At 30.1% G+C, this 64,924-nt stretch overlaps 4 protein-coding genes across 6 annotated transcripts; 1 reads left to right on the forward strand and 3 right to left on the reverse strand.

Annotated features, from left to right (window-relative positions):
• Positions 1-6,209: 6,209 nt before the first annotated feature.
• On the reverse strand, positions 6,210-26,201 carry AcCoAS (Acetyl Coenzyme A synthase). Its single transcript, XM_015984607.2, has 7 exons — positions 25,795-26,201; positions 20,274-20,469; positions 16,722-16,958; positions 14,789-15,097; positions 11,621-11,754; positions 11,149-11,338; positions 6,210-7,440 (listed from the first exon to the last, which is right to left on the reverse strand). The coding sequence occupies exons 1-7, from the start codon at positions 26,103-26,105 to the stop codon at positions 6,805-6,807; spliced, it is 2,013 nt and encodes a 670-aa protein (XP_015840093.1). The 5' UTR covers positions 26,106-26,201; the 3' UTR covers positions 6,210-6,804.
• A 5,996-nt stretch (positions 26,202-32,197) lies between these two features.
• Positions 32,198-41,256, reverse strand: ppl (pumpless). Of its 3 annotated transcripts, none has more exons than XM_008201557.3 (6): positions 41,223-41,256; positions 32,827-32,958; positions 32,691-32,770; positions 32,570-32,633; positions 32,389-32,520; positions 32,198-32,335 (listed from the first exon to the last, which is right to left on the reverse strand). In XM_008201557.3, the coding sequence occupies exons 1-6, from the start codon at positions 41,239-41,241 to the stop codon at positions 32,238-32,240; spliced, it is 525 nt and encodes a 174-aa protein (XP_008199779.1). In that variant the 5' UTR covers positions 41,242-41,256; the 3' UTR covers positions 32,198-32,237. The 3 variants fall into 3 exon arrangements, with proteins under 3 accessions (XP_008199779.1, XP_008199780.1, XP_969000.1); XM_008201558.3 differs by lacking the exon at positions 41,223-41,256 and adding an exon at positions 36,530-36,669; XM_963907.4 differs by lacking the exon at positions 41,223-41,256 and adding an exon at positions 33,012-33,162.
• On the forward strand, positions 36,741-40,063 carry LOC657527 (uncharacterized protein). The gene is made up of 3 exons (XM_963983.4): positions 36,741-36,849; positions 36,912-37,411; positions 39,701-40,063. Exons 1-3 carry the CDS (start codon positions 36,787-36,789, stop codon positions 39,960-39,962), a joined length of 825 nt encoding a protein of 274 aa, XP_969076.3. The 5' UTR covers positions 36,741-36,786; the 3' UTR covers positions 39,963-40,063.
• A 451-nt stretch (positions 41,257-41,707) lies between the features above and the next one.
• On the reverse strand, positions 41,708-50,232 carry Prp4k (Pre-mRNA processing factor 4 kinase). Its single transcript, XM_008201559.3, has 7 exons — positions 50,050-50,232; positions 48,848-49,988; positions 45,312-45,605; positions 45,029-45,261; positions 44,705-44,973; positions 44,270-44,646; positions 41,708-42,101 (listed from the first exon to the last, which is right to left on the reverse strand). Exons 1-7 carry the CDS (start codon positions 50,058-50,060, stop codon positions 41,898-41,900), a joined length of 2,529 nt encoding a protein of 842 aa, XP_008199781.1. The 5' UTR covers positions 50,061-50,232; the 3' UTR covers positions 41,708-41,897.
• Between the last annotated feature and the right edge of the window lie 14,692 nt (positions 50,233-64,924).

A 64,924-nucleotide genomic window follows, 5' to 3' on the forward strand; every position in this document is an offset into this window, starting at 1 on the left:
ACACAATTTTTAAATAAAATTCAAACCCTTATAAAAACGTAGTAATGTTACAAAAAAAATAACAAATTAGTCCGGCGCATCCACCATTTTTGACAGTGCCGTTTGCATGATCTCATTCAAATCTCGTAAACTGTACATTACGAAGAAATCGTAACCTACAAAATTAAAACCTACAACATTTGCTACAAAATGGTGGTTCTTGTATTTTAAATAGTTTTCGAAAAAAATTTGCCCGGCGCATCCACCATTTTTACAGTGCCATTTTACGGTTTTTCGCTCATATCTCAAAAGCAGTACACATTAGAAAAAAATCGTGCTAAACACAATTAAAGACGAAATATTTGCTACAAAACGGTGGTCATAGATATGTTGTATCTTAAGTATTTCTCGAGATAATTAATATAAAAGCGTAAAAAAAAATTAATCAAGTGCATCCACCATTTTTAACGGTGCCGTTTTGCAATTTTTCGCTTATAACAGAAGGTAATAAATAAAATTAAAACCGAACAAAATACAACAAGACGGTGGTTTTGTTTTTTGTACCTTAACCTTAACCGACTTTCACTTCAACCAACCCTTACAGAAACCAGAAACTAATAGAGTCTAATTTATTATACATTATACATAATTTATTATACATTATACATAAAGCAGTTCACCTTATAGCAATTACATTGATAAAACGTCTGCCCTTTGATAAGTTTTAATAAAATTTTCATTAAAACATTTCATTAAGAATGGTATAGCAAACACTTAAGCATCATATTGTAAAACTATTATAATAATCGTAATCGTAATATTACTATAAAAAATCAATAAAAATACAGAAACAAGTATTATTTCAACAAAACAAAATGTGTGAACAATGCAATCATCTAATGTTAAAATCTGGTGTTATGATTAAATCAAAACGAATCAGGCGTTGTGTGCTTGTTCAGCTTAGCTTCTAAGATATTTGACAGTGGATTTGCCTGAACCATAAGACAACAATCCCTTAAATCCTTAATTAGTACTCGTAAGCTTAAAAAACAATTTTGACAGCAATACCAACAATTATTATGTAATACTGGTAAAGAAGTTGTTGTAAATCTGTTGACCATTCAATAACTTTCAAAAGAGCATTTTTTGTCAAATTTATCGTAAAATATTCTTTTTAGTCCACTTCTTATATTTTCGCTTTTAAAAGCACCCTCACTAAAAAAATCCAAGTCAAAATTAAATTTTGCGTTAGTTCGCTCAAATCGGTACTTGTTATGAAAAAAGCGCAATTAACAACATTAAAGAAAATTTGCTATAAAACTATGGGATTAAGTTTAATGTATCTTAAATGAATTGCAAAATATGAGTTAAATGACGCAAAAAAAAATTTGCCAGGTGCCTCCACCATTTTTGACGTTACAGTTGAAGTCAAAGTTGACAAAATTTCCTACAAAACGAAGATTTTACATTTTCTGTGTCTTAAATAGTTCTTGAAATAATACTATAAAAAAAGCAGTACAATTTTACATTTTTTGCATTGTTCTTTTTAGCAATAGCAATTCCAAAGTTATTCCAGAATGGAAAAAGTAATGTATTTATGAGTAGATATGAATTAAAACTACTTAAACCGCCGAATTGGTTAAATTACAAATTTCAAACCCAGATTTAACACTTGCAATGAAAGCACGTTTCAAATTGGATACCGACACAATTTTTAAATAAAATTCAAACCCTTATAAAAACGTAGTAATGTTACAAAAAAAATTACAAATTAGTCCGGCGCATCCACCATTTTTGACAATGCCGTTTTGCATGATTTCATTCATATCTCGTAAACTGTACATTATGAAAAAATCGTAACCTACAAAATTAAAACCTACAACATTTGCTACAAAACGGTGGTTTTTCTGTCTTAAATAAACCGCATCTTGCACCCACCAGCGAGCGCACCAGAAACTGACGACGACGCTTCGTGTGATCGAGTGGATGATGATGATGATGATGCGGCCGCCAACCAACAACACTTTTCAAATACGATCGAACGAACGAATTTAGAATTTGCCAGTGTCAGTGACGGCGAGCTCGTTGAGGGCAGGGGGCGCGCGGACTCCATGGAGGGCTCGGGCTCCGTGCACTCCCTCACCCGCACTGCGAGCGACTATTGCTCACTATTGAATATTCTAAATGATAAGAAAGAGTTGTATGTACTATATTTGAAACATTCCAATTATTTATTAACTACGTATTGCGTAGGTATATACTGTTTGGCGTTTTTATTTGAATAAAAAAAATTTTAATGAAACGACTTTCACTTCAAACCCTCACACCAAAACTACACTGACTGTAATTTCTTTAAAGAGACAGAGGATAAATCTACAGTAAAGCTAGAGGTCCTACGCTCAAATAAATTTTTTGCTCCGTTGATTACTAAATTTAAGTTTAAATTCGAGTTTTTCACTATAGATATTGCTTATCTTAATTTTTAGCAAAAAACTTTAAAAGTTTACATCTTGTTAAAAAATGGTTTAATACGCAAAATGAGCCGTTGAATTCAATAGAACAAACCGCATCGCTCTACGACTTTTAGTTTTCGAATTATGAATTTTTTTTGGTAAATAAAATTTTTCACTATAGATATTGCCTATCTTTATTTTTAGCAAAAAACTTTAAAACTTTAAATCTTGTGAAAAGTTGGTATAACACAGAAAATGGGCCGCTGAATTCAATGGAACAAACCGCATTGCTCTACAACTTTTAGTTTTTGAGTTATGAATTTTTTTTGGTAAATAAAATTTTTCACTATAGATATTGGTTATCTTAATTTTTAGCAAAAAACTTTAAAAGTTTACATCTTGTTAAAAAATGGTTTCATACGCAAAATGGGCCGCTGAATTCAATGGAACAAACCGCATTGCTCTACGACTTTTAGTTTTCGAGTAATGAATTTTTTTTGGTAAATAATATTTTTCACTATAGATATTGCCTATGTTAATTTTTAGCAAAAAAATTTAAAAGTTTACATCTTGTTAAAAAATGGTTTCATACGCAAAATAAGCCGCTGAATTCAATGGAACAAACCGCATTGCTCTACGACTTTTAATTTTTGAGTTATAAATTTTTTTTGGTAAATAAAATTTTTCACTATAAATATTGCCTATTTTAATTTTTATCAAAAAATTTTAAAAGTTTACAACTTGTTAAAAATGCTTTTATACGCAAAATGAGCCGCTGAATTCAATGGAACAAACCGCATTGCTCTATGGCTTTTAGTTTCTGAGTTATGAATTTTTTTGTTGGATAAAATTTTCCACTATAGATATTTCCTATCTTTATTTTTAGCAAAAAACTTTAAAACTTTAAATCTTGTGAAAAGTTGGTATAATACAGAAAATGAGCCGCTGAATTCAATAGAATAAACCTCATTGCTCTACAACTTTTAGTTTTCGAGTTATGAATTTTTTTTGGTAAATAAAATGTTTCACTATAAATATTGCCTATTTTAATTTTTATCAAAAAACTTTCAAAGTTTACAACTTGTTAAAAAATGATTTTATACGCAAAATGAGCCGCTGAATTCAATGGAACAAACCGCATTGCTCTACGACTTTTAGTTTTTGAGTTATGAATTTTTTTTGGTAAATAAAATTTTTCACTATAGATATTGCTTATCTTAATTTTTAGCAAAAAACTTTAAAAGTTTACATTTTGTCAAAAAGTGGTTTTATACACAAAATGAGCCTCTGAATTCAATGGAACAAACCGCATTGCTCTACGGCTTTTAGTTTATGAGTTATGAATTTTTTCTTGTAAATAAAATTTTTCACTATAGATATTGCCTATCTTAATTTTTATCAAAAAACTTTAAAAGTTTGAATCTTGTTAAAAAATGGTTTTATACGTAAAATGAGCCGCTGAATTCAATGGAACAAACCGCATTGCTCTACGACTTTTAGTTTTCGAATTATGAATTTTTTTTGGTAAATAAAATTTTTCACTATAGATATTGCCTATCTTAATTTTTAGCACAAAACTTTAAAAGTTTACATCTTGCAAAAGAATGGTTTTATACGCAAAATGAGCCGTTGAATTTAATAGAACAAACCGCATTGCTCTACGACTTATAGTTTTCGAGTTATGAATTTTTTTTGGTAAATAAAATTTTTCACTATAGATATTGCCTATCTTAATTTTTTGCAAAAAACTTTAAAAGTTTACATCTTGTTAAAAAATGGTTTCATACGCAAAATGAGCCGCTGAATTCAATGGAACAAACCGCATCGCTCTACGACTTTTAGTTTTTGAGTTATGAATTTTTTTTGGTAAATAAAATTTTACACTATAGATATTGCTTATCTTAATTTTTAGCAAAAAACTTTAAAAGTTTACATCTCGTTAAATCATGGTTTTAAACGTAAAATGGGCCGCTGAATTCAATGAAACAAACCGCATTGCTCTACGACTTTTAGTTTTCGAGTTATAAATTTTTTTTGGTAAATAAAATTTTTTACTATAGATATTGCCTATTTTAATTTTTAGCAAAAAACTTTAAAAGTTTACATCTTGTTAAAAAATGGTTTTATACGCAAAATGGGCCGCTGAATTCAATGAAACAAACCGCATTGCTCTACGACTTTTAGTTTTCGAGTTATAAATTTTTTTTGGTAAATAAAATTTTTTACTATAGATATTGCCTATTTTAATTTTTAGCAAAAAACTTTAAAAGTTTACATCTTGTTAAAAAATGGTTTTATACGCAAAATGAGCCGCTGAATTCAATGGAACAAACCGCATTGCTCTACGACTTTTAGTTTTTGAGTTATGAATTTTTTTTGGTAAATAAAATTTTTCACTATAGATATTGCCTATCTTAATTTTTAGCAAAAAACTTTAAAAGTACATCTTGTTAAAAAATGGTTTTATACGCAAAATGAGCCGCTGAATTCAATGGAACAAACCGCATTGCTCTACGACTTTTAGTTTTCGAGTTATAAATTTTTTTTGGTAAATAAAATTTTTTACTATAGATATTGCCTATTTTAATTTTTAGCAAAAAACTTTAAAAGTTTACATCTTGTTAAAAAATGGTTTTATACGCAAAATGAGCCGCTGAATTCAATGGAACAAACCGCATTGCTCTACGACTTTTAGTTTTTGAGTTATGAATTTTTTTTGGTAAATAAAATTTTTCACTATAGATATTGCCTATCTTAATTTTTAGCAAAAAACTTTAAAAGTACATCTTGTTAAAAAATGGTTTTATACGCAAAATGAGCCGCTGAATTCAATGGAACAAACCGCATTGCTCTACGACTTTTAGTTTTCAAGTTGTGAATTTTTTTTGGTAATTAAATTTTTTTTAATTTTTTCAGTTTCTCAGTCTTTCAGACTCTTATTTCTCAATTTCTTCGATTCTCGTCCTCAGGTTTTCGACTACGTCCTCAGCCATGAGGGTTCTCGATGTTTGAGTTCCTCAGTCTCGTAGTTTCTTGGTGTTAAAATTTTTTATTCACATTTTTAGTTTTTGAGTGTTTCAATATTTCAGTCTTTCGACTTCGACAAGTTTTTTTCTTTGATCAATTCCAAAGTTTTTTATTGTTTCTCATTATTCCAGTCTCCCAGTTTCTTAAATTTCTCAGTACTTCTATTTTTTGCGTCCTCAGACTTTGTTTCTCAGTTCTAAGGTTATTTTTAATTTCTAAGTTTCGTAGTGTTTCCGCATTTCGAACCAACACTTGCTCCGTTACTCAACTTTTCAGTCTCTCTATGTCTCAGTTTGTCAGTATTCCTATTTCTTTTTAATCCTCATTTATTAATTAATTTTTTAGTTTTTGTTTTTACAGTCTTTTAGTTTCGTCAGACTCCCAGTTTTTTAAATTATTTGTACTTCAGTTTCTTAGCCTCTTAATATTTAATATCGAATGTCCAGCTTCTGGTCCAATTAAACTTCAGTTAATTTTTTTTAGGTTTTAATTTTTCCATATAAAACCATACAACAACTTTTACTTTCTTTGCTGAGTTATTCCCGTACCAAATCAGATGATCTATTAAAACAGACAAATAAGAATTGCTGTAAGGATCCTACGTTCAAATAAATCACTCTGCTAACACTTACTGACCTAAATTACTTAGTCAAATTAATTAATTAAAAATGAAGAAATGATCAATTTTAATTAAACACTCACGAAAGTCAATAATTTCCGGTAAAAGGGATAAATATTTAAACACATTAATCACTGCTTTCCTCTTTATTCAGTACAACATATACTTACATAAATACATTACAAGCAATTAGATGTGTACATAAATTGATTTATAACAATCATGCCAATATTACTAAACTCCGCACAATAAATTGCTTGAATAATTAAATTTCTACATATTTTCATAAAGCGTACATTTGAATATTTTCCTTCAACTATACATTTACAACGTATAAATAAAAAAATAATAGTGATTGCACCTGAATCTAGAATAAGTATATTTTATCAAAACATATGTATACACTCTCTGATCATGATATGTAGGTTAGCAAGGACTCGTATGCGTAGACACTTTCAGTGTAACAGTAAGTAAAAAACACAACCAACAAAAAATTTTTGTGCAAGAAATACTTACCTATTTAGTTAGTTAATGTGAAGTGCTGCTCTACGTTAACCTACATAAAATCAGCCTTTTATTTCTATAACTCTTTTCAGAGACATGTTAGCTTGCGTGCTGTAAAAAACTCTCAAAATAAAAACTACAATAATACAATTTATCTATTATAAAACTAAAGTTTCGTATTGGTACAACAATTAAGTATATTTCAACAGATCAACAACAACCCTAAGCGTTCACTGGTCGACTCGCGAACAACTCCTCAACAACATGACTATCAGCTAACGTACTCACATCCCCCACATCTCGGTCATTAACAGCCACCTTCCGCAAAATCCTCCGCATTATTTTCCCGGACCTTGTCTTAGGCAAAGCTGGCGCATTTTGCACAACATCAGGCTGTGCAAAAGGTCCTATCCTCTCTCTGACAAGCTGCTTCAACTCAGTCAACAACTTGTCGTCAAAGCGAGTCGTGTCCGTCGTTGTGATGAAACAATAAAGGCATTCGCCTTTGACTGGGTGTGGTTTTGCAACAACTGCAGCCTCGGCAACATTCGGGTGTTCGGTTAGAACCGATTCGACTTCAGCGGTTGACATTAAATGTCCGGAGACGTTCAACATGTCATCAACACGTCCTGTGACCCAGAGATAGCCGTCGGCGTCTCTTCGAGCACCGTCTCCAGTGCAGTAATAGCCAGGGAATTTGGAGAAGTAGGTGGTTTCGTATCGGGGGTGGTTGTTGTAAAGGGTGCGCATTATGCCGGGCCAAGGGCGAGCGAAAACGAGGTAACCTTCACCTTCGCCCTTTATCTCGTTGCCGGACTCGTCCAAGAGGGCTGGTTGGACGCCAAAGAAGGGGAATGCCTGAACAAATACAAATTTCCAGTCAGAAATCATCTAATAATCTGAGAAATAACATTTAAAATGGCTGTAATTTTTTCAGGATGGACAAAAAATTGTTTACAAGTTTACAGTCTTTAGTTTAGTTGGTTTCTGTTTTGAGTTTTTCAGTTTTAGTTTTATTACTTTTTCTGTATTTTTTAAGCTTTTCACACTTTCTGTCGTTTAGTTTCTCAGTGTTTCAGTTTACTGTTATATTTTTTTCATTTTTTACTTTCTCACTCTCTCACTTTCTTATTTTCACAGAATTCTAGTTTCCCAGTTTATTCATTCGAAGGTTTTCCATTTAACAATTTTACAATGATTTTAGTTTCTCATTGTTTTATTCTCGCAGTTCTTTAGTTTCGCTGTACTTTAGCATTTCTGTTCTCAATCTTCTAGTTTTTCAAAGTCTCTTACTTTTTGAAAGTTTCAGGAATTCAGCCCTTAAAATTTTCAGGTTCACAAATTTTCGGTCTCTTTGTGTGGCTGTAATTTTTTTCAAGATGGCCTAAAAATTGTTTCCAAGTTTACAGCCTTTAGTTTAGTTGGTTTCTGTTTTGAGTTTTTCGGTTTAAGTTTTATTACTTTTTCTGTATTTTTTTAAGCTTTTCAGTTTTTCAGTTTTGGTTTTATTACTTTTTCTGTATTTTTTTAAGCTTTTCATTCTTTCTATCGTTTAGTTTCTCAGTGTTTCAGTTTATTGTTATGTTTTCTCAGTTTTTACTTTCTCACTCTTTCACTCTCTTATTTTCACAGAGTTCTAGTTTCCCAGTTTATTCATTCGAAGGTTTTTCATTTAACAGTTCTACAATGTCTTTAGTTTCTCATTGTTTTATTTTTGCAGTTCTTTAGTTTCGCCATACTTTAGCATTTCTGTTCTCAGTCTTCTAGTTTTCCAAAGTCTCTTACATTTTGAAAGTTTCAGCAATTCAGCCCTAACAATTTTCAGGTTCTCAGATTTTCGGTCTCTTAGTGTCTAAGTAGGTATTTCAGTTTTTCGAATTCCAAATTTTTTCATTACTCAGTTCTAAAGTTTTTTTTAGTTTCTTTAGTCTTTCATCTAGTTTTTTTCCCAGTTTCTTAGTCCCATTTTCTTAAGCTCTTAGTATTCCGCTTTTTTCAGGTTTTTATTGCTTCAATGTTTCACTTATTCAATTTGTAAATATTTCCATTCCTCATTAATAAAGATACTTTCTCCTCAAAGTTTCAAAGTTTCACTTCTTTCTTAGTTTTTCTTCACATTCTCTGTCTTTTAGTTACACACTCTTCCATTGTGAGTCTCTCAGTTTCGTTTAGTGTTTCAGCTGTTCAGCCCTAAAATTTCTCTATTTCTCAACCTCTCAGTGAATAACAGTTTTTCAATTTGGAATTTTTCGTTTTTTCAGTTCTTTGGAATTTTGTGATTCTAAAACTTCCAATTTCTTAGTTTCTCATTGTTTCAATTTCGCCAGTTTCTTAGTTTCTCAGTACTTCAGCTTTTCTCTTCCTCACTTTTTATTACTAAGTTTTTCAGTTTTAGTTTTATTACTTTTTCTGTATTTTTTTAAGCTTTTCAGTTTTGGTTTTATTTTTTTTGTATTTCTTTAAGCTTTTCACACTTTCTGTCGTTTAGTTTCTCAGTGTTTCAGTTTGCTGTTATATTTTTTTCATTTTTTACTTTCTCACTCTTTCACTTTCTTATTTTCACAGAGTTCTAGTTTCCCAGTTTATTCATTCGAAGGTTTTTCATTTAACAGTTCTACAATGTCTTTAGTTTCTCATTGTTTTATTTTTGCAGTTCTTTAGTTTCGCCGTACTTTAGCATTTCTGTTCTCAGTCTTCTAGTTTTCCAAAGTCTCTTACATTTTGAAAGTTTCAGCAATTCAGCCCTAACAATTTTCAGGTTCTCAGATTTTCGGTCTCTTAGTGTCTAAGTAGGTATTTCAGTTTCTCGAATTCCAAATTTTTTCATTACTCAGTTCTAAAGTTTTTTTTAGTTTCTTTAGTCTTTCATCTAGTTTTTTCCCAGTTTATTAATCTCTTAGTATTTCCGCTTCTCACATCCTCAAGTTTTTAGTTCCTAAAATATGTGTTTTTACTGCTCAGTTATTTGAAAAATACATAATTATCAGTTTCCATTCCTCAGTTATCTTTATACTCTCTTCCTGAAGCGATCTCTAAGTTTCAAAGTTTCTCTTCACATCCTTTGTCTTTTAGTTACACAGTCTACCAATTGTGAGTTTATTGTTTCAGCTGTTCAACCCTTAAGTTTCTCTATTTCTCAATCTCTCTGTGAATTGTAACAGGTTTTCGATTTGAAATTTTTTTTCTCAGTTTTTTTGAATTTTTTGATTCTGAAATTTTCGATTCCTTAGTTTCTCAATGTTTTAATTTCGCAGTTTAGTTTCTCAGTACTTCAGCTTTTCGTTTCCTCACTTTTTATTAGTACGTTTCTCAGATTTTCTCAACAAGTTAGAATGTCTGTTAGTTTATCAATGTTATCGGTTTCTCACTTTTTTAATTCTTCAGTATTTTATATTTTCTGTTCTTAAAATTCTCAGCTTATCAATTTCTTAGTTCCTTATTACTACTCAATTTTTCAAGTATCAGTTATTTAGTTTCAGAGAAGCTTACTTTTCAGTTATTTAGTATTACAACTTCTATTCTTCAAAATATATCAAAAACAATTTTAACAAATTTTTCTATTCTTTAATTTTAAGTTTCTTCATTTACCAGTCTCGTAGTTTATTATTTCAACTTGACAAGTCCTCCGTCTTTGAGTTTCTCAGTAATTTTAGTTTCTTCATGTTCCAGATTTTTTTTTTAATTTTTTTTCTTTTTTCTTTTTTTAAATCTAACAGTTTTTCAGTGTTTAAAATTTTTAGTCCTTAAAATTTTCGGTACCTTAACTCTCAATAGTCAAATCTCTCAGCATTTCAGATACTGAATCAATATTTTATTAATATTTTCTTCGTGTTTCACCATTTATTTCACCTTCAGTCCTAAAATTTCTTAACTACTCAGTTTTAATATATCACTTTTCAATATTAAAGTTTTTTTTCCATTTTTCAGTTCAAAATTTTTCTCAGCCTTTCAGCCCCTTAGATTCTCAGTTTCGTAGTTTGTTCCTCGTCCATAGTTTTTTAGTTCCTTAGTCTTTCAAATTTTAATTCCAAAACTTTCTTAGCTTCACAGTATTTCAGTTTTTCAGTTCTCAGTGTCTAAACTACAAATTAAAAAAAAATCCATTCTGTCTTTCAAACTCTTAGTTTCAATATCTCAGTTTAAAAATTTCTCTGCTTCATACTTCACCAAACTCTTAATATTTTAGTTTTCAGTTCCAGTTTCTTAGTTTTCCAATATTTTTAGTTTTCAATTTCTCTGTCTTTCAAATTCAATTCTTCTAGTTTTTTCACATTGCAGTTTTGCAGTTTTCGTAATTTCTCAAAATTTCAATTTTTCAGTCCCTCTTTCTTAGCTATTACATAGTTTGTCAGTTTTTTTCACTTTTTATTTTCTCATTTTTATAATTTTTAAGATTATGTCTTTCACTCTCGCAATTATTTGTTTTTCTAAATTTTTCAAAATTTAAACGCTTCAGTACTTAGTACTTCCATAAGTTTAAAAACATTTGCTTTTATTTTTTTTCTTTTGGTTCTAAATTTTGTTTCTCAGAGTAGATAAAAAAACAAGAAAATATTGTCAACTTACAGCAGCGCCTGGTTTCATAGGAGTTGCCCCAGGAAGCGGTGTCAAAACATGACCCCCTGTTTCAGTCTGCCAGAAGGTGTCAACAATTGAACATTTTTCTCTTCCGACTAGTTTGTAATACCACATCCAAGCTTCAGGGTTTATTGGCTCACCAACTGAGCCTAATACTTTTAAAGAGGATAGGTCGACTCTAAAAATAAAACAATGTCCTTTTTGTCAAGAGTATAAAGCACAATATTGTACATTTAAATTAACGTGCGAACAAATATGCGAGGTCAAGCTCAATAAACTAGAGTTTAACATAATACACGCGTTTGAAACGGCTATAAATAATTACGCGTGTCGGATTGAGCGCTTCTAAGAAGGATTTGTAAAATAAATTCAAACAAAAAGCTACTGAACTCTTTGTAGAAAAAAAACAAACAAATAGTTACTTAAAAAACTAATGTAATCAAAACAATAATTTGCTTACCTTTTAACAAGATCATCTTCAAATTTCATTAAAGCTCTAATGGCAGTAGGGGCAGTGTAAAACTGATTAACCTTATACTTTTTAACGACTAGCCAGAATCTGTCATTATTTGGATAAAATGGAGTTCCTTCATACTGAAAAAATAAGGTAAGTGTAAACACCAAGCGTTCATAACGCAGTTACAAGAGGAAATTTTTATGTGATCTACCGAGATATAAAAGAAAAAACTGGGAGGAATAAAAGAATGATTTTTAAAATAAATTTATAGCAAGTGTTTATTCCTAAAAGACAAAAAACCGATACATTAAGTTTACAATATTTTTTTCTAAAATATTTTTTCCCTTTGTTTTTGAATAAAAACTCACTTAATTTCGCTATATTTCGCTTAAACTGCTTAAAAAATCATTAAATTATCAGGTAGAAAATGAGAGTGTTTATGCCATTTTTACGAAAAAATAATGCTTGATGAGATTATTTCTGCCTTAGCACATTTTTCAGTTGAAAACACCATTATTTGTCGAATTTTTTGCCTAACATAACCGAAAAAAACATAAGTTCACTTTTATTAATATTTCTTCTAAAAAATTACTAAAACTTGCTGAAAAATGAGATATCAAAGCCAAAAAAAAGACATTATTTTTGACATCTACCTATGTTGATGCTGAAAAATTCACCTTTATTGATAAAATCACGCTGTTTTTGTTTTTTTTTTTCGAGCAATTTTAAACACGTATTTTTAATTAAAAACATCATTTTTCGGTAATAATTCCTCAGAAAAAACTTATTTCCATGCGACCTTTCACAACGAAAAATAGTTTAAGTCAGATCGAAATTTATATTGTTTAGAACTTTTTTGAGGCATACAGAAATATATTAAGCAAAAATTAATGTCCTTTTCAAAAATTTCGCTAAGAACGTAGTAAAAAATGACTTATTTGAGTAAAAATGGTTATTTTTGTCTTTTCCGTATGTTAAAGAATGTTTTTGAACAAAAATAAAACTTTTTTTCGAAATTTCGCTAAAACAAGACGAAAATTCATTTTTGAGAACAAAATTGTGTTTTTTATCTCCTTCAGACAGACGTCTTCCACTAAGAAACAATTTGTTTACAAAATTTAATAAAAAAATAATAAGCTGGCAAATCACTAACTTAGAATTGCCACTTCGAGCCTTTAAACACGTCTTTGGATTAAAAATACTAAGTTTGTCATCAGATTTGACCAAAAAAAGACAAAAATGAGACTTTTTCGGCCGTTTTTAGAAAGTTTATCAATTAAAAAAATATTTTTTGATGAAAATCCTCAAAAATAAAGCTGAAAATTGATAAATATTATGGAAAACTATGTTATTTATGCCATTTAAGCAAGCTTTTGTGCTACAAATTCTTTTTTTCACTGAAAATGTTTCCCATTTTCTTTCAAAAACTCATTTCCATAGAAATTATCTTTTTCAAGCATCTTCCAGTGAGAAATTTGATCACGAAATTTAGTAAAAAAACAAAAGTGAAAAATCATAAAAAAAAAATTAACCAAAAAAAAATCTGGAAAACCACAAATAAACAATGACGGAATTTTTGCCTTTTCGAGCATTTACATACGATTTTGAAGAAAAACTCCCTCTTTATTTAAAAAGTTACATATTTTCGTTGAAGTTATTTGATTGATTGATAACTTATAACAAAAGGAAAAGCAGACCCACTTTCATTTGCTACTTTTTTGGCGAAACAATTTACCAAATTAAAGTGGGTCTGCCTTCCCTGAATATCGAATTAGTTATCAGTTATTACTTATCAGTCACATTTTTTCCTTGAGATATTAAAAAACCAAACGAAATTATTTTTTGACGTTATTTTTGACTCTTTCTCGAGTTTAAACACAACTTTGACTTAAGTAATCATTTTTACGAAATTTTCCCAAACCGGAAGATAAAAATCACTCACAAGTACGTCAGTTCGCATTTTTTTTTCAGTTAGAGATACATTTATATCTTTTTGTGTATTCAACTATATTAATTTACTTAATAAATATAACAATACCTACTGAAGAAATATAATGTAAGTAAAAAAAATGAAAACAAAACGAAGAAAAAAAAAAAGAAAAAATTACCTAAGCAAAAGAAAAATTAATTGCTCATAATAAATTTTATTTGGCGATTTAACTGGTGTATGCGGCGTTTTGTAAAATATAGAGCGGTGTCGAAACTGGGTAAAAGTTTTTTTAAACAAAAAATTTTCAATAAATAACAAGTGTTCAATAATTATTCAGATCGCCTATGTCACAAAAAACGTATGTCTTGCTAACAATACAAAACAATGACAAAAGATGACAGCTGTCAGTGTCAGGCCAAAAATTCACACGTTAAACTGAGCTTGCAGAGTAAATTCTTGAACGTCTGCATACAATTATCATGATTTGCAATGTGGTTTTTATCAAAAACTCCTAAATGCAAAAATAAGACAGTTGACAGCAAACCATATGAACTTATGAACCTACGTTCATGCTAAAAAGAGAAAACCACAGCAAACCACGACCAGAAAAATTATTGAACAGTTCAAAAAAAAATCTTTTAAGACTTTATTAATGTTCAGACTGCCTGTAATTTTTTGTAAGCATTATGCTAACTGTTGTATTGCTCTTAAAACTCAGATAATTCATCAAACCTTTATCGGATTTGATCTAATTTAAAAAAAAAATTGGATAACAAATGGATAACAAATTAAATCTCAATGAGAAGAGAAAGACCATTACACACGTGGGTTTTTTAAAATAAAAAAAATATGTTAGAAAACTTGCAGCAAAAAATTTAAAATTTCAGTAAAGTATTTGAAATTCTTTAAAAAAAATTCCTGCACTGAAATTACATTAAATATTCGACTCTCTTTGATTGTATTACATAAAAATCTCCCTTCGTAAATTAATTTATCAAAAATTATTATCACTGTAGATATCTACAGATTATTGTTATTGCATCATGTAATCACCAATTAACGAACCAAAAATTCAATTAGATCATTATCTCCCACTTCCACACTTATTGTTACACATCAACCTGCCATTATCGTAAAACTCAATTGACGTATACCCGAATACAATAACCATTATAAACAGTGACCGTTGAACACTTAACAGCGAACAATCACTTTACCAATTCATTGTTGCAAAGCCTTACCAGAACCGAAGTTGCACAATTCGCCAACGGCCCATACACCACATACGTGTGTCCAGTGATCCAGCCAATATCAGCAGTACACCAATAAACATCATTCGGCTTGTAATCAAACACGTATTTAAACGTGGTGGCCGCGTACAACAAATACCCCGCTGTTGTGTGTACCACACCTTTGGGCTTTCCAGTTGAACCACTCGTGTACAACATAAACAAGGGATCTTCAGCTTGAACCCACTCTGGCACACAATCAGTTGACGCTTGAGGAACAATATCGTGCCACCAAACATCGCGACCTTCTTGCATTGGCGTCTAAATATCACACAAAAATTAAAAAAAAATTATATAAATAATTATAAAAATAAATTATAAATACCGGATGCTCAAAAACCGGCGCACCAACTCATTGGAGTGTGGTAAAGAATTCTTTGCATTAAAGTTATTGATAAATAAAGAATTTTAAATAAATGATATGTGGCAACGTTGTCTAACAGTCGTGATCGCAATAGAATTTGATCAACAATAAAAATAAATTATTTTTTAAACGGTTTCCTAAGAAATAATTCCCAGTGTTGGCACATCTACACATTGAGATTTTTTTGATAAATTTTAATTTTTTTAAATTAAAAAAAACTGTTAAAGTCTGAAAGTAAATTTAAAAATAATTATTCATCGTTTTGTTACGGAACGATTACCTGGTATGAAACATAAAAACATTTCAGAAATAAAATTAACTAAACGCCCTCTGGTGATGACTTTTGAACTATGTCGAAAACAGTAAAGAAATTTTCGTAATTCCACATTTAACTGACATTTAATGCATTGTTCAATAATTTTGTGTGTATAGTGTTAATTACTTACAATAGAAAGAATCACTTTAAAAGTACGTTGTGGTAAATACTAGCGTTGACTTTGGTTCTGTAGTTTTTCGTGGTATAAAGTGTTTATTGTTGAAATTTGAAAGTGGATAAAAAGTGAAAAACCTTTAAATTTTGATTACAAAGTGTTATCAAACAGTTGTCTAATTAAAGATTATAAGTAATGGATCACAGCGAACACAAAGTTTGGCTCAAGAAACCAATAAATTAGTGAAGTGTGTGAATTTTAGGTTAGAATTTTCCACTGAAAAAATCATGAAATGCTGCGGTAAATCTACAAAACTACAATTAAGATTAACAACTGCTGATACATTTAAACGTAAATTATGCCAAAAGGTAGTAGGCTTTTCAATGTCTTTGTAATAATTTTCCAATAAAGAAAGTGAACCAAACAGTCATTCGTTATTCGTGTTTTCCTCGTCATCTCTCATTTGTCAACATAAGTTTCCGCATAGGCAATGTAATAATTGTGAAGCCCCAAAAATTCGTACAACGCTCAAAATATCCGAATAAACATTTTCCCGCCATTTATGGTTACTGTTTTCGACCTAGCTCAGTGGCGCCCCCAACGGTAATTTTACTTCCGAATTTGATCAACAATAAAAATAAATTATTTTTGAAACGGTTTCCTAGGAAATAATTCCCAGCGTTGGCACATCTACAAACTGTGATTTTTTTGATAAATTTTAATTTTTTTAAATTAAAAAAACTGCTAAAGTCTGATGGGAAATTTAAAAATAGTTATTCATCGTTGTGTTAGGGAACGATTACTTAGTGTGAAACCTAAAAACATTAAAAAATAATGAAAGCTGAAGAAGTTAACAAAATAAGTTTGTAGCTCTAGATATTTTAAAATATGACATTAGGAATTTTTTCAAGATTTTTTCCGTGATCTACACATGCTTCTCAACAACGTACCACTAAGTTGGTGCGCCAGTTTTTGAGCACCCTGTATAATTATAAATTATAAGTAAATTATTATATAATTTATAAATTATATAAATAATTATAAAAATCATATAAATAATTAAAATTATTTTTTTAATGTTAAGCCTCACTTTATTGTTCCGATTCTTTTGAACCCCAGATGGCGAAGTAACGCGGCCCAAGTGCGACACCACTATGCAAGTTTTCACATTGTGGCCTTTCTGTGCACATTTATTCATCGATTGATCACAGATATTTTTCAAGGAGAGGAGTTTTTCTCCTCGCCAGACGCCGTCTGCTGTTACGAGAACGCGGGCTTCACAGTCGAGGATGCGTTCGGCGAAAGAATCGGCCGAAAATCCTGCAAACTAAGTACAAAAAATTGAAAGGATGATGTAAAAATTAGCAAAACAGGCGCAGTCTGCGACCTCCAGAAATTTAATTTATGAAATCTGTGCGTGTGTTAATGGTTATTATAATTTCATAATTCATTGTGTTTCTAATGCACTTCCTTTTAATTACGTTTGTTTAATGTTATAACAAAGAATTGGATTATCATAACTATGTAATAACTAAGCAAAAGCGTGTTTTATTACACGTGAAGTGGTTGCGTTTAACGTAATTGTCGTCGAGACGAATAATCGAAACAAAAACGAATAAAAAGGCAATGATGTTTTTTTTCCGTAAAACATTTAAATAAAAAACTAAAAAACAAAAAGTCACAAATGCGACATCCACTTGTCTTTTGGTTACTGACTTGTTTATTGATATTTTTTTTCATAATTTCAACCACCAAGCCTGTATTTACAAATGTCCATACATTTTTTACATTTCCTTGAGTGCGTCGACAAAAGCTACGAAAACATGACTAAATTTAGATTCTTAAATTTTCCTGGAAAAATTTATTAAACAATAAATTGCAGATTTTTTATTGTGGACCGCTTGGCTTGTTAATTTATTACATTCTAGAAAACATATGACTTTTTTTAGTTTGGTTATTAATTTATACATCACCGAAACCATGCCTGTCTTTAAAATGCCTATATTTTTTTCTGGAAAAGTTTAGTTTAATAAATACATTAAGTTTTTTTATTTTTTTATTTTCTTTTAGACTGTTTGATTGTTAATTTATATTACATTCCAGAAAGAGTTTAGAATCTACATTTTTCTAGAAAAGTTTAATAAATAGATACATTACACAGATTTTTTAACATAATAATTTTTCCTCTTCTTTTAGACCGTTTGATTATTAATTCGTTACATTGCAGAAAACACATAGTCTTTAAAAATATTAAATTCGTCTGAAAAATTTTATAAACATTACAGATTTTTTTCTTTTAGATCGCTTCGTTATTAATTTATTAAATTCCAAAAAACATGCCTGACTTAAAATAATAAATTCTTAAATTTATCTAAAAAATTTTAATAACACATTACAAAACTTATTTTCAGTTCTTTTTAACGTTTATTTTTTTGAGACTTGGTTATTAATTTATCACAAGTACATTACAGAAACAATGTCTTAAAATTCCAATTTCTTAAAAAATAAAAAAAAATTACAAAATTTTTATTGTTTTATTTTTATTTTGTTGTATATTTATTATTTTATTTATTTTCTATTTTCTCTTGAACCGCGTCTTTATGAAATTATTACATTCCAGAAAACATGTCTGACTTAAAAATACCAATTTTTTTCTGGAAAATTTTAATAAACACATTACAATTTTTTTTAATTTTTCAATTTTTCCTTTTCTTTCAAACCGCTTGTTTATCAATTTATTCCGAGTTGATTACAGAAAACTTGTCTGCCTTATAATTCCTAAAAAAATTTATAAAATTTCAATAAAACATAACAACGATTTTTTCATTTTTATTGTCTTTTATTTTCTTCTTGACCAATGAGTTATGAACTTATTACATTGAAAACAAAAAAATTACAAAGAAAACAGACGAAAAATTCTAATAAACACATTAAATTTTTTTTGTTCTATCATATTTTTTATTTTGTTTTAAGCTGTTTCATTACAAATTTGTTACAATACAAAAAACACGTGTGTCTTTAAGATTCTTAAATATTTCTGGAAAAGTTTAATAAACTTTAATAATAAACAAAGATTTTTTTATATCATTATTTTTTTCTATTTCCTTAATAATAACCGCTTGGTTATTAATTTATTTATTAGATTACAAAAACATGCCAGACTTTAACATCCTTAAAGTTTTTCTACGAGATTTTCAAAAACTCATGATTTAGCAAAGCTTTCAATTGTAACACCCTGTATAAGTATCTTTCTTTTAGTATTTTCTACTAATCTTTTGTCTCCTAATTACATATTTCATAAACTCTGTAATAGAAAATGAAGAAGATAAATAATAACTAAGTGTTTTTTGTTTAAATTATTGTCTGCAGCTTTCAGAATATAATTATTGACAAAAGAAAAAGTGCCATAAACAATATAATAAATAATTTTGATTTTGAATTATACGAACAAATGTTTCAAAACTTAGTTTTTTCAAGCAAAATTAAATTTAATTTAGATCGTTAAATTTTCACAATTACACATTTAGTAAACCAAAATACTGTAGTAAAAAATATATAGATATTTTTAAAACCATTAGTCTATAGAAAATACCAAATAATGATAAAAATAAGAAAATAATAATGATGAAAAAACGTGCTAGAAATAATGTAAACATATTTTTCAAAAAAAGTGAAAAAAAGTTCTAAAAATATTAAAAAAATTTTTTTTTGCTTTTAATTTATTATATTTATTTCTTAAAGTTTAGTTTTCCTTTTAGACAAAGAAAATAATGTAGAAAGTTATATTTCCTAAATTATTGAAGTCAGCGTAACGCTGCTTGAAGCTTAAATTAATTAATAAATAAAAAAGTAAAATAAGCCAAAAAAAAACAAAAACATCAGAAAAATTGTATTCTTGAAGAATAGTTACCTTCTTATAGTATTTTTTGACTCTTTTTGAAAACTATCGAAATTTTTTTACGTATTTTTTGCATAAAATAACATTTAAACATCGTTTGTTTTAGAATGATATAAGAAATATATTTTTATTATTGTTTTTGTATTGCAACTTAATACTTAAAGAGAAAGATTTATTCTCCAGTATTTAAACATACATAAGAGATAATAATTAGTTATCAGTTAATAAATTTTGATAAGAAATTGTAGAAAAATTCTAAAAACAATTATAAAAAAATATTTACAAAAAAAAACATAAAAACTGTGCAAAAAATGTTGCGAATCTAATTGTAACATTAAAAAAAACTTTAACTTGTAATCTTTTCTATTTACCGTACTAGACAAATACTAAAAATTAAAAAAGTTAAAAAATTTTAATCACTAAAGTGACAAAATATTGTCCTTTATGACCTAAAATTTTTGCCAGGTTGGTAGCAATGTCAATGACCAGCAAAATATCAACCACAGAAAGAAAAACTCAATTACCTTTCAGTTGCTTTGCGAATTTTTTCACGATATTGAATTTTAATCGAATACTTTAATAGTACTAGTGTTATAACTTCCTTGTTATGACAATTATTTTATGTGCCATAAAAATAACGTCCTAACACTATTAACACACAAACCGTAAATTGTTTTTAACAACGTAGTATTCAATTGTTTTAGAAACAATTGTGCATTAAACTGAATAATGTAAATATTATACCACAAGGGAATGAACTGCTCCAATCCGTGCACATCCTAGTAAGGTTATCACAGCTTCAAGGATCATAGGCATGTAAACAGCAACCCTGTCGCCTTTTTTCACTCCTTTACTTCGCAAAACATTCGCAAATCTGCAAACTTCCTCCAGTAATTTTTTATAAGTTAGGCGGCTGTAATCGTCCGGGTGGTTCCCCTCCCTGAAAAAAATTAATTATTGTCACTAAAAATAAATTATCTTAAAATTAAACATCGATGTTTGAAACTTTGTACATGGTATGATACGAAACATCAGGTGTTTTATTAAATGATAACATCTAACGGAAATTCTATCACAAACAATGATGTAACTTTTTAATAAAAATACTGTTCACTTTAAGACTTCAAATTTCCAAAAAATCGTTGTTTGTTGTTCAAAAGTGCAACAACAGGAAATAATTTAAGTCAGTGTTATTACAACATTTTTAAAAGACTTGCGAACAATAATAGAACTATTTTGTGTGGAGTTCAAAGTGTAAAATTTATTTTAATAACAATATAAGAGCGGTATAATGTAAGTAAAATGCATGACACCTCACCTTTAATTTGCAAAAACGAATAATTACCACTCGTCATAGTAAGTCATGACTCAGGCTATTTTTCAGCGTAGACTAGAATTCCCTATTAAAACTGATACAGCAAATAATTTACTTCGATTTTAATAATAGATTTAATTAAGACTTAATTTTTATTGTACGTTATTTATTCACCAATGCCACAAAAACAGCCAAAATTTTCCAAATTATTCATGCAAAAAAAATAACGCGAAATTATACCGCTGAATAAATAGTGTTTTTCCACATAACCCAAAAAATAACAAAATTTCGTCACGCGAATAAAACTCGAGCTGTGGCAATTTTCCATGAATAATTTTTGAAAAAATAATGACGCAAAAATCGTACACCTTGCTGTCAAATCCAAAGTAAATTTTCCAGCCAATTACATGAAATAATGTTGATAAAAAATTAAGCTAAAATATTTAAATAAGAGAACCGTTCAAGGCTAGACAATGATTGTTAGACACGCAAGAATAACAGAAGAGAATATTGTGTAACAAAAACAAATTCGGGTAAAAGAAACCCGTTCAAGCGTCATTACTTATTTCCATAAATTTCAATGCAATTTTGTAAATGAGTCTAGCTTGTGACAAATGACAATTTAAAAATGTTCGAAAAAAAGCAACAAATGTCAGTATTGCGTTTCATTTTAGATAAAATTTGCGTCACATATGGCTTTGAGATTTTTTTAAATGCGTACAATACATTGAATACAAAAAGTGAACACGCACATGTAGCCTTGAATAAACATAATCAGAATTTGTTATGTGCCTCTACTTACTATAAGGTCACTAGTAAAGAATATCCACGTTTCATTACGTATCGGATTTTTAATTTCCCGCTAAAAACAAAACATACATGTGGCCTTGAAACAGTTTTGACGATTTTGATAACACCTAGCTAAACTCTTTTATTTACAAAGATAATAGTGGTACTTAAAATATGAAGATAAGAAAATTTAAACATGAACAATGAATAACTAATTATAAAAGTGAACAAAAGTAATTGAAATCTGGTTTATGATAGCAATTACAAAAATTTTGTAAAAAAATAGTAAATATTTTTATACCTGAAAAGGTATTACTCTATTATAAAAATAAAAAACAAACCTAAAATCATTGCTATTATTTTGTAAACGTATTCACAAATCAAATATGTAGTAATTTTTTTTATACTACATTATGGCTTTTTAGGTCGTTATCAATCAGATTTATCAAATAAAAATTAATAAATTCGATTGTTCATTTTTTTAACTAAATTATTAATTGCTAAAAGTTTTAAAACTGTAAAGTAACGGTTTTTCAAATTCATAAAAAAACAGCTAATAAAAAGTCATTCTTTTAATAAAGGCAATTAAATATGTCAACACAAATTTTGTGTATTAAATTTTAATTTTACTTAAATAGAAATAAACATTTTTTCTTAAATCTAACAATTAAAAATATGTACCAAAAAACAAAAAACAGCAAAAAGAAAATTTTGTATCTATACATCAAGTTAATGATTAGTTCCAAAATAGCATACCACAAAATAAAACTTTAAAAAATCAACAAAAAAGGTGTTTAAACAAATTTAAAATATTTTTTGTACAACAAAGAGATGTTCGCACTCTAATAAAGAACTTTCCACGACAGAAATGTGCATGGCATAGTAAAAAATTAAAACGAAAAATAAAATATAAAACACAGAACAAATTCACGACAAAAAGTTTAAATTAACGACAACAGTAAAACAAATTAAAAACAAAAATAAGAAATTTATCATAATAAATTAAAGCAAAATTAACGAAACAACACTGAAATAAGACACCGAGGAATTTATTTCCCTAAAATAAAATAAATTAAATTAAGTAAAAAATAAAAATAATTTAAATAGAAAAAAATTAATAGCTTAAACTGATAGTCCACTGACTACATTTATTTATTGTTGAATTACTTTTTGTTAAAAATGTGAGTTTTTTACTTGAACATTGTGTGTATTTTTTTAGTTTTTCCACAATTTCGTATATTAAAATAATTAAATTATTGAAATATTCATTCATAAATTTTTTATTTCTAGTGTGATAATTGTTGGTAGCAATAAGATTACGTATATTTTAATTTTTACTTAATTAATTATTTTTTAGAATTAGCTACATTTTTAACGCACAAAACGACATTTCAGCATCGTTTGCTTCAGAATGATGTAATAAATATTTTTGTGCGACAACTTTATTAATTTCAATTATAAAAAATACCAGAAAAATTAGAAAAAAAATCGCTCATATTATGAAAAAGTAGAGTGTATTCATTCAGTAAAGATATACTTTCAGCAATATCACCGTTTATATTTCCCAAAAATTATCTATTTAATCAAATGTTAATGCAATGTTAATTAATATTAATAAAGAAAAATGTTATAATCTTATTAATTGTTTTAAATATGAGACTAATTATGTACACCATCAGAAAGTGAACAAATAAACAAAAATAACAACTACTCAAAAAATTAAGAGTGTAAATTATCAGACCGATTAAAAAAAATAACAAAGGTGTTTAAACGAAAAATTATCTTTTGCACAATAAAAGAAATGTTTCACTTAAAAAAAAACTTTACAAAAATTGGTAGCGAAAGATAAAATATAAACGACAGAGGAGAACAAACTCACGACAAAAATTACAATTAACAACAACAGCAAAACATAAGTGAAAAATAAATGCTAAATTAAAAGAAAGAGATTAATAATATAAACTGATAGTTTTTGTTAACTGCCAAATTTTTACCCTCGATCATTGTTCTACATTCAGTACATTCTTTTCTACATTCTTTTTTTTTTCTCTAAGTGTGTGATTTTTTTATCTTTTTCTATAATTCCTTTCTAATTAAAATGAATAAAAATATAAATAAAACTAATAAAATATTGAATCTTTTTTTATTTCAATTAACAAATTTTTGCACAAAAATTAAGATTTTAGCAACATTTGCTTCAAAATGATATAAGAAATAGTTTTAGCGTAGCAACTTCATTTTTATTAAGAGTAATAGAAAAATTCGAAAAAATTCAAAAGCATAAATAAAAACACATGTAGGTACTTTTAGCAGACTCAAGTTTTAAATTTCTCACAATCATTTGTCAATGCAATGTTTAATTTCAAATTAAATTTTAATTCGTCTTCCATGAACTGACAATAATGTTTATATCCCATTTTTTCTTAAAAAAAAAAACAAATTGATGCCAAAAAATCATTGAATAAAAAGCAATACAGGCAATTTTCTAAATTCTGATCAAAAATAAACATTCCATTTATTTTTTTGAAAAAATATTCATTTCCAAAAACTGTGTTTAATATTGTTTTTCGAATATCACTTTAAACATACCAAAATTAAAAATACAAATCGAGAGGTTTGAAAAAATGTAAACGAAACAATTTTTGTTTTGTTGAAAAAATGTTTCACTTAAAAAAACTTTACAAAAATTGGTAACAAAAAATAAAACATAAACAAAAGAAGAGAACAAATTCACGACAAAAATTACAACAACAGCAAAACATAAGTGAAAAACAATTGCTGAATTAAAAGAAAGAGAAGATTAATAATACAAACTGATTTGTTAACTGCAAAATTTTTACCCTCGATCATTGTTCTACATTCAGTCGCGCATTCTTTTTTTTTCTCTAAGTGTGTGATTTTTTAATCTTTTTCTATAATTCCTTTCTAATAAAATAAATTAAAATATAAATAAAAACAATAAAATATTCAATCTTTTTTTATTTCTATTAACGAATTTTTGCACAAATTAAGATTTCAGCAACATTTGCTTCACAATGATATAAGAAATAGTTTTAGCGTAGCAACTTAATTAATTTTAATTAAAAGTAATACAAAATTTCGACAAAATTCAAAAGCATAAATAAAAATACATATAGGTACTTTTAGCAGACTCAAGTTTTAAATTTCTCACAATCATTTGTCAATGTAATATAAATGGTAACTTAATGTTTAATTTCAAATTAAATTTTAATTCGTCTTCCATGAACTGACACATAATGTTTATATCCCATTTTTTCTCAAAAAAAAAAATTGATGCCAAAAAATCATTGAATAAAAAGCAATACAATTCTGATCAAAAATAAACATTCCAAATATTTTTTTGTAAAAATATTAATTTCCAAAAACTGTGTTATATTGTTTTTCGAATATCACTTTAAACATAGCAAAAATAAAAATACAAATCGAAAGGTTTGAAAAAATGTAAACGAAACAATTTTCAAATTTGAATATAGGTACAAAATTTATTGACAGTATAGAGTAAGAAATTGTGACTAGTATTTTGAATTTATTTCACAACTTATTAGTTCTTTTATTTATAGATTGTTGAATTTCATCGATTAATTTAATAACGCAACTATAAAATTGTATTAAAAATTATTTAAAAAGCAATTAATATATCACTCAGTAATTATTCTCATTAAATAACTCACACAACAATAATGAAATGGTTAAAGACTTGATTAAAATGCCTGGGATACCCAAGCAAAATTTCCAACACAATTACTGAGAATTTCTACGAATTGGAAATACTAGAACAGTGTTTATACTTTTTTAATTTCACAAAATTAATTTGAAAAAATAATAACTTAAACCGAAGTTAAGTTTAACCAGACTTGTATTTTTATGTAAAAAAATTGATTTTAAATCTAACTAGAACGATTTTGCGCATGCTTGCCCCAAAGTACACACACGATAAAAATCGTGTAAAGATAATACTGTTCTATTAAAATATATCGTAATGTTATCTCATTAAAATGTGCGCACACATGTCTCGCAAACCCAGCTGTCTTTCAAGTGTTCCCCGACCTTCCTTACTTCACCACAAAATCGATATCCATTCCGGAATGTGAATTTTTAACCCGCCTTTGCCTTGACTTAAATAATTCCCCATCCACTTACCAATAAAACGCAACTTTGTCCCCGAACCCATTTTTCACATTTCGATCCAGCAAATTATAGGCGATATTCGTGGTCGCCCCGTCCAGCCATTTGGTGTAAATGGGCCCCTTTCTGATGTCAAAATTGTAGCGAAAAAACGAGTTAATGTCGATCGGGGTCTCCCAGTAGAATTGCTTGGCGATTTCACCCCAGAACTCCTCAGGGTTGTCTATCGATTTCTGGTACATTTCCTGGTATTGTGCGAAGGACGAGACGAACGCATTTTTCGCCACGGAAGGGTTGGGCAGGTAAACGGACTTTTCAGACGGCATTTTGACGCGGTTTTTTCACCACCTTTCGAAAACAAAACTTGAACGCGACTGAAGTGGCGGACGCGCCAGCCACTGATTATTCGTTTAAAGGTGAGTATACGTTTGCGCACTCCCTTAAATTCTGTTCATTGAACGATAAACGCAACTTTATTCGCATCTGGTGATGTTAAGTCACTCGCACAAGAGATGGCAAAAGGACGAATTGAGTGAGTCATGAGGACACCTCATGATAGCCGAAAAATAATATAATAACCAAGTCCTGATTAGCAATCATGTTTTGATTGCTCAATTTTAGAAACACCGAAAAAATAATTAAATTATTCCAAAAACACAGCAAATTGTTCTATTTTTTGGCAATTATCCATTGGGTCAGTGACAAGTGGGTCGGAATAAATTTGTGTCTTATGCAAGTTTGGTCGAATTATTCGTATTTGTTAACAATGAGCGTACGAAATTTAATTATTTAATTGTGTCAAGTGATAACAGGAGATTTGGGTTCGTGGTGAGTGAATGAAGAGTGATTGTAGCAGCGGAAACGTTCATGCAAAAATACAAAAGTGCTGTCTCATTGAACTAGAACTACAATGAAATATTTCACTGGACGTAAGGTGTTGTGGATATTTTGTAAATCAATAGACTGATATGATAATAATCCCATAAATATCTTGTATGAATTAAGAAAATTTGTGTCCTCTTTATCATATCTACGTCATCGTGAGTGCAAAGTTTGCTATTGTACTTAATGCTTTCTAAAATATGTGTACTAATATTTGGACGAGTTACTTTCACACGTTTACTTGTGTTAGTTTTGGTGCAGACTAGACTACCAACGTTTCATTAAACTTATACTATTAAAAAATAAATTTGGTAATTGTACAAAATTTCAGATTTTTTATTACTCGTATTTTTTTACAATGTACTCCGTAGTTGTGCCACTGTATCACAATGACACTAAATTGACTAAATTAAATGCAGTTTCAACAAAAAGACTAAAAAGCACTCAATGAGTTACATTTAAAACAAAAAGGTGATAAATAAATACTCGAAGATGAGAGTTTAATTTATCTTATCGTTAGAAATTTTATGTAAAAAGTATACCTAATAATTACACTGTCCTCTCAAAGTATTTGGCTTAATTTTATCGATTAAAAAAAATTCAAGAATTTGTAATATTTTTTCACGACTAGCTTCAAAGTTTTCGATAATTTTGATCCTTAATTTCATTTCAAAAAAGTCAAAAACAGACTAAAAAGATTTTTTTAAAAGGAGAAGTAATAAATATTACGCAGCAAAACGAAATGTAAAATACATAACTCGATTTTCTATAGACAAAAATTTAGTGGATTTAATTGGCTCTCAGCTCTAAATTGTTTCATAAATTCATTTAATATAAATTCAGTTTATAAATTCAACTTCCTTACTAAATGTTTGAAAAAAAAAGCAGAAATGTTAAATATATCGAATTAGTACTAGGTATAAGCTGAAAAAAAATGTAAAGTAAAGCTGTAAAATATACCTAATAATTACATTGTCCTCTCAAAGTTTTTGACTTAATTTTATCCATAAAAAATTCAAAAAATTGTAATATATTAAATTTACGCTAATATACAGTTTATAAATTCAATTTCCATACTAATTATTTGAAAAAAAAAGCAGAAATGTTGAATATATCAAATTAGTACTAGGTATAAGCTGAAAAAAAACTGTAAAGTAAAGTTGTAAAATATACCACATAATTACACTGTCCTCAAAGTTTCTGGCTTAATTTTATCGATAAAAAATTCAAAAAAATTGTAATATATTAAATTTACGCTAATATACAGTTTATAAATTCAATTTCCATACTAATTATTTGAAAAAAAAGCAGAAATGTTGAATATATCAAATTAGTACTAGGTATAAGCTGAAAAAAAAACTGTAAAGTAAAGTTGTAAAATATACCAAATAATTACACTGTCCTCTCAAAGTTTCTGGCTTAATTTTATCGATAAAAAATTTAAAAAAATTGTAATATATTAAATTTACGCTAATATACAGTTTATAAATTCAATTTCCATACTAATTATTTGAAAAAAAAAGCAGAAATGTTGAATATATCAAATTAGTACTAGGTATAAGCTGAAAAAAAAACTGTAAAGTAAAGTTGTAAAATATACCAAATAATTACACTGTCCTCTCAAAGTTTCTGGCTTAATTTTATCCATAAAAAATTCAAAAAATTGTAATATATTAAATTTACGCTAATATACAGTTTATAAATTCAATTTCCATACTAATTATTTGAAAAAAAGCAGAAATGTTGAATATATCAAATTAGTACTAGGTATAAGCTGAAAAAAAAACTGTAAAGTAAAGTTTGTAAAATATACCACATAATTACACTGTCCTCTCAAAGTTTCTGGCTTAATTTTATCGATAAAAAATTCAAAAAAATTGTAATATATTAAATTTACGCTAATATACACTTTATGAATTCAACTGCCGTACTAATTGTTTGAAAAATAAAAGAAATGTTGAATATTTCGAATTAGTACTGAGTATAAGCTGAGAAAATCTGTAAAGTAAAGCTGTAAAGTATACCTAATAATTACACTCTCGTCTCAAACTTTTTGGCTTAATTTTATAGATAAAAAAATTCAAAAAAATTGTAACATTTTCTCGCTAAAACAAGATGATACTGAAAATCATGACTAGCATCAAAGTTCTCGACAATTTTGATTCTTTAATTCGAGAATCTTTTAAAAGTAAAACTAATAAATATTAGAGAGCAAAACGAGATACAAAATACACAATTCAATTTTCTGTAGCGAAATTTTAGTGGATATAATTTGCTCTCAGCTCTAAATTGTTTTATAAACTCATATTTAATATAAAATCAGGTTTTAAATTCTTTACTTCTTTACTAATTGTTTAAAAAAAGCAAAATTGTTGGAAATATCGAATTAGTACTAATTATAAGCTGCAAAAACTGACTAAAAGTTTTACGACAAAGATCAGAAAAAAATATTAAAAATTTAAATTTCTGCTCTGTCCCACATTTCCAAAACACTGTAAATACCGTTAAAGATATAAAAAAAGCAGTTAAAGATAATTAAATTTTCGGTAAAAAGCCTTTTTTAGCCAGAGTGGTGGTAATTTTTTGCCATTTTTAATTCTTCGGTTTTAATACAAAAGGAAGAAAAGAGAAAAGTAGCTAAAAACGTGCAAAAATAACCCTATTTTTCAATAAGTTGTACTCATAAGAGTTTTAACTCTTATAAAAAAAAGACAAATGAAGTTATTTTTGCACGTTTTTCAGCTAATATTTTCATTTCTTTCCTTTGTACTTCGCACAATTTGCTTGAACTGTTTAGAAAATCATTTAATTTGTTCGAAAATGACAGTACGTCGGTGTTTACTCCTTTTTTCGCTAAAAATGTCTCTTTTTTCAGAGATTTCATCAAAAAAGACCAAAGATTCATTTAGTTAAAGGTTGAAAGTGGTATTATTTTTAGTCTCATGTATATACTTAGTTTATTGTTATTATTTTTTTTTTTTGGTAAAGACGAAATTATGTTATGTTCTTGAAGTATTGTGCACATTTTTTGGGTGAAAACACAACAATGATCTTATTAAAAGTAAGCTGAGTTGCTTAAATTGCTCAAAAATGCAGCTGAAATATGACATTTTTTTGTCCAAGATTTCGCAAAAGCAAATCGAAAGTACATTTATTTAAATAAATAAAAAACGTCAATTTTTGTTTTTTCCGTGTGTTGAAGTTTTTCAATTAAAATTTTGAGTATTTTCGAATTCGACATTTACTATTTTTGCCTTGTACTTAAGCATGTTTTTGAGCTAAAAAATTACCATTTTCTCTAGAAATTTTACAAAAACGGACTGTGAAACTGTTAAACTGTGTTATTTTCGCACGTACCTATTCTGAGCTAAAAAGTACTATTTTGTCAAGTTTTATTCCCCCACGAAAACACCTCTTTCATATTTACGTAAAATAGCGTCTTTTTTCAACATTTTAGTTCAGAAAATATCGAAAACGGTGTTACTTTTGCCTTCTAAACAGGTTTTTGACTTAGGATTTCACCTTTTTGCTCAAAGAAAAAAAAACAAATTGAAAACCATTTATTAAAAAAATACAATAACAATAATTCTTTTTTCAGCATTTCAGTCCAAAAAAAAATACCATTTTTGGAAAGATTTCTCAAAATAAGACCGAAAGTCACCAATTTTTATCGAAAACGGTGTTACTTTTGCCATTTAAACAGGTTTTTGAGTTCCGATTTCACCTTTTTGCTCAAAGAAAACAATACAAATTGAAAACTATTTATTAAAAAAATAATATAATAATAATAATGCTTTTTTCAGCATTTCAGTCCAAAAAAAAATACCATTTTTGAAACGAATTCTCAAAATAAGAGCAATAGTCACCAAGTTTTATCGAAAACGGTGTTACTTTTGCCTCTTAAACAGGTTTTTGACTTAGGATTTCACCTTTTTGCTCAAAGAAAAAAAAAACAAATTGAAAACCATTTATTAAAAAAATATAATAATAATAATTCTTTTTTCAGCATTTCAGTCCAAAAAAATACCATTTTTGGAAAGATTTCTCAAAATAAGACCAAAAGTCACCAATTTTTATCGAAAACGGTGTTACTTTTGCCTTTTAAACAGGTTTTTGACTTCCGATTTCACCTTTTCGCTCAAAGAAAAAAAAACTGAAAACTATTTATTAAAAAATTATAATAATAACAAATAAATAATAGTTAGACCTAAAGTGTCATTGTTTATGCTTTCATTGAGCTCTTTAGCACGTTTCGAGCTAAGTCAATTTTTTTTTGCAAAGATTTCACTAAAACATTCTTCAAAATGACTTTTTTAGGTGAAAATAATGATAGCTTACCTTTCCCTATGTTGAAAAATTTTTTTTAGATAAATCAAATTCCTTTTTCCTCAAGATTTCGCTCAACCAAGGTAAAAATTCATTTTAACTAGCTTAAAAATATCCATTAGGCGGTCTAAATTTTTCGTTTAATTTAATTTAATATAATAAGCTGAAAAATGTGTAATTTCAACTCTTTCTGGCCTTTTAGACAGGTGTTTTTTTCGTTGAAAATATTACATATTTTCTTCAAGATTTAAGCACGTTTTTGGGTTAAATATTCAGTTTTTTTATCGGAGGAAACAACAACTAAAGTAAATCAAAATTTTTGCACGCTTTTCTGTTAAAAACACATTTATATTTCGCAATTTAAACCTACATAAACGGTTTAAAAAAAATATTCTTTACAACTTTGTCCCTCACAGTTTTAAAAGAGACAGACTGCACACATAAATGAAAAACTGATTCGATTCTTTTTTAAAAACAATTTGCTCTAATATTTTATTTTTTATTTAATTAATAACTGAATAAGTAACAATTTAAAATAGTTTGCAAGAAAAGCAATAATTTTTGCTTAATAAGTAACATAAGAAAAGACTACAAATAACTATAACTTTTAAATATATGTAGAACAGACCAAACTTAATTATTTATTATTTTAAATAGACTAAATTAAAAATAGAAACCAAAAATTGATTTATATCATAAAAACAACGCATAAAACGCTTATCATCGCTTCGCCCCAGACTTCGCCTCATTTAATTTGTTGTACGTATTTCAATTATCACAAATTGAATAAAGATATATTTATTATTAGTTATTCATCATTATTTAACCGAGGTTACGACCAATTAAAAAAGCTTTTGTTTACACACTCATTTAAATTTCGGTATTGTAATCAAAAAATTTCAAATAAATGCACATGTAGCTGTTACATAACAGCTATAGCGTTTTTCGAATTTGTGTCGACCCATTTTCCTGAAAATAAAAATTATGGAAGATAATTTAAGTAGGTCTACAAACACAAAAAACGGAATCACCTAATTATGTTGACACACTTTCCTGCCAAGATAACGGAAAAAAAATTATGTAATATCAACAGCCAACAAATAAAAAATCATCTCGTGGTCAGTGATAACCTCACGACCAGTGATTCACGTAAACAGTCAAAGGACAAAAAGACGTCCTTTTGTCATTGCACGAAAAAATCACACAACTGTAAGTTTGGTAATCTTTAATTGTAATTTTACACTATTCAACTAATGCTCTTGTGTTTTAAGATATTCATTATATTGTGTTTCAGTCATTAAACTCTTAAGTTCCCCAGTATCGGACAATTCGATTTTAAACAACCACCCTGTAATAAAATATTATTAAAAAAATCAACACCAAAAATAACACACCACCAACCCTTATCATAACATGACGAGTTGATCAAAGACGGCGTTTCTTCAACACTTGTATTTTTCTCTACAACTTTACCAGAAATGGGACTATAAACCTCACTTGCAGCTTTCACACTTTCAAGAGCCCCACATTCGTCTAAAAACGTGTTAGAAATTTGCAATTTTGAATTAAAGTAAGTAGATACCTTTTTGTTTTAGGACAGTGTCGACATCTGGCAGTTGTGCGTAAACTACATCCCCCAGCGCCTCCTACGATCGAAATTGATAATGATTTGATAACACAATCACATGTGCACAAATAATTACCTGAGCGTATTGTGATATTCCCACTTTCCCGGTTTTACCATCAACTTCCACCCACTCGTGTTTGTCTGTATATAAGCGTTCTAATAATGGTAGAAAATTAAAAAAACTACAAAAAACTGGCTAAAGGTGTCCTCACCTGCCCAGAACGAGGGAGTTGTGAAAATCGACCTATTAATAGCGTGTTTGCGGCATTGGTTAAAGATTAATTGTCTCGCTGTTGAATTGTTGACACATCTTACGAACCGGTGGATGACCATATTGAAGCAGACTAGAAAAGACGTCAGTTATCGAACGATTAAACGTTTCAAAATGATCACATGCCGTTAATACTGCCACAGCCAGACTGACAAGACTGTCATCGTTTCGGTTCGGTTTGTTTGCGCGCTAATTTGGGGTCAAACATTGATAAAATTGATTTCATTGTCATGTTTTGAAAAATTCGACCACTAACGAAGCAAATTATCTTAATTGGTTCCGTTTGCTTATTTTTGTGCGATTGAAATTTGATAAGAACGTGATCGTTGGCCGCACAATTACGAAAATAAAAAATTGGGATAAAATCGGAGTTGCATCGCGTTTCTGTTTAGCTAATATATTGTTATATTGACCATTAGTTGTTATCAGTTTATCGTATGTCGTACGTCCAGCTTGTGCAGCTTACACAACACGATGATAAGGGTTTTCGTAATTAAAAACATCGGTTAAATAACATGTTTTACAATTTTGTTATTCGGAGGGATCACGTGAAGTTTTTTCAGCTAATGATCGATAGTTTTATGACGAATTGCAATGAGTTGCAAAAAAAAATTAATAAAAAATGTGTTTCAGATAAATTTTCCCCAAAATACAACAGTCACAGAACACTATAGACTGCCTATTTAAAGACAGTAAAAAGTAAATACAATATTATTTAGCTAATTATCTATTTTTTGAAACCCCTAACAATTGTTGCAAATATTATTTCGAGATCTAAATTTTCAACTGTGTGTTGCTGGTTGCATTTTACAGGCGCCGGTCTCATATGAAACACCTTGTAACTTCAAACGCATAGGTCTAGATGCTCCTTAGAAAAACAGTCTTAACAAGGTAGTTTGATGTTTTTACCAACAGTATTGTATTATCCAAAACAGTAGGTTCTTTTTTTATATGCTTTAGATGTAAACAGTAAAATTACTGTTTTTAAAACTAAAACTCTTAGGCGATGGAATGGTTTGTTGCAACGCATTCTACGGTTCATTTTACGTGTTTCCACTAGTTTTTACAAATTGCAAAATCCAAAGCCAAAAGTTTAAAAATTTCCAAAAACGGCCAACTTAGATACAGGGAATAAACTGACGAAATCTACCTTAGAATAACTCAGGTAGTCATTCAAAAATATAACCTTTCATATTTTAAAATATCAGTTTTTTTTGAAAATATTTTAATGTATAGGACATAACGAGTTATGGTTTAGAAGTAACACCCTGTATATTTAACAAAACAAAACAAAAAACGAAAGTTCCTTCACCATGAAACGAATTTTAGCATTGTAAATGCAAGACAGAAGGTACTCTTTTTTTAGATGCTTAGATATAAACAGTAAAATGACTTAAATTGAAATTTTGTCAAGTTTTTTAATGATACCAACGTAAATACGCATGTAGAATGTTTTTGGGGTCCTTAAGATGAGAAGCTATTCATTCTTCAAAAAAATATAATTTTAAACGATGAACAATACGGGCTATCCAGAAAAAACATTTAAAGATTTTGGGTGTAAACAAAAAAGTTTTTAATTTTCTATGTTTGAGAAAACAGAAAGGAAGAAAGAACTGACAGAATCGATAAGAAAGCGCAGAAAACAAAAGATAAAAGTAAAAAACAGAAGTAGGACATTAAAGTAGAATAAAGAATGGAACACAAGAAGACTGAACAATGAAGAAAGAAAAGAGAAAGAAAAGGAAAGAATATAGAACAGACAAAGCGATTGGCAATAAACGAAAATCAGGAAACAAAAAAGACAAAAATAGAAAGGAAGTTAAAGAAGACAAACGATAGAGGACATCGGAAAGTTCTTTCTAGTAGAGAATAGAAGGCAGATCAAAAATAGAAAAAAAATACTTGCCAGTACCTATCCCATTTGAGATAAAAATAGAATATGGTAAACAAGGATAATGAAGAAGAGAGAAGGGGGAAAGCTGTTCTAAAGAAAAGGAATAGTAAACAGAAAAAATTGAATCGGTTTGAGATAGAGAATAAAATATACACAATTAAAAAGGTAATAAAAAAGAGAGACGAGAACAGCTATATTGAAGAAGAGAAACAGTAAACACAGAGAGGAAATAGACTATAAAAAACAGAAGAAAGAAAATGTTGCTCTATTTTCTTCTGTTTTCTATAGTCTATTTCCTATCCTCTCATAGATATCAAAGAATAAATTTCCGAATATGGATCAATTGGAACTTTTTTTCTTATTTTAACCTAAGGGACCACTCCCAGTTTAATAATTGTGATTGAATTTTTTACTGAAGTTTTCTTTTGTTAATATTTAATGTATTTCGTTTATGTGTTTGAAATAAATACGTTTTTCTTTTGAAGAAATATATTCATATATTGAAGAATGGTACTTATTTTAGTATCTGTGTCAACTTCTTAAAGTACATAATTTTATTCTTCATTAATTATGTCCCTTTTTTTCTATAGATTAACTATCACCTTATTTTACATGCGAACTGCTGACAATGTTAATTCAATATCTATATTTGCAAACAAAAAAGTGAATTTATGTATTGTACATTGAAATTGAAATGTTTCACTTCCCAAAGACTGAAAAATTCTCTTTCTTGATCCGAAATAAGTAATACATAAGTTAAAATGAAGAAGAATTTTCTTTTCTAATTTTTATGTTTACAAATGTAAATTAGTTATTGTGAAACTCGAATAACAAAAAACAAAAAATTACAGATATAAAACAAAAAGGGCAAACATTTTAATCGAATTTTAAAGAATTCTCAAATCTGAACCAAGCTTTCAATTAATGAATTTAATTTTTAATATATTTTTTGAATTTGTTTTCCTTAGCAACCGTCTTAATTGTAGTTCATCTTTAATTGTTTCTTGATGTCTAATTTAAGAATTTATTGAATAGTTCACCCTAAGTCACTATAATTGATGATTTTTTTCAGCAGTTAAGTAACTGTTTAATGTTGAAACTTTGTTATTTCCACAATCTAAATTCAAAAACAGAAAAAAATATAACTGAGGTGTCAAAAACTTAAAAATCTCACTTTGATGAGCTCAAATAATTGTTTAGCATATTATGAACTTTTAATTCAGTTTGTTGTCTACTCATTAATTTTGGATCTCTCTGTATATGAATTTTGTTTTGAGCGTTACTTTTGGATCTGTTTTATAATTATTTAATAATGATTAATGAAATAATGAACTATGACGAAAATAATTAGAACAATAATCATTTTAGAACATTTCAGTTTCACCACAGAATTTCCTAAGATATTAAAATTGACATATTTTTGATAATGAACTGACAAATGGTCAAAACCGTGTTTACACTGTAAAAAAATGTTGGTAATTTTAATTAATGTTAACGAATAATCAGAACCTTTACAACATGCTTTCTGAAGTTAAAACGAAAAATGCAATATATTAGGGTAGTTTTTACCCATTTTTTAGCGTTTGATTTGGTTGTAAAAACTGACCTTGACGCCTTTATGTTTGTCATAAACTCATAATATACTGAATATTTGTAATTAAAAAATTGATTACATAACTTAATTTAATAGGTGTACTCGAGTTATTCCTAGAATTATTTTAAACAAATTCGCCGCGCAGTCGTAACTCACCTTAACCTTCCTAACCTATAAAAGCAAACGAAGTGAAGAGGAAACCCTCCAAAAACTACAATCAAGATAGCGACCACACGTCACGCATACTAGATTCCTATTTTTATTACAACTGTCACAGTGTTGTCACTATTTTCGTGAGGTGTTGCCAGTGTTTTATGTTTTTGGTGTCAAGATTCAATATTTTAACTTGTACTCTTTACAGATACAATAATTACTTAATCCCTAAAGCAAACAAATTATCGCAAACTAGGAAAATGTCAGCTAACGTTAACACTTTCTACGAAGCGGCTTTAAAATACACGAAAAGTGCCGGCGAGGTATATTACTTATTATTGATTTAGTTTTCCTTCCAAATAATCATACTTATACATAATTTTAGCTAGTCCTTGAGAAAATCTCTCTCAGCAAAAACGTAGCACTAAAATCGTCTGAAATCGATTTGGTCACTGAAACCGACCAACAAGTGGAAAAACTACTCATTCAGAACCTCAGTAAAGATTTTCCCGATCATAAATTCATTGGTGAAGAGTCGGTAGCTGGTGGTAGTCAATGTACATTAACAGATTCTCCAACGTGGATAATTGACCCAATTGATGGGACTATGAATTTTGTCCATACTTTTCCACACTCTTGCATATCCATAGCTCTATTTATTGAGAAAAAACCAGAAGTTGCAATTATTTACAACCCAATGCTTGATCAGTTATTCACTGCCAAAAGAGGGCAAGGGGCTTATTTGAATGGGAAAAAAATTCAAGTTTCTAAAGAAACTGATTTCAAAAAAGCTTTGGTCATGATGGAGTTTGGGACAAGCAGGGATCCTGAAAAGATGAAAGCCGTTATGGCCAATCAGAACATATTGATAACGCAAGTACATGGGTAAGCATAAATAATAATACATAATAGATAACGTGACAAGTGTTAAAAGCCTAAATAAATAAGTTTAATATTTAGGTAAATTGTTCCAGATTTAGCTGTTCATTCAGTTCTAGATGCGATAATATCTTAAGGAAAAGTACACAGATGAAAACTTCCATCTTTACATAAATTGTAAAAAAATAGCTTCATGACAGTTCCAGAACCAATAAAACTGTTTCTCTTTGCTTTATACATATCTACAGACTATACCATTCAATTTAGATAAATAATTGTACAGTTTAAGTATGTGATTCTGTAATTAAATTGGCTAGTTGGCAATACAGATTGCGGTAATTAAATTGGCAAGTTGGTAATACTGATTGCTGTAATTAAATTGGCAAGTTGGCAACATTAATTGCGTCAGGGGGAGGCTTCAAAATGAATAACCAGAACTAAATGTGACGTTTGAATTGGATGATTAGGCTTTCATACAGAAAGCATCATGTGTTCAAAACGGCGATTTAAGTTGGCAACATTAAGCGAACGAAATTTGCCAATTTCTAACTGTTCTGTATATTTTTCATTGTTGCCAACTTGGTTTCAAAGTCACACGCCACTCTGATTAGGATTTTTTGTATACATTGTACTTGTTATACCGTGAGATTCTGAATAATTTTTCAACGATAAGTTGGTGGCCAAATTAGATTGTTAATTGGCAACCTTGATTATAAATTCAATCGTCACATGCAGTATTGTCAATGGATTTGCAAGCGAAAAAGAAAACTTTAGATATTCCTACAAAAATTGCACACATTTCTATTTAAAAATAGGGAGTTGAAACCAAAAAAAAACATAATTTTATGAAAAAAGCAATTACGAAAGACTATACACTGGGACACGAAACGAGATAAAAAATATTGCTTGATTTTCTGTGCCCAAAAAATTATACTACCTTTTTGGCCCAAAGTCGCTTTAAATTAATTCAAATAAAGATAATTCATTAATTTCTTAAAAAAAAAACTACAGAAATGTTGAGCTTTGCTTTCTTAATAGGCTGGGAAAAACTGACGCCTAAAAGTTTCTCCAGAAACATGAGAAAAAAAATTCGACGAATGCGGTTAAAGATAAAGAAAAAAATGTATAGAATTAATTTCCTGGAAAATATCCAACGTACAAGCGACGATTTCGTTTTATTGTGTCGATGGTCAACTGTTTGTTCCTTACGTTTCTAATTTTTATGTTATCTTCAACTTTTAATAAATATGGGACAGCAAATTAGTAAACTGATGTATTTTTTATATTATTTTTGACAAACTGTATTATGCATTATTATCTTTACTTTGACTGTGTATTAAGTTTTTACTTTAAAACTCTTACTTTTCGTTTTCAGTTCTTGGAGTCTATTTTAATAATTAACCTTAAGAAATAACCTTCCGTTATTTCTTTCAGATGTTCCAAATAAGACTAAATAATTATTCAACAATGTTAAAGCATTAAAAAAAAAGGATGATGTAATGATGTGGGAAATGCCAAAATCTTTTCATGTCTCCTATCAGTTATCATATCACTGATGACACTGTATCTAATTCCAGAGAAAATTTTAAAACAACTTCAAAGAAATTTTAAACGAACAGTGGATAATGTTTGTGGCTGAATTCTTTGCTGAATACTGTCAAAAGGTTATTTAACTTTAGTGTAACTTATGTATCAAATTCTTTATAATAACCTTATTGACAAAATAAAATTAACGTTTTAAATATCGTTACAACAAAAAATTTATTAATTGGTTGTGAATTCCATGTTGAGAGTCTAACTGAAGCAGTAGGTAATTAAATTTTTTTCTTTTAACTCGAATGTATTTTTTACGTAAAATTTTAAATGAACAACACATAGGAAGAAAAAAAACTAAAATGTTAAAGAAGGAATCCAAATTTTAGATTTAATAATATATATCTAAATTTTAAATGTAAAAGCCGTGCAGTTTTTTAGCGTCCATTCCCTAGTGTACATTTCTAAAATTTTTCCGTGTAAGTCTCTCTTCAAACGGACAAAATTGTTCAAAGAACGACTTATACTAGTGAATTACACCCAAAGAAATGAACCCAAAGCAAGTGAAACTGCTGTAATTTTACTTTGTTTTATAATACAAGTTTTTTTTATCTTAGTATGTATTTATTTTGATTTGACATGTTTTATATCTTGTCTCCATATTATACTCGAACTTTATTCAATGTTGCCAATTTAAGATTAAAAATTTATTAAAAAACGCTCGTTATTTTCGAAATAATGAATAATGTTTTCAATTTCTAGTTTACGAGCCTTGGGATCTGCAGCCCTGGACATGGCAATGGTCGCCTTAGGCGCAGCAGACGCCTATTTTGAATTTGGAATTCACATTTGGGATTTCGCAGCGGGAGAACTAATTGTTACAGAAGCTGGCGGAGTTGTTATGGATCCTTCTGGTGGTCCTGTTGATAGATTTTCGCGACGAATTTTAGTAGCAAATTGTCGAGAAATTGCAGAACAGTTGTCTAAAAAGATTGTTCAGTACCACCCAACACCTCGTGATTAAGTCATACTGTGCCAAAGATAATACTGTTAGTTACCTGTTATGAAAATGTTCGTGTTAGTGACTGTACTTCATGTTATTAATAAAGAATCTGTTTCAATGAAGTCAAATCTTTTTTTTTGAATTAGTGAGTTTAAGCTCAAAGACGTGCTTAAACATCCCAAAAAACAAAAAATAACACATATTTTTGGCTACTTTTGACGAACTACCTCGAAAAATTGCATTCTCGGTAGGAGAACGGACAAAAATAATGATCTTTTTGCCCTCACTTGGTGATTTTTTGGCCTGGTTCAGCGGTTCTTTAAAAAAACGTGAGTCTTTTGCTTAAAAAAAGTACTAAAATGCTCTAACAGTGTAAAATTAATATCATTTTTGACCAGATTTAGTGTTTCTTTTGGGCCGTTTTAGTGAAATTCAGGGAAAAATCTCGCATTTCTGACTTAAAAAAAACACTTTCCACATAATTTATTCATTATTTTGTATTAAAACTTAAAAAAACAAAAATATTTTTTTGGTCCAGGTTAGCAATATCTTACAAAAAAAACTTAATTTTAGCTCGAAAAATGCTCGAACGTTCGAAAAAGATATTTTTGCACGAAATAATTGGGCCTTCTGATGCAAAAACATATTAAAACGCTTCGAAAAAAATTCAATGTAATTTTTTAATCATTTGCGAAAAACTGGGAGCTTTTATTCCTTCAAAAAGTGATTGAAAGCTTAAATAACATGTAAATATTTTTGAGCTTAATTTTGTGAAATAAATATTACGTTAATTAATGTATTAGGTCGTCGAAAGAAGAAAAAATTATGTCATATTCCGGTTAGCTTACATTATTTTAGGCAGATTTAACAGAATCTCACAAAAAACTAGTTTTCAGCTTCAAATCGGTAAAAATAACCTTGACATTATTTACAGATGTTGTGTTTATCTTCAACAAATGTCGCAAAATAATTACGCTTCTGTCTGCAATGTTCAACACCAGATAGCAGAACAGTCTTAGCTTGAATCGAAAATAGAAAAAAAAATTAAACACTTAAAATTCGAGTTGGAACCTTTACATCGAGATAGAAAATAGGTTCAAAATACAGAATTTAAGAAATAATTTAATGTAATTGTCATATTCGTGAAGATTAGTTTATTTTCCTCAACGCGTATATGAAATTATCAAGGAAAATATGGTAACTGATTTAAAAATCAATAAAATCCAGGTCACGATTTCTTTTGTACTTAATAATTTTGCCGTCGGAATTTTTCGTACTTACCTGTCACAACTGCTTCCATTTAACCGATGCTCTATTTTTCTAACCAATACAATTTTAACTATAACTTAAGAAAAATATGTTAGTCAAAAAATCGTAAGTTGATTGGATCTTAACCTTAACCTTTAAGGCGATTCTGGCAAACCGTTAAACCCTTCTCTGGATTTCACTTCCAATTTCTTAAGCCCATTCAGCTGAAAATGAAAAGAAAATTTACCACAAAGTTTGGGTTTCGCAGTTTTATTTTAAAGAAATATTCAGCAATTTGTTCACCCCTGTTTAAGCAAAGTCATTGCGAAAACAAAGGTCAAGTCAGTAAAATACATTCTGATTTTGATGAAAAAATTACAAATCAAAATGTATTTTTTGAAAAAATTGTGAGCACAATTTTTATAACAGTCGCAGGCCAAATACCTTATCGAACTTTACACCAAGACCTCCTATCCAAACACTCATTTCGCCACACTTCTGTAACAAAAATGACAAACTTTTATCAATATTTTATTACTTTATAAATACTCCACAATATGAATTTTCGTGTACAACATTGTTAATCTACAGTTTGTTTTAATAAAATATAAGTCTAGTACAAGACTTTTAAAGAATTCAAAGAAAAATAATAACAAACAAAAAAATTAAAATTACTCGCGGTGTCCGGTTACCTCACTAGACCAACCCTCAAATCTTGTCCTGAATAAACGGATGTGTTAACGCATTATTCAAGCTGATCCTTTTGGCAGGATCTATAGTCAATGCCTTCTCTAACATATCCTTCAGTTGGGTCACTTTTCGCAGCTGGTCCGGGGGCAAAGCCTGACCTGCCACCAGCTCGGATTGGAGGTCGCGAGTCACTTTAACAACGGACATCACCACCACTTTTTCCTGAAAAAAATACGACACGTCTATCAATCGGCGATTAAAAATTGTTATACTTAAAATTAAAAAAAGTAATCAAAATAGTGCAATAAAATTTAAGTTTTAATAATTATATGACAACTGTTAAGAAAATATGATGTTGCCATCAAACTTATAATCCAACTAATAATATCTTAAATTTTAAACTTCGTAAAACACTTTGTGAAACAAAGTTTAAAAATTTTGGGTTTATTATCTAATTATCATTACATAATGAAATGCAAAAATTACAAAACAATAGTTGCCATTTATTTTTGGCTTAAAAAAAACATGATCATCTATCAGAAAAAAATAAAGAATTTGGTTGGTTGAAAATTGATAAACTATTCGAATGTTATTTGTCTCACTAAATTTCATTCTAGAAAAAGCCTAAACACCGGGAAAACCAACTTTAGAAGTACATTTTTTTTTCAAAATGATTATACAGTCGCTGATAATTGAAATGAAATAATTAATATTAAAGGGGAGAATCTTCCGCGCTAAACTAATTTCTTATTTATATAAATCATTGGAAATGCTAATTTGTTTATTTCTACTACAGGGCCAAAGGTATTTTATTTTCTTTTTAACACTCATTGCTGATGGAAAATAATGTTAAAAAACACCTTTTTCAGTTTTCAAGTAGGTACTGATCGCATTTAAAGACTCTCCTACTACCCGAGTAGAAGAATGTATTCTGTAAATAACTTTCAAAAATGTTACTTAAATTTAAAACGACTCTAAATCGCCACTTTTTTTCAGGTTTCGGTTTTTTTTCTGAATTAAATAAACCACTGACCGTATTTAATTTTTTTTATACAGTTCGCGTAGAATAATGTAAGCTAAATTGCTAAAATTCCACGCCTTTTAGCGTACTTTCTAATGACATTCTAAAACAAACGATATTTTTATCTTGTTTTGTGCAGAAATTCAGTAAAGAAAGTTGTTGGTAGCTATAAAAAAATATAATAAATTAAGTTTATCCATTGTATAACTCATTTGAACTCATATAAAACGAGCTGACATTTAATCGTAATAGAATTCGAGGTTTGCATGTAGGAATTAATTAATTAATTGCTGATTAACTGACAAGCTACAAAACCTTTTTAAGCAACATTTTGCTTCTTAAGACTACAGAAAAACTATGAAACAATTCACATGCATAAATAAAAACAAAATATTTAATAGAAAACGCTAGTTTCTGTGTAGTTAGTATTAGTTTCAGTAATTTTTAAAGACATATTTATTTCTCAAAAGTAAGTGGTCACAGTTAAGAAATACGAAATAAATAAATAAAATAAAAAATAAGAATTTTTTATCCATAATTTGTTTGAATTAGTTGATTTGTGAAAAATCTTTTTTTAATTCTATTTTTAATTTTTTTGCTGTTTTTGCCAATTGTTATTAGTTATATTAATTATCCAATTTCTTTTTCATTTGACATTTTTTAATAACTAACATAATTATAATTTTGGGGAGGTAAAGTGGAATAAGTGTAAGTTACATTGCCCCTCCTCATTGTGGTATTGTTTTCTATGTTTAAGATTGTCCTTTATTCTTTCTTTTTTTTTGTTGTGTTACATTCCTTTTTTTTTATTAATATACAATGTTCGGCAAAAGTTCAATCAAGAGTTTTTTGCCAAAACAAAAAGACAATTTTGTCATTTTTGAAAAGATTTTTCCAGGGTTCCAAGCAACACTTTATTCACAAATACTTTAAAAAATTATTTGTACATCAGTACATAAGAGCTAATGATATTAAATCAAATCCTGGTATTATATTTTGCTTTTGTCTCAGAAAAACGTGTCCCAACTTTTTTTTCGAAGAAATCCCTAACAAAATTTAAGATAATGTCGATTTTGAAACGTTTTTGTTGTATTTTTAACTTTTTATGTACAAATAAACTGAAGGGTTATTGGTATTTTATCAAATTACAAGGTGTCAGCTACAGAGCGATACAGTTTACTAAAAGATACAAAATCGGTACAACTTATATTATATTATTTTTCATGCTTATTTTCTTTAAAAATTAGTAATATCTCCAACTTTTACTTATGATTTTAACATATTTTAATAAGGGAAATCTTTTTTTAATAATATTACTTAATAAAAGCCATTTATTGTTTTATTATTAAGGTTATTTTATTTTGCTTACCCGTTCAGTAACTCGATCTATCTCATGGTAGAGAAAATTGCAGTTACTGTCGAAATGTTGATCCCTAAATGCCCCTTTTCGAATCACTTTATTCGGAAATTTCCCCTTAACGTCCATAAAGAACTTCAACATCTGATTGTTGGATTTACCGGAAAATAATATCCTACCAGTGTATAGCTCATAAATGGTACACGCAGCAGACCACATATCAATTCCATAATCGTATGGAATCCCCAGTATGATTTCTGGCGATCTATAAAATCTAGACACCAAATACGGTGTGATTTCGTTATCGTTTATGTAAGAAGCTGACCCGAAATCGCACAGTTTGAGCACAAGTTTGCTCTCATTGACTAATATATTGTCTGGTTTGATATCTAAAAATAAAAAAAAATATTTACTGAAAATAACAACACTCACGCTCAAATTCCATACCTGCATGTAAAATGCCAGTCTTTTTGAGCAGCTTCAAGGCCAACAACAACTGCTGTGTGTAGCTTCTGACGGCTTTAATATGCAAACCAACATCTTTTCCATACTTTTTCAAAACTTCTCTCAGATTCATCGCCAACGGTTCAAAAACCATACATAAATGCTGTTTGTGGAAAAAGTGCCGAATCAAGCGCAAACAATGCAACTTGTCTTCCGGATCGGCATCGTTCAATTTTTTCAAAATTTCCAGTTCTTTCAACCCGGTTTTATGCCTGAAAGCGTTCAAAAAATAATTATGAATTTTGGACAAACACGCGGGTAACATACATAATTTCGTTATTTCGAATGATTTTGACTGCAACATCAAGATTCGATCTGGCTTGGTCGCGAGCTCTTACCACGTTACTGAAAACACCTTGTCCAGTGTAACCATACACCATGTATCTTGAATCCAAAATTTCCCCAATTCTGACCCTGTAATAACCTTCGGCATCGTCCCAATTGTCGGTTAAGGCCGGATTTTCGGCGCCTGCACCTTTCGTAACGATGGTATTAGGGGACTAGAAAATAATTATTAAAAAAAACATAAAAACATGTTACAAAAAATTACATTTGTATCTTCTTTGAAAATGTCCTGGTCGGCAAACATGTCCCAATTGGGTCTCTTGGTTTTGGGTTCTTTTTCTTTCTCGTTTGAGACTGGTTTTACCTTCATGTTGGGTAGTAGAGGTGGAGTGTGTGATTCTTCCGGTTCTGGTTCTTCTTTCTTCTCTGGTGTCTTCTCTTGAGCTGGTTTTTCGGGCTCGGTTGGTGGTGCAGTATCGTTTGTACTCTCCTTTTCTTCCTTTGGTGATGTTGGCAGCGATGTGTTGGTGTTTGAATCCTCGCTGACACCACCCAATCGCTACAAAAAAATAAAAAATAATATAAAAATTATTTCAATTGAATATTTTTTTATGTGACCACGCACAATGTGAATGAAGTAGGAAATTAAAATTATTTAAAGTTATAGTAAGCTTCGTTATAAACACTGTTTAGTAAGCAGTGTGACAATAACAATTTAAATAAGTTTTTATATTTTTGTTTCCTACATTATTATTCACAAGAAGTATGCCGTTAATTTTCTTTAATTCCACTTTATCTGAGGTGCACTGATTTTTTCATAATAAAATTAGAGATTGAATTAAAACGTTTCAGATTATCAATAATTTGAAACAATCCTCCCAACCAGAGAGGTTCTGTATTAGTAATTCATAAAAAATAAAGATAAGAATTAGATTTCTAACAGAACAACGAGCTAATTCGCTCGAAAAACAAAAAAAGGATTTCAATAAGACTTAAAAAACGACACAATTATGTCATTTTCCACCTAATTGTTAAGTGATATGATATCATTTTGCATAAAACTACATTAGGTATTCTAATTAATAAATTAAAATAAAACATATTCGGTGATTTTTCGGTTTATTGTTGACCTGCAATTAAAAATTCAGAGTAAAAAACATTCAATTGAGTTAAAAGATTTGAAGACTAAAAAATATTCGCTGTTTAAAGATAATACGCGAATCTGAGCAACTAACTTAATGGCCTTTCTCGTAATTAGACGCTAATCTAGTTAAATTAACACAAAACTACTTTACAGAATATTGAATATTGAAGTTACAAAGTATCGTTAAATGAGAAACCATCATAAATTATTTACAGTTTTTAAAATATGGAATTAAAGAAAAAACAAGAAATATAATATAATAACTGAAAAACTAATTGAAATTGGCAAAATTTTTATAAGGAATCGCGTTTCCGTTCCAAAAATGTGCTCCTGGTTAGCCCATGGAGAGAGAAATTAGTTTATAATCACCCGAAGAAAGGAATTCAGTTTTAAAAAACGTGCTAAACCATTCAAAAAAAAACGCAAAATAATATCATTTTCAGTCTGAACCGCAAACTCTCGATTTCTCAGTTAAAAAGGTGTTGAAAAATAAACCCATTTTAGTTTCCCACTTGTTGTTTTTTTTGTGCACAGTTGAGCAAAATTTTCAAAAGAACTGATTTCTTTTCTCAAAAAGTGTTTAAAAGACTTAAACAAAAAAAGAAAGTCTAACACAGTTTTTGGAGTAATATGATCAATTTTCGACTTAATTTTTTGTAAAAAAGCAAAAATAACACGTGTTTTGGTTACAGTTTGGCGTATTTTACGTTCATGGAAGGACAACCATAAAAACTACCAAAACTATTAAAATTTCATAAATATCCACAGAAAATGAACAGGAAATTAAAAAATAATAACACTTTCCACCCAATATGTTTATTTTTGCTGAAATTCCTCCAAGTAAATACGTATCTAATAGCAAAATGTTTAAAACTGTGGCAGAACTTGAATTTTCAGTTCAAGCACTTGCTTAAATGCGCAAAAAAATGTAAAAATTACACAGTTTTTGACCTAACTAACAGTTTTTGTTTTTAGATTAAAAAAGGTAATAAATGGCCCAAAAAAACAAAAAATAATTGCGAAAATTTCACCATCCAAATTATTTAGAGATTCTTTTATTGCCCGATTTAGCAAAATCTTCCAGAAAGCTGAGTCAAAAAGTTACCTAAAGACTCAAACACGTGATTAAACACTGAAAAAGACCACTCTTTTTGAACTAATTAAGTTATTTTCAACATTTAAAAGTATATTTTACTGTATTTCTACAAAATTAATAATCACAGAAATAAAATTTTTCTCTTTCTTTGCATGTAATTTTTTTCAGAATTTGTCTACACTTCCTTGTAATAAAAAAGGGCAAGTAAACACAAAACAAACAATTTTTCGGATGACAATAACCACAACTTCATATAATTTGCTTCAAATTCAACATTTTTTATAACAGAAATAATTCTTTAGGTTTATCAATTATCACTGTTATCGTCTCGTAAGAATGTTCATGATGTGTTTTTTGACACTAATTCATACGTATGTTGCCCGATACTGTTGTTTGTAATCCCATTTTGCCTTTATTCTGGATAAACGATCCTATGTTTAACGTTAGATACCCGAGAGTGTTTATACTTTATTGATTATGTTATCTTTTTTGTTATAAGGAGTAAGTAAGTCAATGTATATCGAAATAATTTAAAAAGCATTTTCAAAATTGTAATACTGCGTGATCATTTGAATTTATAATTAGAGTAGGCTTTATCAGTTTTTTAATTTGGATTAAAAGGCAGATCATGATAATTAATGAAGCTGAAGGGCCAAATAATTATGTTTTGAACAGTAATATTCCAATTAGAATACATTTTTTCCATGAGATTGTATTAGTTTATCAATCAGAAAGACACAAAAAATGCTCCAACTATTTTTTGCCATTTCGATTAAAATCATTTTCCACCCTCCAAATACCCCACGAAAGCACGTCATTTCCTACCGAGAAAGAAAAGTATTTTTCTCTTGCATTCTCCTTGGTGAAAAACGGTATTCTTGGTAAAAACGCCGAAAAAATCATAAGTATTGTTGAAAAGTTTAGTTTGAACACCATAAAATTTTATTTTGATTACCCCAAACTGAAAATCCTTCAAGCAAATCATTCAGCATGTAAAATCTTTCAGATGGACCGACCAATATCGTAAATATCTTTAGACCCCCACATTAGCACGATTATTTGCTGTAAAGTTTTATGGTGTACAAACTCAGCTATGTAATAAAATGTATAACACTGAAAAAAAGTCGCATTTTCTCAATTTCGGGAGAGAATCCATGTTTTTCCTCCCTTAATATACTAATAGTTATAATTATAATAGTCGAAATAACGATACTAAAATATTAGATGTTACATAACAAAATCTTCGAAAAATAAACATTCAAAAATTAGTCTCATGATATTGAACATATATTTTTCATGTACAGTTAGAAAATTCTTCGAACTAATATTTTTTGAATCTTTTCAAGTGTTTTCCCTTTTAAACTGATCAAATCTCCAATTCTTTTACAACAAAAAATACTTTTAACAAAAAGAAACTCAGAATAGTACAGTTAAAAAAATACATATTCAAGCATTTTTTTATTATATTTTATTATTTTTAAATTTTCCTTTATTTATTGATTTTTTCAAACATAACAAACAAGTTCAGATTGTACAATTATGACATTTTTTCAAAACTTACCTTCAACAACTCTTCCCTTTGCTTCCTCCTCTTCTCAATAATCTTCTGCTCATCTTCTTCATCGTCCACCAGATCGATATTAACATCAATATCGCTATCACTGCTAACCCCATGCTTCTGTCCCTCACTCAGGGAGTCCTTGTACTTATCCTGCTTCTCACCCCTATTCCCTCTATGCCTCTCCTTCGCCTTCCTCGTATCATTCCTGTGATAATCCCGATGATAATAATCCTTATGATCATATCGCCGATCCCGCGATCTATGTCTCTCCCTCGACCTGTGATCTCTCACATGTCGCTTATCCCTGTCATAAATATGCGACCTGGACCTCTCCCTCCGCTCGGGACTTTTCCTGTGGTTGGTCCTGTGATAATTATCTCGCCCGTATCTCTCGTACACTTTGTGTTTGTCGTCTCTATGCCTTCGCACATCCTCTCTTGGATGCTCTTTGCGCTCAATGACGACTCTGCGCTCTCTGCTGTGGGACCTTTTGGGCTTCTTCACAGGCACCACCACGTCCCCGTCGTTGCTCGAATCGTCCAAGAGGATGATTTCGTCAACAATTTTCGGGTCTTTTCCGTTCTTTTTGGTCGTTTCGAGCTCCGCTTTGGCGATCTCGGCCTGGAGCAGCTCCTTCTGCTTCATGAGCTCCTCCAGGTCCATGTCGGCCTCGATGACGTTGACGTCGATCGCGTCGCTATCGCACTCTGTCTCCGGCACGCCGTCCTCGCTCTCGGAGGAGATCACCTCCAGCGAGTGCGTGTCGGTGAGACCGCGCGCCACAAAAGCAACAACCTCATCAGTGTCAGTTTTAAGCGGGTCCTTGTTTTTTGGGGTCCCTGACAAAGATTTACCATTAATAATATGATTAACATTTTTCTTACATACTGCAGTTGCTGACTTAGGCGATAATTCGGGGGTATACCGATCTAGTTTGTCACTTTTTGTCGAAAGCCTGTCTTCCGACATGTCCCTTTGTTTGTTGTGTTTGTGCTTTTTGCGTTTCTTGGTCTTTTTAGTTTTATCTAGTTTTTCGGTGACGTGCTTTTTGTGTTTGTGTTTGTGGTCTTTCTTGTGTTTTTTCTTAGGGGGGCTGGCGGAGGTGGGCTTGGTGGCGGGCGGCTGGACTTCACCTTTGGGTCTGCGAATTAAGGTTAGATGAGAGATTGGCGGATTGGGGGCGGTGGGGACGTGGTACTTACTCGGTGTCCATTCCGGTGGCGGGGAAATGTGATCGAAATGGCAAATTAGTGGCTGATTAGTGGTAATTTTATTTCAAAAATAACCTAGGAATAACATCGGAATATCGAATCGCCAGGCCAACGGTGATGGAGTCGCAGTTAATGCCGGCTATTGTTTACAGAGGGAGCGTTGGCGCTTTCGGCGGGAAAATGGAAACATTGTAAAGAAAATTTCACAAAAACTGTTGATTTACTCGACACAAGTTGCACAAAACTGCAAATTTCAATAAAAAAGATTATACACGTGGTAGTTTGTACTTGAGGTACTCTATGTTTCAATTTAACATAGATTTTTTTTCTTATAGCTGTGCTTTTACAGAAAATCCCAATTTGTCCTATATTTTTCTCTAAAAAATGAAAATGCGATATTCTCTGTTTCAAAACTACGGAAATGCTAAAGTCGCATTAAAGTGCATGAGTAATTTATAAATACCACAGAAAGGGGACGTTGGCATTTCCATAAGCTTGGAAACAGAGAATAAATAAGAGAAATGGTCAAACCTAAGCGTAACACAATAGTATAGATTCATATTACAAATATTACGTTACAAAATGTTGAAACATAATTTTACGCCTATAAAATGCAACCAGCAATACACATTACAAATTTTAAGGATAGCTCTAATTATTAGTCAAATTAATAACTAATTTGTCCAGCAAGAATAACGTAAAAAAAAGGAAAATGCATACACCTGGCTTTGAGGCCTCTTCTTCTGTTACCGTCTTTAACGGACTCACTGAAATAATAATAGTGAAATAAGAACAATGTGCTACTAAATTAGTTGAAAATACATTGCATATTTAATATAACTTTTAAACCGCAAAATACTGATTTTATTTATGAGGCGTCTGTTCGCGATGAAAGCAATTAACACTAGCGGCTAGCCCCTGCCGGTCTACAAATGTTCGCTCAGTCGAAATGTTGCGAGCGAGGTCGGAACAGTACGAACGGAGACCATAACGGACTTCTCATTTCAGCTGGGCATATTGGAATAGTGGTTTTTATGGAAATATGTTGCGCGTGGCTGGGGCTTCGCCCCAATTAACTAAAAGCAAACAAACCCCACGACCAATTAAACTCGAAAACGTGGAACTCGAAACGTGGAATAGTGTTTATGTTTATGAACTGTACGCCACCCTAGCTCCATAAAAAAACACTATTCCACGTTTCGAGTTCCACGTTTTCGAGTTTAATTGGTCGTGGGGTTTGTTTCCTTTTAGTTAACTGGGGCGAAGCCCCAGCCACGCGCAACATATTTCCATAAAAACCACTATTCCAATATGCCCAGCTGAAATGAGAAGTCCGTTATGGTCTCCGTTCGTACTGTTCCGACCTCGCTCGCAACATTTCGACTGAGCGAACATTTGTAGACCGGCAGGGGCTAGCCGCTAGTGCAATTAACAATCATGTTTACTTTCATCGAACCATAAATATTACTGACTTTTTGTAAAAAAAAATCCAAAATTATTAAAAAAAACGTCATGCAACTATAATCACAAATGGGCACAACTTTTGGCCTAATTTAGTCGCTCTAACAACACTCGAGTGCTGAAAAGTTACTCCCTAACGGAGAATTAGATTGGGCTCAGAATCGTCCGCAAAATAACACAGAAATAACGGACAATTTGAAAAACTTAAAGACTGGCATACGATAAGGCGGGGATTCTGTTTTAAGTTTTAGGAACTGTTGCAGTTCAGTTTAGTGAATAGATTCCAGATCCAGAATGAATCATAAACAGTTCCGAATTTAAGGGGTCTTAGAATACATTTTCTTCACTGTGGAATTTAAAAAAGTTTGGGCATTCATGAAATTATTTGGCAGTTTCTGTCAGTACCACTTTGACAACTATTTCTATTTCTAATTAAAAAGAATTAAATATTAATTAACTAATATACAAATTAAAGACTCAAAATATGTTTACATTGTTATAAAATAAAGCGTATAAGTAATGATAAGAGATGTCAACTTTTTCTCAAAGAAAAAAAAAATAAATATAGGAGTATACAAAGGTCATTAATGGGAAGACTGAATTGATAAGAAAAGATACTAACATTAAAGGAGACAGGGGCACATTTACATATGGGCTAAATGGGCTATAGCCCAGGGCGGCAAAATATTAAGAGCGGCCAAAAATCTTAATTTTGTTTAAAAAAACTTGGCTAGTAAATAGACGGGTTGCATTTTTTTTAAATCAATTGATCTAGTTTCAATTTTTCGTCGTATGTTTTCTCTTAAGTTCATGATTGTTTGGTTAATGAGTTTTAAGAAATTTTTAGTGGTTTCAATTCATATTAAAAAAAATTTACGATAAATAATGGTAGAAAAATTTGAATAGTTCAAAATTCAGAAAAATTTTTGAAAAAATTCAGCGACAAGGTAATATTACAGAAAAAAGTGTAAAAATAGCTACGTTTTTTGAAAAAACAAAGAAATAAAGCTTAAATAAATACAGACTGATTTTTTTAGAAAATATCCTAGAAAATAAGAGACATTTAAAAGTCCAGTGCATGTTTGGTGACATTACATTTTATTTAATTTTCAGATCTATCTTGCATTTTTAGAGAAACTGAGCTAGAACAGGGTTTGTTATTTCTATCAAATAAGCTATTTGTTTTTGGATGATTTTGAAAGTCTGTTATGTAATAAAAAAATAAAAACCAATTTTGTAAGTCGAATTGTGTTTAATGCTCAAAATGGACACCTTTGGTTTTCTGGCAACTAGCATGTTATTTTGTCATTTTGGGTGTGAAAAAGTTCGTTTTTATTTTTTTATTGCGTAGTCTGTAAAAATATTTTATATTTGGCCTGCTAAACATGATAGAATAGTATTTTATCTACCAAGGGTATAATGAAGATGTTTATAATAAAGACAACAGTTAAGATCAAGGATCTCAAACCCGAGATTTTAAGTTGCCCGAGATTTATAAAATCCAGTTATCCCCGCGGTGCCTATACCGTTTTTTTTCCTCTTGGAATATGGAAATTAATTGACTGATTTTTGTCAGCATTAGTACGAAAAACTAAAAGTCTTCTACGACTTTTAGTTTTTGTGGAAACTCGGGAAAGAATTAACAGTGTTTTCCTATTGTTACCAGATAGCCTAGTCAAATTAGACAAAAATAACACGATCCACAGTGGTCCGGATTGAAATCGTAGCGCGAAATAATTAAGAAAATCAATTTTTAATTATTCTTTAAAAATCATATTATTAATATAAAAGTACACATTAAGTACTTAGAAATTACTTAAAAACAAACGTCCGCATTACGCCAATCTAAACTGACAGAGTATCAAAGCAATATTCTACCTGTGCGCTGTACGAGACTCGTTGATAAATTGTTTTCCAAAATACATAGTTTTTTGTATTCCTGTTTTACTGAAAACAGTATTTCAAGCATAAAAAAATATAAAACGATACGTTTGTTTAAAAAATTTTACTCTGTAATATTAATTTGCAATTTTATATATTGTGAAATTATTGTTTTGTTAAGTACACCACAATTATTTAGTTGTGTATTTAAAAATGCAGAAGTGTTACAACTTTCACACTAAGCAAAATAGGGGTTTTAATTTTACTTTATTTTAATTTACTTTTAAATTCAAGCGCCCCTAACTGCCCTTTAAACTTTTATCTTGTTTTTTAAAATCCAAAACCACAATTCCTCAAATTATTCAACGAGTAGCTAAAACTAAAAAATTTACCAAGAAATAAGTGTTGAGTTAATTTTCAGAGGATGACCTCCATGATGTGAAAAATATTTCACAAACAAACTTCCAAAATAAATACTTCTTTAAATTCTATAACTATAGGCTCAGATTTTTCCGAAAGCAAATATGTTTTTATATTAGTATGTCTACAAAAGTTATAAGTTGTGTAATGTTGTTAAAAGTACCTACATAATCTTGTTATTATAAATTATTTTTTGTAACCTTCATAATTAATTCCCTCTGTGATCTCAATCTGACCTACTGTGCGATCGGCGAAAAAATTCCAAGAGAGTTGAGATTTTTTAAAAACGCTTCCTTTTTTTAAAAAAAAACAAAAAATGCCAGCTTTAACCCACTCCCCCTCTTCGAGCTAGCCTCCAATCCTTGGAATCGCGACTTCTAATGAAATAAAAATCCTGAAATTTTACACACCAGCCTGTACATTGATAAGGACCATTCTCGATTTTTATTAAATTTTTTTGTTAATAAATAAAGTCGTAGCAGTTTTGTGAGTTTTTGGGCACTAACTGTTAATTTAACTACAAAATTTTTAGACCAAATGAATCCTTACCTGCTAGCCCATCGAACGCTGGTATCAGAATTATAAATTTTTACTTGGTTGGTGAAATAATCGGTCTTTTTTATTTAGACGCAAACCAGATGCGTGATTTATTAGAATATGGTATAATTTGCCAACAAAGGGATCACTTACCAGTAGCCGACCTTTTTGAAGCCTCTTATTTACAGTCTTGCAATAAAACTGATGCTTGCATTGAAATATTCCAACGAAATCTTTTACAATCTTACCCCAATTACAGTTCACATTGTCACCTAAATTTACGACGCCACAAGTAGCAACTCATAAATAAAAATAATTTTTAAAGTTAAAATGTAAAAGTGCGTTTGATTCAAAATCTGATTAGTATTTTTCTTCGCTAATTTCGTAAACAATTATCTGAAGTGAATACGCGTGGTTTAGTATAAAATTTAGAATTTGATTTTTTGGTCGAAAATTAATTTTTTTTATTATTATTTTTATCTGCAAGTGAAAAATTACCAAAAAATTACGGGAGATATCTTTCGAACGTACAGTCAGGCATGTAAAATGCAATATTTTTTTATTTAATTAGAAATCGCGATAAGGTTGCTCCACCTAAGTGCAAAGGATGCGTTTAAAAAATCTAAGTTTCTAGTAATTTATCTAATTTGACAGGGTTAAGAATTTCTGTTTCGGCTAGAGCTAGAGCAATGTGTGTGTTTCTGGATGTCGCTAAGAGCAAAACTAAGGGACTAGGTACCACCAAGTGCCCCTACCTTGAAGCCCTCTTCCCACCACCACCACCACCACCACCACCAAGAGACGAACTTATTCAAAATTCGCCCCATAAGAGTAAAAATTCGGTTTTAAAGCAAAAATCTTTTTGACAACTTCTGGTCAATTCTTCTCTACTTCATTCCTAATCGACCCAAAACCCTGTAAGGAAAGTATAGCGAGTTTTATTTTCAATTTTGTGAAACTTATCCACAATTTGAATCTTCTCAAAAGTCACAGACCATTCAACGTTTTCATATTTGGAAACACCTCTCACCACACGACGATAAAGAGGAATTCCAAGACACGATATGCCACAAATTTCGAGTGTGTTTTTTTTGAGATTTGAACGATGAATTCTAAAGTAAATCACTCTTGGTTTCGTTATTAGTGTGGAAAAGCTGAGTTGAATCTAAAAAAACGCAAGTTTGGCAAAAAATAATTAAAAGACGGGTCAAAAACTCAAGGTATGTATCTACTAGATGTAGCTAAATAAAATTCGTTCAAATCCTTGGATAAAATATCGATATTTGGCTCGAGTGGTACGCAGACTTGTCCATTTTTCATTAGGAAAGAAAAATAATCTTTGATCTAGCTTTGACCATGTACCTATCCTTTCGAAATTGTTTCTTTGCAGCCACGCGTGCCCCCTGCGGGTACTTGCCCCCGGCCCTAAAAAACATAATTATTCTTTAAACAAACATGCACCCCCTTACCTAAAATTTTTTAGTGTTTTTTTATTGTAATATATTGGTAACAATAAACAGTGGGTCCTTTGATTAGACGGCGGCGACGCCATGATGGTGGTGGTGTTTCCAGTGATTTTATAACGTGAAAAAGTGTGTTAAAACTATTGTTTTCTTATCAAATATTGCGCAAAAGTTTCGAAAAATCTTCCCTGCTTCCGGTATTTCAAAGGTTTGCATCAATTAGGAGTGTTATGAAAATTTTAGTCGGTAAGTGCATGATCTGATTAATCGGCAACAGGAATTTTTTTTTATTTTTTTAATTATTAAATGCAAAATAATTGAAGGCGTGTGCGATTTTTTTATTTAATTCATAAATGTTTTAAAAAATTCACCAAAACTCGATAAAATCTCATAAACGCAACCCCCTCCCTTGGCGATTTTTCAGTGATTTTTAATGTCACATTGGTAACAATAAACAATCGGTGTCTTGATTAGGCGGCAAAGTGATGGTGGCGTCATAATGGTGGTGCTTTTGCCAATGATTTCAAACGTGAAAAAGTGTGTTAAAACTATGGTTTTCTTATCAAATATTGTGCAAAAATATCAAAAAACGTTCCGTGTTTCCGGTGTTTCGATGATTTGCGTCAATTAATCGGCAAGACTTGGTTAAAAGCGACAACAGGAACATCAACGCCCCCCACCCCTGAAGTTTTTTTAGTGTTTTAATTGTGACGTATTGGTGACCATTAACAATCGGTGTCTTGATTTGGCGGCAGTGTAATGGTGGTGGATTTATCAGTGGTTTTATAACGTGAAAAAGAGTGTGAAAACTGTTGTTTCCTTATCAAATGTTGTGCAAAAGTTTAAAAAAACGTTCCGTGTTTCCGGTGTTTCAATGATTTGCATCAATTAATCGATAAGATTTGGTTAAAAGCGACAACAGGAAAAACAACGCGCCCCCTCCCCTAAAGTTTTTTAGTGATTTTTAATTGTGACGTATTGGTAACAATAAACAATCGGCGTCTTGATTTGGCGGTAATGTGATGGTGGTGGATTATCTAGTGGTTTTATAACGTGAAAAAGTGTGTTAAAACTATTGTTTTTTATCAAATATTGTGCAAAAGTTTAAAAAAATGTTCCGTGTTTCCGGTGTTTAAATTATTTGCATCAATTAATCGGTAAGATTTGGTTAATCGACGCCAGAAAAATCAACGCTTCCCACCCCTGAAGTTTTTTAGTGTTTTTTAATTGTGACATATTGGTAACAATAAACAATCGGTGTCTTGATTGGCGGCAATGTGATGGTGGTGGATTATCTAGTGGTTTTATAACGTGAAAAAGTGTTAAAACCATTGTTTTCTTATCAAATGTTGTGCAAAAGTTTAAAAAAAACGTTCCGTGTTTCCGGTGTTTCGATGATTTGCATCAATTAATCGATAAGATTTGGTTAAAAGCGACAACAGGAAAAACAACGCGCCCCCTCCCCTGAAGTTTTTTAGTGATTTATAATTGTGATGTATTGGTAACAATAAACAATCGGCGTCTTGATTTGGCGGCAATGTGATGGTGGTGGATTTACCAGTGGCTTTATAACGTGGAAAAGTGTGTTAAAACTAATGTTTTCTTATCAAATATTGTGCAAAAGTTTCAAAAAATGTTCCGTGCTTCCGATTTTTCGATGATTTGCATTAATTAATTGATAATATTTCGTTAATCGACGACAAGAAAATCAACGCCCCCCTTCCCTGAAGCTTTTTAGTGATTTTTAATTGTGACGTATGGGTGACAATAAACAATTGGTGTCTTGATTTAGCGGCAATGTGATGGTGGTGGATTATCTAGTTTTATAACGTGAAAAAGTGTGATAAAACTATTGTTTACTTATCAAATATTGCGCAAAGTTTAAAAAAACGTTCCATGTTTCCGATGTTTCAATGATTTGCATCAATTAATCGATAAAATTTGGTTAATCGACGACAGGAAAAACAACGCCCCTCTACCCTGAAGATTTTTTAGTGATTTTTAATTGTGTCTTGATTAGGCGGAAATGTGATTGTGGTGGATTTTCCAATGGTTTTATGACGTGAAAAAGTGTGTTAAAACTGTTTTTATCTACAATATTGTGCACAAATTAAAAAAAATGTTCGGTGTAGTTAGCAGTGATTAAAAATTCTTTGTAGTTAGTGTAGTTGGTGTAGTTAATAGTTGGTGTTCGCAATGAAGACGCCTTGAAGAAATCTGAAAATTCGTGAAATAAGAACAAAATATATTATCGTTGAGTGCGAATGTGTGCAATAAATAATAATTATTACTTATTCTTATTTAGGTATTCAATGCCGGGTCACTACAGGAACCCATGTAAAACGTTCTGAGGAGTCAATTGGCGTCAAAAAGAGTGAAGAATTCAAGTAAGTTTAGCTTAGTAGTATGTTTTAATCCTAAAATTTGTAGCAAATCTCATTCGACTAAACTTACTCGTATTTATTTTCCTGAAAAATACCCTTATTTAAAAAATTAGTCATGCTTTCAAATGAGTTGTCTGACTTATCTGTTATGTTTGTTTCGGTATTAAAGAATTGTTCCTATTTTGTTGAGTAAACGAAAAGAATCGCTAAGTTTTTTAAATACTTACGTATAAAGGTAAACAGTAAACAGTCGATACATTACCATAACCTTAACCTGGCTTTGATAAAAAAAACATGTATGTTTTGCATCCAGTAGTGACAGATTTAGAGGTGATGTGATGACTTATAAGTAGCTTTAGTTATGAAATTATTAGCCGAAATCTATACTCCAGCAGTTTTCGAACTTATTATCCTTTTCCAAAAGCGACCAGTAATACACCTACCCTGAGCAGGGGCAGGGTTCAGTCTTTACCTGCGTTCACGGTGTTGAATCAAAAGATATTTTACGCACCTTCATTCCTAAACATTATTAATTTTTCTTATTTTTTGTTTCAGATAACTCGAGTGACTGAAAGTGCGTGTTGTGGACTTTCAAGTGCTTAACAGACATTTAGTAGTGCGCGATTTTTTAAATTTCGAGTGATTAAAGTGCCAATGGAAGGGATCTTCAGGGAATCTGGACGCTACAATCGTGCTACATGGATCAGGATTAAAGGGTTAGATGTCAAAGTTTTTTTTCCAAAAAAATTAAGTATAAATCCGTAACATTATACATTATACATAAAGTTATTTATTGAAAATTTGTATATTGATCTTATGTTTTTTTATTTTCAGTTGGTCTATTCTAAGAAGAAGAGGGAACGAAGAGGACGCCTAGGGTGAGTTAATTTTAATTTTTTCTAAGTGAGGTGAAGTGTGTGAAAATGTGAGTGCAACAGATTAGAACACAGTAAGTATTTATAAGTATCCAAATATGAGTAAAAATTAATTAATTAATTGTAGATGAAACGTAATTCTCTCAAAGCTTTTGAAGAAAACTTCCGGACTTTTGACGAAGGATCACTTAAATAATGAAGAATAACATTCACAGCAAGATCACGACTAAGTATATTGTACGAATATGATTTTGTTTCTTCATTCATTATTAATTTTTCCTATTTTTTGTTTCAGATAACTATAGTGATCTTAAGTGTGTGTTGTGGACTTTCGAGTGTTTAACAGACATTTAGTATTGCGCGATTTTTTAAATTTCGTGTTGTTAAAGTGCCAATGGAGAGGATCTTCAGGGAACCTGGACGCTATAATCGTGCTACAAGGATCAGGATTAAGGGTGAGTTGTCTATATTTTTCTGTTCTAAAAAAATTAAGTATAAATCCGTAATGTTATACATGAAGTAATTAATCGAAAATTTGTATACTGATTTGTTTTTTTTTAAATTCCAGTAGGTCTATTCTAAGAAGAAGAGGGAACGAAGAGGACGCTCAGGGTGAGTGACTTTTAATTTTTTCTAAGTGAGGTGAAGTGTGTGAATATGTGAGTGCAACATTTTAGAACACAGTAAGTATTTATAAGTATCCAAATATGAGTGAAAATTAATTAATTAATTGCAGATGAAACGTAATTCTCTTAAAGCTTTTGAAGAAAAATTTCCAGATAATTGACGAAGCATCGCTTAAATAATGAAGAAAAACATTCACAGCAAGCTCGAGACTAAGTATATTGTACGAATTTGATTTTGTTTTTTTTTTCATAACTAATGTTTTCAATTTTTTGTTTCAGATGACTCGAGTGACTTAAAGTGCGTGTTGTGGATTTTCGAGTGTTTAACAAACATTTAGTAGTGCGCGATGTTTTAAATTTCGAGTGATTAAAGTGCCAATGGAAGAGATCTTCAGGGAACCTGGACGCTATAATCGTGCTAAAAGGATCGGGATTAAAGGGTTAGTTGTCATTTTTTTTTTCTAAAAGAATTAAGTATAAATCCGTAATGTTACATTTAAACGAATTTATCGAAAATTTGTATACTGATCTTGTGTTTTTTTATTTTCAGTTGGTCTATTCTAAGAAGAAGAGGAAACGAAGAGGATGCCAGGGGTGAGTGAATTTTAATTTTTTCTAAGTGAGGTGAGGTGAGGTGTGTGAATACATGATTTTTAATGTGAGTGCGACATTTTAGAACACAGTAAGTTTTTATATCAAAATATGATAGAAAATTAATTGTGTTTTAGATGAAATGTAATTCTCTCAAAGATTTTAAAGAAATTTTCCGGACTGAAGTCTTAGTGATTTTTAATTGTCATGTATTATTAACAATAAACAATCGGTGTCTTGATTTGGCGGCAATGTGATGGTGGTGGATTGTCTAGTGGTTTTATAACGTGAAAAAATGTGTTAAAAAAATTGTTTTCATATCAAATATTGTGCAAAAGTTTAAAAAAACGTTACGTGTTTCCGGTTTTTCGATGATTTGCATTAATTAATCAATCGATAAGATTTGGTTAATCGACGACAGGAAAATTAACGTCCCCCCCAGTGGTTTTTTTGTGATCTTTAATTGTGACGTACTGGTGACAATAAACAATCGGTGTGTTGATTAGGCGGCAATGTAATGGTGGTGGATTATCTAGTGGATTTATACGCCCCCCTCCCAGTGGTTTTTTAGTGATTTTTAATTGTGACGTATTGGTGGCAATAAACAATTGGTGTTTTGATTTGCCGGCATGGTGGTGGATTATCTAGTGGTTTTATAACGTGAAAAAGTGTGTTAAAACTATGGTTTTCTTATCAAATATTGGGCGAAAGTTTAAAAAAACGTTCCGTGTCTCCGGTTTTTCGATGATTTGCATTAATTAATTAATCGATAAGATTTGTTTAATCGAGGACAGCACAATTAACGCCTTATCCCCCCAGTGGTTTTTTAGTGATTTTTAATTGTGAAATATTGGTGACAATAAACAATCGGTGTGTTGATTAGGCGGCAATGTGATGGTGGTGGATTATCTAGTGGTTTTATAACGTGAAAAAGTGTGTTAAAAAAAATGTTTTCTTATCAAATATTGTGCAAAAGTTTCAAAAAAACGTTTCGTGTTCCCGATGTTTCAATGATTTGCATCAATTAATCGATAAGATTTGGTTAATCGACGACAAGAAAAACAACACCCCCCTTCCCTGAAGTTTTTTAGTGATTTTTAATTGTCTTGATTAGGCGGCAATGTGATAGTGGTGGATTTTCCAATGGTTTTATGATGTGAAAAAGTGTGTTAAAACTGTTTTTATCTACCATATTGTGCAAAAATTTTAAGAAATGTTCGGTGTAGTTAGCAGTGATGAGAAATTCCTTCAGTTTGGAAAGGGCCACCTACGATTTGTCGGGTAGTTGGTGTTCGCAATGATGACGCCTTGAAGAAATCTGAAAATTCGTGAAATAAGAACAAAATATATTATCGTTGAGTGCGAATGTGTGCAATAAATAATAATTATTACTTACTCTTATTTAGGTATTCAATGCCAGGTCACTACAGGAACCCATGTAAACCGTTCTGGGGAGTCAATTGGCACCAAAAAGAGCGAAGAAATCAAGTAAGTTTTGCTTAGGTAGTATGTTTTGATCCAAAAATTTGTAGCAAATTTCATTCGACTAAACTTAATCGTACTTATTTCGCCGAAAAATATCCTTATTTAAAAAATCAGTCATGCTTTCAAATGAGTTGTCTGACTTATCTGCTAGAGTTGTTTAGGTTTTAAAGAATTGTTCCTATTTTGATGAGTACACGAAAAGAATCGATAAGTTTTTTAAATACTCACGTAAAAAGAAGAGTCGATACATTAACATTACCTTAACCTGGCTTTAATAAAAAAACATGAATGTTTTGCATCCAGTAGTGATAGATTTAGAGGTGATGTAATGACTCATGAGTAGCTTTAGTTATGAAATTATTAGCCGAAATCTATACATCAGCAGTTTTCAAACTTAAAATCCTTTTCCAAAAGCGACCAGTAATACACCTACCCTGGGCAAGGGCAGGGTTCAGTCTTTACCTGCGTTCACGGTGTTGAATCTAAAGATATTTTACGCACTTTCATTCCTAAAAATATTAATTTTTTCAATTTTTTGTTTCAGATAACTCAAGTGATCGAAAGTGCGTGTTGTGGACTTTCAAGTGCTAAACAGACATTTAGTAGTGCGCGATTTTTTAAATTTCGAGTGATTAAAGTGCCAATGGAGAGGATCTTCAGGAAACCTGGACGCTGTAATCGTGCTAAAAGGATCAGGATTAAAGGGTGAGTTGTCTATATTTTTCTGTTCTAAAAAAATTAAGTATAAATCCGTAATGTTATACATGAAGTAATTAATCAAAAATTTATATACTGATTTGTTTTTTTTTTAATTCCAGTAGGTCTACTCTAAGAAGAAGAGGGAACGAAGAGGACGCTCAGGGTGAGTGAATTTTAATTTTTTCTAAGTGAGGTGAAGTGTGTGAAAATGTGAGTGCAACATTTTAGAACACAGTAAGTATTTATAAGTATCCAAATATGAGTGAAAATTAATTAATTAATTGTAGATGAAACGTAATTCTCTCAAAGCTTTTGAAGAAAAATTTCCAGACATTTGACGAAGCATCTCTTAAACAATGAAGAAAAACATTCACAGCAAGCTCAAGACTAAGTATATTGTACGAGTTTGATTTTGTTTCTTCATTCATTATTAATTTCTGTTATTTTTTGTTTCAGATAATTCTAGTGATCGTAAGTGCGTGATGTGGACTTTCAAGTGTTTAACAGACATTTAGTAGTGCGCGATTTTTTAAATTTCGAGTGATTAAAGTGCCAATGGAATGGATCTTCAGGGAATCTGGACGCTGTAATCGTGCTACAAGGATCGGGATTAAAGGGTTAGTTGTCATTTTTTTTTCTAAAAGAATTAAGTATAAATCCGTAATGTTACACTTAAACGAATTTATCGAAAATTTGTATACTGATCTTGTGTTTTTTTACTTTCAGTTGGTCTATTCTAAGAAGAAGAGGGAACGAAGAGGACGCTCAGGGTGAGTGACTTTTAATTTTTTCTAAGTGAGGTGAAGTGTGTGAAAATGTGAGTGCAACATTTTAGAACACAGTAAGTAATTATAAGTATCCAAATATGAGTGAAAATTAATTAATTAATTGTAGATGAAACGTAATTCTCTCAAAGCTTTTGAAGAAAAATTTCCAGATAATTAACGAAGCATCGCTTAAATTATGAAGAAAAACATTCACAGCAAGCTCGAGACTAAGTATATTGTACGAATTTGATTTTGTTTTTTTTCATAACTAATTTTTTCAATTTTTGTTTCAGATGACTCGAGTGACTTAAAGTGCGTGTTGTGGATTTTCGAGTGTTTAACAGACATTTAGTAGTGCGCGATTTTTTAAATTTCGAGTGATTAAAGTGCCAATGGAATGGATCTTCAGGGAATCTGGACGCTGTAATCGTGCTACAAGGATCGGGATTAAAGGGTTAGTTGTCATTTTTTTTTCTAAAAGAATTAAGTATAAATCCGTAATGTTACACTTAAACGAATTTATCAAAAATTTATATACTGATCTTGTGTTTTTTTATTTTCAGTTGGTCTATTCTAAGAAGAAGAGGGAACGAAGAGGATGCCAGGGGTGAGTGAATTTTAATTTTTTCTAAGTGAGGTGAGGTGAGGTGTGTGAATACGTGATTTTTAATGTGAGTGCGACATTTTAGAACACAGTAAGTTTTTATATCAAAATATGATTGAAAATTAATTGTGTTTTAGATGAAATGTAATTCTCTCAAAGATTTTAAAGAAATTTTCCGGACTGAAGTCTTTGTGATTTTTAATTGTCATGTATTATTAACAATAAACAATCGGTGTCTTGATTTGGCGGCAATGTGATGGTGGTGGATTGTCTTGGTTTTATAACGTGAAAAAGTGTGTTAAAAAAATTGTTTTCTTATCAAATATTGTGCAAAAGTTTAAAAAAACGTTCCGTGTTTCCGGTTTTTCGATGATTTGCATTAATTAATTAATCGATAAGATTTGTTTAATCGACGACAGGAAAATTAACGCCCCCCTCCCAGTGGTTTTTTAGTGATTTTTAATTGTGACGTATTGGTGACAATAAACAATCGGTGTCTTGATTTGGCGGCATGGTGGTGGATTATCTAGTGGTTTTATAACGTGAAAAAATGTGTTAAAAAAATCGTTTTCTTATCAAATATTGTGAAAAAGTTTAAAAAAACGTTACGTGTTTCCGGTTTTTCGATGATTTACATTAATTAATTAATCGATAAGATTTGTTTAATCGAGGACAAGACAATTAACGCCCCCCCCCCCAGTGGTTTTTTAGTGATTTTTAATTGTGAAATATTGGTGACAATAAACAATCGGTGTCTTGATTAGGCGGCAATGTGATGGTGGTGGATTATCTAATGGTTTTATAACGTGAAAAAGTGTGTTAAAACTATGGTTTTGTTATCAATTATTGTGCAAAAGTTTCAAAAAAAAATCCGTTTTTCCGGTGTTTCGATCATTTGCATCAATTAATCGGTAAAATTTGGTTAAAAGCGACAACAGGACAACAGGAAAATCAACGCCCTCCTCCCTTGAAGCTTTTTAGTGATTTTTAATTGTGACGTATTGGTGACAATAAACAATCGGTGTCTTGATTTGGCGGCAATGTGATGGTGGTGGATTATCTAGTGGTTTTAT

The sequence above is a fragment of the Tribolium castaneum genome, chromosome 1 (genome assembly GCF_031307605.1).
Source record: "Tribolium castaneum strain GA2 chromosome 1, icTriCast1.1, whole genome shotgun sequence".
NCBI lineage: Eukaryota > Metazoa > Arthropoda > Insecta > Coleoptera > Tenebrionidae > Tribolium > Tribolium castaneum.

Bases quoted from the DNA above. Each gene is read 5' to 3' on its own strand.
- AcCoAS (XM_015984607.2), bottom strand. From the start codon at position 26,105: ATGCCGTCTGAAAAGTCCGTTTACCTGCCCAACCCTTCCGTGGCGAAA. The intron at 20,470-25,794 runs GTAAGTGGATGG...AATTTTTTTCAG, and splicing joins GACAAAGTTGCGTTTTATTG to GGAGGGGAACCACCCGGACG. The intron at 11,339-11,620 runs GTAAGCAAATTA...TTTTATTTTTAG, and splicing joins GAAGATGATCTTGTTAAAAG to AGTCGACCTATCCTCTTTAA.
- LOC657527 (XM_963983.4), top strand. From the start codon at position 36,787: ATGTCAGCTAACGTTAACACTTTCTACGAAGCGGCTTTAAAATACACG. The intron at 36,850-36,911 runs GTATATTACTTA...ACATAATTTTAG, and splicing joins ACACGAAAAGTGCCGGCGAG to CTAGTCCTTGAGAAAATCTC. The intron at 37,412-39,700 runs GTAAGCATAAAT...TTCAATTTCTAG, and splicing joins TTGATAACGCAAGTACATGG to TTTACGAGCCTTGGGATCTG.
- ppl (XM_008201557.3), bottom strand. The intron at 32,771-32,826 runs GTGAGGACACCT...TACCATTATTAG, and splicing joins AACTCCCTCGTTCTGGGCAG to AACGCTTATATACAGACAAA. The intron at 32,634-32,690 runs GTAATTATTTGT...TTTCGATCGTAG, and splicing joins GAATATCACAATACGCTCAG to GAGGCGCTGGGGGATGTAGT.
- Prp4k (XM_008201559.3), bottom strand. The intron at 45,606-48,847 runs GTAAGTTTTGAA...ATTTTTTTGTAG, and splicing joins AAAGGGAAGAGTTGTTGAAG to CGATTGGGTGGTGTCAGCGA. The intron at 44,974-45,028 runs GTATGTTACCCG...GAACGCTTTCAG, and splicing joins ATTCGAAATAACGAAATTAT to GCATAAAACCGGGTTGAAAG.